At 45.3% G+C, this 72,089-nt stretch overlaps 1 protein-coding gene across 1 annotated transcript; it reads right to left on the reverse strand.

The window, feature by feature from the left end:
* Positions 1–44,180: 44,180 nt before the first annotated feature.
* LOC115333167 lies at positions 44,181–58,209 on the reverse strand. The gene is made up of 9 exons (XM_040215741.3): positions 57,588–58,209; positions 57,304–57,508; positions 55,703–56,003; positions 54,614–54,983; positions 54,328–54,501; positions 52,509–52,695; positions 51,609–51,851; positions 50,176–50,347; positions 44,181–47,369 (listed from the first exon to the last, which is right to left on the reverse strand). The coding sequence occupies exons 1-9, from the start codon at positions 57,945–57,947 to the stop codon at positions 47,291–47,293; spliced, it is 2,091 nt and encodes a 696-aa protein (XP_040071675.2). The 5' UTR covers positions 57,948–58,209; the 3' UTR covers positions 44,181–47,290.
* Between the last annotated feature and the right edge of the window lie 13,880 nt (positions 58,210–72,089).

Consider the following 72,089-nt stretch of genomic DNA (forward strand, 5'->3'; position numbering starts at 1 on the left):
TGTGTATGTGCAGTGTATCTTTTGTAAAACGTATTAAAAATGTTATGGTGACGTGAAAGCATCGATGCGGAAATGATGACTATGTAAAGTAGCATTGTGAAATCTTCTCAATTTCCACGTCACGAGCTTCTCTATTTTATATCTCAGCGAAAAAATTGTTACGGCGTTCATATACAGCTGAATGTTCCTCCCAAGAATATCAATTTCATATATATACTTAACGAAAATATCTAAATTATGACCCGGACCATCATTGCATGAACTGACGTAGAATAACCCTGCATAGCTTCTCGCCAAGGTCCGTTACCTTGCGAAGAAAGCATAACGTTAATGTTTTAGTATACCCTAGTTACATATGCACACTTGGATGCAGTTAGGTTTAATCACAGTTACCGCACTGTACACTAAGGCAACTTTCTGTGGATATGCAGTCAAAGCTATGGGCGCACTTGCGCTTGCGCATCTTGAGCCCCCATCAAAGCTGTGCACGCGCCTTCTTCACTTCTAAGAATAGCCTTCGAAAAGTATAGTGTGGTAAATGTGGTTCAGTGTTACTGCAGTTAAGGGATGACTTAATTACGGTTAAGGGTGCCCATGTAAATATGGCGTTTGGATTGTATCTGGACAACCGGCGGCGAGGATATAATCCCAGGGCAGAGAACAAATGTCATTATGTTTTGTGTATGATTAGGTCAGTCACCTCCAATGGGAGTCTGGAGACTACTCAGCGGATGGGCAATGTAACCAGTGTAGTAGCTCTGCGGGCCTGGGGTCTTCATCTTGCGTGATTATAATGCATTAATGCGATTAAATGGAGAGGTCCAGGGTTCGATACCCGGACCAGGCGGATTTTTTCGGTCGCGCACCAGTCACCTAGCTGGGTTTGGAGATTTGTGTTTGTCCTTTGTCTATCTTGTTCCCCTTCTCCAGGGATTATTTTCATCAATCTTGCACGACGCAGTTGTGACTAAAGGAACACAAACTGGTATGATGCCATCCAGATCGAAACAAAAAGAAGCAGGGTTCAAAGTTCGAAACACTGGTCCCTGGGTTCTTTAGAGCCAGCTTTCGCTTCGCGTACTCCGAGATGCGTTGCATTGACACACTCGGCCACCGATCCCCAAGAGCACAGAAGGAGGGTTAAGAAAAGAAAAATTGAGCTTCAGCGTAACTGATTGTGAAGTTGTATTAGTTACATTTAGTGTATGACAGACATTCATTTTAAGTGCCCAGGGAACGCATTCGCATAAACAGTTTGGTGTCCGATGTGGTTTCTATAAAAAAAAAACTGTTTTGTACCTTAGTACAGAGTCTTACCAACGCCTTTTCTACAATTAAGTTTCTCCGCAGCAGGGTGCTTAGTGCGGCGAAGCGCTCTTGCTGGAAGTGTTCCATTTGACTTTCCCGCGCTCTACGAACTGCATCTCGACAACAATTAGAAAAACGACGAAGACAGTAATATATCAAGAACTTTTGTAGAGGAAGGAGGGAGTTTACGGCATGACAATAGATTAAGAGGCAAGCCATCGCTACGTTAAGAGAAGAGTGGCTTTTTTTTATAATGTGTTTCATCTAAGTGTCCAGCAATGCTCGAGAACGCGTCAGTCAGTATTAAAATAGAAAATAAACTAATACAATCACAACATCGCAGGACGCAGCTGACTTCATGCAAACAGAAAATTTAAACTATATATAAACTGACTACAGAAATATACGTCCAGCTTATGTGTAGAATACAAGTTTACGAGGTTTATTTGCAGGGTGAAGGATATATTGATTGGAAGAGGAAGCAAGTGTTTTATTCCATTTCAGCCCGAAGACTGCGTTCTCGTGCACAGGCCTTGCAAACATGTCTGTTGGTGGAAAATAAAACGTCAATGGTAACAAATCTCTAGCTTAGTATGTCACGCAATATCAAAATTCGAAAGCCACCGACAAGTTTAAAACAGTAATTAAAGATAAAAAACCGGCATTTACAATGTTTAACATAATGTCACGCATACACGATATTTCAGAGGACATCGATCATACTATTCTTGTAACATTTATTCATCTAACAGAAATAAGAGTAATATAGTGGGCACTGCTAAATATGTTAACACTGTTAAGTTTTTTTGTGTTACAATCCTAAAAGGAAAAGCTGCCTTAGGACAAAGCTACACATAAAAATGCCAATCTTTTTATGTCAAAGCGAAAAGACGCTAAGTACTATGAGTGCTTTCACTAAAAGAGCACTCATAGTACTCATAGTACAGCTTAATCACGAATTTTCGTCATAAAAATTGACTTAATATGTGCAAAAAACGTTTATATTTGGTCTGTTACTTTTGATTGAGTCAAGGTTCTTTGTCAATACTTCTAGAAAGCAAAAGTACCAGCTAGCTAAAATTTCCCAATTAATTTTGGCGTCGCGCCATGTGAAAGAGATTTTTGCGAGACTGAATTTATTTTTCCCATGCTATACTGCGCACTTAAAGGAGCTGTGCAACGATATTAAATTGGAATGTTTTTCTCTCTAGACGAGCTTACCGGCACACCTGAGACTCAAGGATACTCACACGCAACGCCATTGGCCAAGAAACTCCTTTGTTGCGGTGTAATTTCAAGGACAAAAGCGATCCTTTTCATTCAATCTCTCCTTTGCAAAATTTGATGACGTAACTCGGGGATCGCAGTACACCCAAGTGACGATATCTGAATGCGGTTCATAGATTGGACCCGAGCATTACGTGGGCACTCGACTTGGGCTCGTGACAATTGCTAGCTCGAGGAGCATTCGGGTAGTGACCCGTGTCCAATCGCTGCAACGACGACAACAGCCGAGCCATAACAATGTCTGGAACTCAGCGCGTGTCCTGCGCTTTGCCAACCCCAGCGCGTGGCTATGATCCACACTGGCGGCATATAATCGGCTCCAGATCACGTGGCCACCTGTTCTGGCTGCGAGTTGAGGGGGTGAACGCTGCTCGTTTTTCTTAAATTTTTTTCTGGGACTTCTATTGCGTGGGGTGAAAAACGAACGCGTGTTTCATAGGTCATTAACGTTAGGGATCCGTTTTAAGCGGTATTTGTGCACAGTACAAAAATTGTTGCACAGCTCCTTTAATAAAACAAACGACGCACACTCACCGCCCCTTCGGAACAAGGAAGACCGTCCGGTGCAGCATTTGTGTAAGTGAAAATCATAGAACCCCACGACAGAGGTAGTGTTTGGCATTGTATTTTGCAGGTAAGAAGAATAGCTGGGTTCTGTGGCTAAGTAGAAAGAAAGAAGCAATGCGCTATCATCAGTCTTCTGTGTTTCCTGTGTGTAGCAATAAACCTGAAGAATTAATCCCCAATCCGGGCTTATCGAAATCGGGAAAAACCGGCAAAACCCGAATTGGGGCTGCCGTTGCAGAAGAAACAACAACAATAACAACGACGACGACGACGACGACGACGACAACAACAACAACAACAACAACAACAACAACAACAACAACAACAACAACAACAACAATAATAATAATAATAATAATAATAATAATAATAATAATAATAATAATAACAACAACAACAACAACAATAATAACAACAACAACAACAACAATAATAACAACAACAACAACATCAATAACAACAACAACAACAACAACAACAGCAACAGCAATAACAACAACAACCACTACAACAACAATAACAACAACAACAATAACAATAACAACAACAACAATAAGAACAACAACAACAGCAACAACAATAGCAACAACAACAACAACCACAACAACAACCACAACAACAAAAAACCAAACAAACAATGCTTTTTTTTTCTCACAGAAATAAACAATGCATTGCCTATCGCTTAGCTTTCAAGCGAATGTAGCGGTAGCGCGGTAGTGGTTTGAACAAGATGGCCAAAGCTACAGAACTAACAGTTATCCCATTAAAAGGTTATGTCATTTTTCAGAAATTTAAACAAAAAAGTGGGGCTTGTTTTTTACTTTTTTTTTCGTTCTCTGGCGCCATTCGGGCTCCTGTATTGAAGAGCTTCGTCGGCCGCCATTGTCCCATTGAACATTTAAGAAAATCACGTAACTTTTGGATCAGATAACGGTTAGTTGTCAAACTTTGGCATCTGGTTCGGACGATTAGCGCTACATTCGGACGGAAAATGAATGATCGGCGATGCGTAGCTGATTTTTGCGGTGAAAAACAAAACCCTGTATTTTTTTTGGGACACTTCGTAGGTAAGCTTCGCACTCAAAAGTCAGCGTTGTTTTTCTGCGGCCATAAACTGTTGATATTTGTAGCAGATAATCGCGCCACAAATGTACAGGTGTTGTAAACTATTTTTCAGATATAAAACAAAACGAAGGTGATTGAACTAAAAATACTTCAACTTCACAGGCGGGCACGTGCTCACTGTTAGAAGGAATCTATCTTACTCATAGCACTTCTGCGCGCATAATTACAAATGTTAGTTCTTATGGTCGAATGATGATTCACTTTGAACATTTAACCTCCTTGACCTCGGCGACGAATTTAAAAAGGAATTTAATTAAATAATCGTTTGAACCCCAGTTCACAAGTGACAACTCGATGAACAAGCTTTTTAAATAACTATATGGGTTTCCATTCTATCACCGACAGTCGTATGATTTCTCTATCTTTCGATCTATTTATTGACATATAAATTATATATCGGTATATCTCTTGATATATGACGATTAATCAATTTCTTCATTTATCCATTTACTCATGAATCACCTATCTCACCGTCCAATGCATGATAACTTCATTCATTTATTACATATTTGCTTATTTAAATATCTCCATCTAAGAAATGAAATAAAATATTTCATTGTTTCCATAAAATAATCTCTGTTAATTTAAAAGTAAATCTGTTAAGTGTAGGTTTACATGCTAATCCACCGAAGGGCATCTCTGAAACCCTAGCAAAAAACTGATGGCTAAGTTAGTTCGGATATTTGATGTACAACCGAAATCTCAGTTTAATGGTGCCATCTCTGCAATAACAAAATTTGTCGAAGTGCGGAGACTCTAAGAATTCTGGAGCGTCCACTTTCTCGCAAATGACATCCTTTGTAGACAGTCGGTGCAGTCTACGAATAGAGCTTGCTGCAGTCTGCAAAGGGAGTTTGCTTCGGTCTACAAAGGGGGTTTGCTGCAGTCTGCAAAGGGAGTTTACTGCAGTCTACAAAGGGAGCTTGCTGCAGTCTACAAAGGAAGTTTGCTTCGGTCTAGAAAGGGAGTTTGCTGCAGTTTACAAAGGGAGTTAACTGCAGTCTACAAAGGGAGCTGGCTTTAGTCTATAAAGGGAGCTTCCTTCAGTCTACAAAAAGAGCTTGCTTCAGTCTAAAAAGCTACAAAGGAGTTTACTCAAATCCTTCTAGACTGGAAGGCCTCAGCGCTTGTGAGTCGGGATGGAAAGATGAAGAAGAGGGACGGCCATGGCCCCGGCGGCTGGTGGCGGTGGCCGACACCGCCACAGCTAAAGGAATTCCCCCATCGGAGACTTCCTTTCTCCGATGAGTGCGCCATTCGAGAGCATATTTCAACGCTATTCTTAGGGTGAATCTATTCTCTAACGATGACTTTTCGATATTTTTTTGAAGATGGACACACGAGGATGCACGTGCCGGGATATGTAGTACATTTCAGTCGAAACATTTGTGCCCTCGTCCAACTGTTGTGTTTGTGCTTCAACACCAAACCGACGTGCCGTGCATGCGGTGTGCCTTCGTGACAGGAATGTTCTGTATGAATACACAGGATGATTTCATTCGCAGCATTTATTGGTGAGATATACCATAATTTTAAATGAATTTGTGGTGTAGAAGCAAGTAGAGCTTGACAAGAAGCTCCCTGAACTGCTTGCATTCACACATACCACCCGCGTACGTCTACGGGCCTCGAGACAGGACCAACTCAAAAATAAATGCACCACAGTAAAGGATGACAAAAACAAAAACACTGCTCCTCAACGGCTATCGCCATATTCACCCCTGAAGAGGAGCAGAGTAGACGTCGAAACGTAGTGTTTCCAATTAGGGATTGGTTGGACGTCCCCCATTTTTTATTGTTCCATTCAACCAGACTGCTCTCGGTCTAATGTTCACATCCAAATGAAAATTATTGAGTAAATTCCTTGCACAAAAAACAACTCTATGCCACTAGGAGCAGCGAACCACTAGTTTTTGCTTTTAGATATACTGCTGTGTTAGTTAGTTTTAGAGAAGAATGTAGTTATTACATGCGTTTGCTACTTCAATCAAGTTGGTATTCTGTGATGTGTGATGCCGTTTTCAGTCATTTCCATCATGCAATTTCTAAAAAGTATAATTAACAATATAATCCATCTTGCAGGGATATTTACACCATTCACAATTTCGTGCTTCAAAAGTAAATCATAATTATTTCGAGACCTCGTTATGCACTTACCCTGTTCTTGCATTTTACCTCAATGATGTCATGCAACAATAATTTAACAGTGTAAAAAAAATCTTCCTAACCCAAACGTTGTGCACAGTTGGCCTCTATGGAAATGAAGACGCTTGCATCAATTATGATTTGTTGCTATGACGGAAAGTCTACCTGTGTTGCCTTCTCTTCCGCGCTCTAGCGCAGCCCCAATGGTCTTCTATTTTGGCCATGCAGAAAGAGCGCTGAAGCTTTCCTAGTCTTGAAGGTGTCGGCTTGCTGCATTCTACAAAGGGAGATTGCTGCAGTCTACAGAGGGAGTTTGTTGCAGTCTACAAAGGGAAATTGCTGAAATCTACAAAGAGAGCTTTATGTTCTCTACAAAAAAGCTTGCTTCAGTTTACTAAGGTAGCTTGCTTCAGTTTACAAAGGTAGCTTGCTGCAGCCTACAAAGGAAGCTTGTTGCAGTCTACAAAGGGAGCTGGTCGCAGTTTATAAATGGAGTATGCTGCAGTCTAAAAATTTTCGCGTTCCTGAGAAATAAAATACATCAAAAACATCAAAAGAAAGTGCAAGCAGCGGAAAACTTTCTAAGATCTCGTATTATGGGCGGGCGATTCATTTTTGCAGAGTGGTAAATGTCGGTACGATTCGGGCACCGAGGGGCCCGGGAGCACATTTTCCGGCAGAATGGGGGCCTTCGTTTCTTTTCTTTTGCAGGACGCTCTGTCTTCCCTCTCCTTTTTGTCCCGGAACAGCTTGTTTGTTAGACTGTTGTGCGCTCCAGAAAAGACGGTACATAGTTTATATCTGTTCATTTTACCCAGCTATTATTTGTTCTTTCTGCATTGTTTATTTTGCATCATTTATTCGTTTTTGAGCTGACGTTGGTCGTCTCTGTTTTGGGCCGTGTGCCTTTTTCATTTCGGGGAGATATTTGTTTTTAAGGGCCTTCTCTTTTAGTAAGAAAGACTGGTAGAAAGAAGAGAAAGAAAAAATGAAAGCCGTTTACAATTCCCTGTAACGCCGGTTGGAGCGCAGCTCTTGAGGAGGAGGATGGAAGCGTACTGAGGGACAGGTGACTCCTTAAGGTCACGTGAACTCATGGGAGGTCAGGTGACGTCAAGGGGGTCACGTGACCTCAGGAGAATCGCGTGACCTCAGGCGGCCACGTGAGCTCAGGGGGTCAAGTGGCTTCAAGGGTCACGTGACCTCAGGGGGCTCACGTGACTCCAGGGGGTCACGTGACCTCAGTGGGGTCACGTGACCTCAGGGGTCACGTGACCTCAGGTGGTCACGTGACCTCGGGGGGTCACGTGACCTTGACGATGACGATTTGATGACGTCATCAGTGACGTCACTGATGACGCCATCAGTGATGATGACGATGCCGATGCCGATGCCAATGACGTCATCAGTGACGATGACGATGCGGATGCCAATGACGTCATCAGTGACGTCACTGATGTCGTCATCAGGGATGATGACGATGACGATGCGGATGACAATGACGTCATCAGGTTGCATGCAACCTGATGCATGCAACAGGGTGCATGCAACTCGTTGTATGCCAGTTGCATGCAACTCTCGAAGGAACCCGAGGTCCTCCCGAGGTCCTCCCGAAGGAACCCGAGGTCCTCCCGAGGTCCTACCGAAGAAACCCGAGGTCCTCCCGAGGTCCTCCCGAGGTCCTCCCGAAGGAACCCGAGGTCCTCCCGAAGGGCCTCGGGTTCCTTCGGGACGACCTCGGGTCCCTTCGAAAAAATTTACCCATAATGCACCGCGCGGTTACGCCGACGCTGACGGCGAGGGCGACGGCGACGCCGCTCAAGCCGGAAACGGGCGCCTAAGAGCTGCGCTCTAAAAGAGAGCTGGCTACAGTCTAGAAAGGGAGCTTGCTTCAGTCTACGAAGGGAGCCTGCTGCAGTCTACAAACATAGCTGGCTCGCGTCTTGTCTACAAAGGGAGCTTGCTTCATTCTACAAAGGGAGCTTGCTGCTGTCCACAAAAAGAGCTGGCTGCAGTTTATAAAGGAAGCTGGCGCAGTTTATAAAGGCCGCTTGCTTCTGTCTACAAAGAGATATTGCTGCAGTCTACAAAGGGAGCTGAGTGCAGTCTACAAAATGAGCTTGCTTCAGTCTACAAAAAGATCTTCCTAGAGTCTACAAAGGGAGCTTGCTGCAGTCTACAAAGGAAACTTGCTGCAGTCTACAGAGGGAGCTTGCCGCGGTCTGCAAAAAGAGCGTGCTCTAGTCGGCAAAGAGAGCTGGCTGCAGCCTACAAACAATGCTGGCTGCAGTCTACAAAAGGAGCTGGCTACAGTCTACAAAGAGAACTTGCTGCAGTCTACAAAGGGAGTTTGCTGCAGCCTACAAAGGGAGCTTGCTTTAGCCTACAAAGTGAGCGTGTTGTACTCTACAAAAGGAGCTTGCTGCAGTCTTCAAATGAAGCTGGCTGCAGTCTACAAAAGGGCCTTGCTGTAGCCTACAAACGGGGCTTTCAAAAAATTGGGGGACGCTCAGCCTTCACTTAAAAGTGGGATGCGGTGGCGTGATCGGGCCCCGTTCGCAAAGTCTTCTCTTATAAACATGCGCTCGTTCCTAAGCCATGCAAGCTCGTGTGCGTGATCGTGTCAGTAGCGTTACTTGTGACGTGACGTCAGGTAACGTAACTTGTGGCGTCATTTGTGGCTGTGAGGTCATGACCCTAATGACCGGTTAAATTTAGCGAAAATTTTTCACTTAATTTTGTCGGAAAAATTTTCTGCTAAATTTGGCGGAAACTGTTCGGCTAAAATTGGCGAAAAACGTTTTCCCTACATTTAGCGAAAAATTTTGCCACCATAATAATCAGGTCGATAGGGCCATGATGTCCCCACAACGTGTGACGTCACACGCGTGACGTCACGCGTGAAGTCACACGTAACTGTAGGCGTTACATTATAGGATATATTGAACCCATCGACGCCGACGCGAGAGTTTCAGCGACATGTGCTCCTAAACGCTATCGCGTTAAAAAAACAGTATGCACTGTGGCACTGATAATGACATTTCCTTAGGCTCAGTGTCATAGCGCTGAGTTGTATTTTAGGCCTAGAGGTTTTACCAACATCCCGATTCACAGAGCTCCCTCCTTCGACTTCAGCGATTCGCTTTCTACAGTGCTTTCGGGGAATACAGACACTCCGGATTTCCCAGACCAGTCATATAATCAAAGGAGATTGACGTGTAATATGCGATATCGCACAAGAAAATCTTGTTCAGACACTGTTTTGCGGCAAAGTGAGTTTCACTGAAAAGATGCCGGCTCATACAAAAGTTCTGAGATCTCGACATTCTGTTTTAACCAGCTACAAATTAGACCATCTTCTGCAAAAAAATTACGCAATGTATGAAAATAAAACAAAACAAAAAAACTCACCGTTAGGTAAAAAATTCCGTTTATAAGCGGGTACATCAGTCGACAGTAGCGGTTCCCATCGAAGGCACTTCCGGGCAAGCGTCCAGGGAATTGGGTAAGGTAATCGTAGATAAAGCTCTCCCCAATGCAAGCGGCCGTTTTAGTGCTGCAGTAAAAGATATTAAACGGCGTCATGATTGCTTTGATTTTTCATCGCACGATTATGGTTAAGATAATTGTGAAAGGTAGAGCTGTGACCAAAAAAAAAATATATAAAATCAATTAGTTGTGGAACGTATAAACAGCGCGGAGGTTTTTCTACCAGAGTTTTGTCACATAGTTACAGGCTGTAGACGAAAGACTTAGCTAGTACAGTGTGACTGCTAGCCTGGATTGTCGTGCCTCGCCCAATTGTGACACACGACCGCACTCCGGTACGATGCTTATCCAGATGCGCACTGGCAGGAGTGCGGATCGAACCTAGAAAAATGATACCAAGCAATCGCCGGACCGTTACTATGTCATGCCATAATACAAGACGAGGAAACCATTGTAGCAAGGAACTACGATTCGTTCCAAGTTTCGCACCCTCTCATTTTGTCGCGCAAGATCTTTTTCTACAGACCACCGCTGTCGGCGGTAACTCTCCATAACGCTTCTCCCATGGGTGACTCCAACGGTGTGCGTGTAGTACCCCATTCTTCTGTTTCACATTTCCGTCAGCGTGCCGCGATAGCTTTCGTTGCACGTTTTGACAGGCACAAGCTTTGTGTTTCTGAAAGTGACGTCTTTGACTCTGGGTGGCGTCGCCTCCTGGTATTGCAAGTACTAGAGATACCGACAGCTTAAGAAGCAATAAAAAAAACAATTTATACTGACGCAGCGTTTTCTTTGCTTTGCCTGAGATTACAAAGTTTTAGAATAACATACGCTAAAGCTTCGCGTACTTAAAGAAATTGCGTCGTCGCCCCTGCCCACACGTCAAGGCCAAACCACGTTTTTAATTGGCGCGTGGCGATGACGCCATCTTTTGCGTACGCAAAGGTTTGCCGTAGGTTATTCTAAAACTCAATCTTAACGTGCATATATTCCCAAAACATTATGGCGAGAATTTCATTTGCGCGATGCACTTGTCGTATGTGCTTTTGAATCGCAAAATATCAGCCGCTTGAAGACTTTTTAGTTATAAAAGCAAAAAAAAAAAATAAATATATATATATATATTTAAGGCAGCAGGCCATATAGCTAATCAATGCTTCTCAATACACGACTAAATCTTAATGAAAAGGAATTCGACATGTGCAGGGACAAGGTGCAAGTGAAACGTGTGCTCATCACAGATCTTTTTCCCCCAGTATATTGCATTTTGAATGTCTAATGTTTATTTTTCACGTTCTTACAAACAGCCCCAAGGCCTTTGCAGTGAAACACGAAACATGAGATACATATTAACCACAAATAAATATGCGCAGAAATTCGTTTAGCGAAAAGCGAGGAATTGGCCGGCGATTCGTTAAAACGCCGGCGCAACTAGAACCGTTTATACTGAGAGAGTTTTGGCCTTCTTAAGGAGATTTCGACAAACTGGCAACCCCAGCAGCTTAGTCTGACAACCAGGGGATGACTACTTCTGTCCGCCATTTTGTGGCTCCGACTTATAGGAACTCTATGCGACATTTCAGGACTAAACAAGATATAGAAGTAACGCTCTTTTGTGTTATCGCGCAATCCGCTAGTTCTAGCGGGCCACAAGCTCCGCCCATCGGCCAAACTCTCTCGGTATAAACGGCTCTGGAAGCCACCATCATGGTGCAACCCTAGCGACCAGTGTTGGCTATAACGCGTTAGAAGTAACAGTGTTACATGTAACGCGTTACTTTTTTTGTACTCAGTTTTTAAAGTAACGAATAACTTACGTTACTTATTTCGAGTAACCGGTAACATAGTTACATTACTCGTTACATCTTCTTCCCAAAATTAGAAAGATTACACTTCTTTTATCTTCTTATGCACCAAGTAACATGATTTCCTGCATTCATCTTACATACCTTCAAAATCTGAACCGCAAAAACGATAATGTAATTGGCGCTTACGCGCATCTCTAACGTGAAAACGGTAAAACGTTTTCATTCATAAGTAAAAATTAGCGCAACAGCAACCCGTGTTACTTTGTATTGGTAACCGTAACGCGTTCCTTTTATTTTAAAGTAGCGTAGCTCGGTAACGCGCTCCTTGTCTGTGCAAGTAACGAGTAACGCGTTTCGTTACCTTTTCTTTTTCCGTTAACGCCTACAACACAGCTAGAAACGCGGGTGAGTAATACCACAGCGCCCGGAACAGGTCTCCGACTGGCGTGTTTAGCGTCCTACTCCGGCCAAAAGCAATCGAAAGCCGTCCCGAAGAGGCAACAAACGACGTCACAAAAAGCCGAAGTGTCACGCTGTCAGATATCGCGATCCTGAAGGTTGGTCGTAGAAATACTGGCGGAAAAACGCGATCGAACGCGAGATGTCGCTGTCGTCGCGGCGTCCCAGCTCCTGGCTGCCGAAGCTTCCACGGTCTGTCAAGCTGGAGAGAGACCTGCAGCAGAACAGCTGTCTGCCACCTCCACCACCGCTGCTGGGACGCCGCCAGGATCGCGTTCGGCGGTAGCGTGACAGTTTTATGACGTCATCGGGCGGATACCGAGAAACCACTTTTTTGGACGCGGTAAACACACCAGTGGAACACGCGTTCCAGGCACCATGGTGTTACCAAATACCTTGGAGACTAATGTTTGAAATTATGGGGTGAAAGAGGAGACGAAAGCAGAAAGCGATTCTGGCGTCATGGAGTGGGCAACTAACTGTCTTCACCAAAAATGAAGCAAGTGGGTCTGACTGAGTAGCGAAATTGATACTCTACGAAATATATGCATATATATTTTTATGAAGCATTGGGAGCATACGCTCGTGTTATCGGAAGTCTTGGTCTTTCAATGTCAAAATGCAGTGTGCTGTATAGACCTGTCCGGATTTGCATAATTGCCACGCCCCGCGCCTCTTAAGGTACCGGTGACTACGACCAGGATTCGGTGCTTTAGTTTACCTTAGAGTAACCCGGATCTGTTCTTCAGCGCAGGGCGAGAACCATGAATAGCGTGGTCCGTTGTCGACGTAGCTCATCATGTACCCGTCCTCCCAGGCACAGCCCAGCCTCTGTGCCCCGGGATGCCCGGGGATGTTTGCCGGTGGACCCGCGCCGTCGTGAACCACACCGAGCCTGCGGTTTTTGTAAAAAACAAAGAAGCAAACAAACAAACAAACAAAAAACGTAACAAATATAAAGTGAACAGCTTTTGAACAAACGTCAGACCGTTGTTAACAAACATACCCGCGTTTACCCACACTATATTCACTGGCAGATCAAGGACGAAGGAAGTTTTGCTAGTTATGCATGCGCTGCGCAAAGAAGTTCTTACTCAATTTGCTTGTCAGAGCAAGAACCGATCCTTTTGACGTTTGAAACGTGGAGGTGTGATATAGTAATGATAAGCTAAACTAAAATTCACCTAGGTATGTCTTAGTTTACAACATGGAGGTAGTAAATTAGTAATGATCCGCGAGAAGCCGGACTTTTTTACCCGAAGGGGCGCATGTAGAAAAACTGATGCGACGGAAATAAACCCCAGTATAGGGCGGTTCCACATGACGCACTTCCGGTTCGAAATTTTGAATCCCGTCTAGCCTCGCGTTGGTCTATAAATGTATACGACCTCTACTTTCAGATATTTGTAGTCAGCTGCTCGCTTTTAATTCGAATACTTCTTTAAAAAGTAGAAAAGGGAAAGAGTTCATTGTTGCATGGATGCTGGTTTCTCAGTGTGCTGCTGGTTTGTGGGGCTCGGCGTACATAAGATGGGAGGAAAAGAGGGGGGGGGGGGTAATTGACACAATATTGTGGATGGTAACTACAATTTGTAAGTTAACGTTTTAAATAATGGTCGGATGTGTTCTGTGGTAATTTTGGTTTCAGAGTAAGTGAAACAGTTTAAAAAATTTACTGAAAGGAAATGGGTGTTGTGATCTTTATGAATCAGTTTTTGCGTCTTGTCACCCAATTCTGAATCTGGACGCAAAAACTAGAAAAAAAAAGAGCACCATAGGTATTTTTTACATTGATGCTAAGAAAGTGGTCCTGCAGTCATCTGGAATGAGTTTAGGTTTTGAGGAAATATCACAAATTAAACTCAATGTAATTTATTTGAAGCTGGTTGCGTCAAAAAGACACGAAAGACTCACAAATGGGCTGCTTCGTGAGCCGCAACGTGGACTCCCTTGTACGTTCCCGCCTTGTCTCCGGCGATGGCGACTTTCAGGGCTCCGCAGATTTCCCCAGTATAACCGTAACCTTTGTGACAACGGGGCAACAGAATGTTTAGGGTCATCTTAACGAACCACTGAAGACAACTTCATACTTGTTTGGTTTACCGAAGAACTGTTTAAATCGGATCTTTTTAAACTTTGCAGTGGCCATGCAACGATATTGGGTTGGAATGTTTCTCACTTTACACAAGTTTACGGGCACCAGTGGGACCCAACTTTACTCGCACGAAACGGCACTGACCGAGAAACTTCATTGTCGCCACGTAATCTCAAGGATCGAAAAAAGCGGACGTTTCTTTCGATCCTTGACCACCATGTCCGTCTTTTTTTGCGCTGTTTTAACCTATAAGTATGTCATACCAACTCGCCCAGGCTTCAACTTCAGCGTTTTCTTTCAGTCTTGCATTCGCAAAACTCACGAGGAAGAGTTAAGGCCGGTTCAGACACTTGCGTTTGAGTGCGTTTGACTGCGTTGCGGCGAGAACCGAAAGCGAGTCACCGCCACATCTGTGCTTTGTATGAAGCGTGGAATCCAATTCAAGGAATCATCTCGGCGCGCGATATAAGCAGCAAGGATCTCCTGGTTTCTCGCGGCCGCAACGCAGTCAGACGCAGTCAAACGCAGTCAAACGCAACTGTGTGAATCAGGCTTTAGAGGCTGCCTTGTTGGCATTGTCAACCATGCGATCCCCAGGATTTCGTCGTTGAGCTTTGAGATTCCCTCGGTGACGTTACTTAAATGCGGCTGATACAGTGGACACGAGCACCGCGTGAGCATTCGATTTGAGCCTGTGACGATCAATGGACCGATTTCACCAGCCAGTTTGACTACGCCACCGCTGTCGCAATGCATCGAGGAAAGTTTAGTCGTTCTGCACGCGCAACAACCTTGCTGGAGCTCTGCGCGTGTGGAACACGAGACGGCACGAGCCCTCGCATGCACGGCTGTCTGCTTCCCGTTAACTAAAATTATGGTGGTGTTACGCATGCGCCGAACACTTGGTGAGATCGGTCTTTTCCTCGACATGCACTTGGGAAGTGGCTCGTGCCAAATCGCTGTGATGACGGGAATAGCTGACCTTTAACTATGTGTAAAACTCAGCACGTGCCCTTTGCTTTACAAACCACAAGGCGTAGCTAGGATCTGGTGGCATATAATCAGAGTTGGAGGTAACCGGTTAGTGGTAACGGCGTTACCGGTAACATGTTACTTTTTTGGTAACATAGTAATATACTCGTTACATTTTAAAACAGTAACATGTAACGTACTTACGTTACTTATTTTGATTTCAAGTAATGGGTAACGTAATCGCGTTACACGTTGCATCTTCTTCGCAAGACGCGAAGAAAGTTCCGTTAAATTGTTTTCGTGTTTCGTGCTACACTAACCCTACTCTCAAAGATAAATTTCTTCCTCCTCCTCCTCTGTATATTTCCCCTCGGACTGACCATCAATTCAAAGTCGGTATTCACATCACTGTCGCACCAATGCACACCTCGACTCTCTCCCCCCCCCCCCCCCCCCCTCCCCCGAAACGTCATCCGAACGGAACAGCCTTCCGGCATTTTTAGTGTCCATATCATCAATAAATTGAATTACGATAACCAATCATTTTTGGTAATCATTCAGCACCATTGTTTTACTACATTTTTGTGCTTGACTTTAATATATCTTATATTTTGTTGGTGTTTTTTCTCCTCCCCACTGTAATGCCTCCATGCGCTAAAAGTATTGGAAAAAACAAAACAAAACAAAAAAAGCTTTGTTTTGTTTTAAATACAGACGCAGCCGACGCTATAGAGATTATCGGACTAATCAGACAGCGTCAAAAGGGCACCATAATCGTACTCGTAGTGACAGGCGAGCTTGTGATTCAGCACACACGATTGTCACTATTTCCTCATCGCTAACAAGATGGTTTTGTGTGTGTTCTACCATTGCTGAATCAATCATAAAAAAAAGACCCAATGACTTTCGCTTCTCACGGTGCTTAGTCTATCCCATTAGCTCTTAACGTCCCTGCGTGTGCACTTAAACTGATATGAAGTATAGGCGCCAAGTCATCAAAGAGGTACGGGAGCGACATTTCAGCGACTATATTTATTTATGTAGACGGGGTCTCCTTTATCACAGCAGCTAATAAACACCAGTCTGTCGTCCGTAAACGCAGGAAAATCAATTTTAGAAAGAATAAAACGATCTCCCAGCACCAGCTGCTAGTCGGGAAGGGGTGGGGGGCAGAGCTTTGCAGGAATTGACTCCGTAAGTGTGACCGCCATTGGCCCAAACAACCAAACAAACCGTTGCTAGGGCCGTTGTTATGGGCAAATACATGTGGCTAGGTTTCGCTACGAAAACCCGACCGTTCAAAAACCAGGAGTAGGATTTAAACTTCTAAAAATCACAAATATAGAAAGCTTGAAGTCGTATATGTTTCGACAGAAGTATGCCGGTAATCGCTTGTTTGTGAAATATTTAGGACTGCAACATCCGGTCCTTAAGATGCGTGCAGCAGACGACGATTGAAGAAGTATGTCGTCTGCCACAGGCCGGCCTGCCAAGCCGGCGCCGTCGTTTGAATCGTGTGAATAAAGACGATATTCTGATATCGCATTTGTATGAAATATGATGAGTTTCAGACATTTATAAGACATCATAGTGAGGAGCGATGCAAAATATGATTTATCAAAAGTCCGGGCGTCGATCGAGATGATCGTCTGCTAAAAAATCGCATTGCACCCGTGAGAAAAGCACTTCAGGCGGTCGATCGGTTGAGATCCCACATTTTGTTTGCGGACTCGCGCTATGGGAGGGTGCTTCGTACCTGGTTGTAACCATAACGTGGAGAAAGGTCCTTGCAGTTTATTTAGATTTCCGCAAGACTCCAAAGCGCGAAATAACAGGACAAAAACATAAGGAGAGCACATGTAGCACTGGCGGACAGTTGCTTGATGTAAAAAAGGGCCAAACCAACCGAGAGCACGTAAAACCCATATTCTGTTCAATCATAATATCTTAAAATAGGGCCCTTTTTTATATATTATTACTATAATATTGATCAAGTAGTTGCATGCAAGTAGTAGTGGGAGTAAAATCCAGCTCAAACTTGCAGTATTCTTACACTGCTATGGTAAAACAGCATTGAGTAGTATGCCTGTGTCCATGCGCCATCCGGTTATTTTTTGGTTATGTTTTTTCATTGTGCTCTTCATTTGTTCTCCTGTTTGTACTAGCTTTTTAATTTAGTATTTAGTACAAGCCCAAATAATAATAATAAACGACCTACCTCGACGGCGTACAATTTGTTTCTCATGCCGGCCTGCCCTGCTCCGGTAATGCACTTCAGGAGGTCGTCGTAACTGATCTGCATGACGTGGTTTGACTTTACGGCTTTTTCGCATCTCTGAACTTAGCTGGGTTCTTCGCAGAAAAACACGCACATTGTGGACGTCTCTACGGCCACGGCGATGTACTTGGTTTTGACGCTCGTTTACCTACGCAATTCAATGACGACGCCAGCTGCAACAGAGGCCAGCAAATCTATCGTGTCGTCTGCTACCAGAGCAAAGCGGAGTGTAATACTTCAGAAATGGCTTTCATCGTTGATATACGACACTGAGATCACAATAACATCTTCACAATTAGATATCAAGAAGTTAGGTTGCTTACAAAATAATATTTACTTACTTGTAATTAAAAATCTAGCCTCATGTGGTGTCTCGATGCATGAGTCCAAAGCAACGTCACTGGAAACGGTTTGTTTCGACCCAGATGCCATGGCGTGATGTAGTCACTTACGGGGTCAATGTCTCGCGTCATGGTGATAATTTTGATGATGATGATAAGGATTTTGCCGGTCAGTAACAGTGCCACGGCGTGGCGTGTCCGATGGAGGTGTCCGGGAACGATCGGCGCTTGGCACACCTCTCTGTTCCAGTACACCATACCTCGGGTATTCCCGCGCTTGGCGGGATCTTAATGTGTTGATGATAAAGCTGGCACCAGCTAGTGGCGACGATTGTAATTACGGTACCCTTGGCCAGGTACGGGTCGGTGACATTGTGAGCGTGACGTCGCGGGCAAATATCCCGAGACGCATCGCGCCGCCTCGATGGCTGACTTTGAAACGCTCACCAGAATCCGTCGTTTGGAACGAAAAATATAGCCGTCGGCTGACAATACGAGCCTGTGATTATCGTTTACGGATATCGCGGATCGTATTTCACCCGTTTCAAAGGATTACGGGGTATAGTTCGAGTTGCGATTTTGTACCCTTTGAATGATTGCACTCGTTGCATATACCTTCATAATTCTGCCTTTCTTTTCCCCACGCAGAAAGTCCCACTTTAGAAAAGCCCCACTGTTGCTCGATGTTCTAATGATTTTTTCTGCGAGTCACATTGGATGGAGAAAGAAAATACTAATTCGTTTTATGATTACGAATCTCAAGGAATAATTCTGAGCAGTATTCACTAAAACCACAACCATCGTTGCAGCTTTTTGCATTTTGCGAATTTCGCAGCTGAGTTTGAAACGCTGTTTATTTCCCTTTTTAGTGTTTCTATTAGGGCTGTAACTTCTTTCCACCCAAGTTCTAGGATTTATCAAAATATTTTTTTTTGTAAATAGCATATATTAGGATTTCAAGACCGGCCACGAAGCTAGGCTACTTAAAAAAATATTTCCGGAAACAATGCTTTACTTTTCAGCAAATAGTAACATAGAAATTGCAGAATTTTAAATAATTTTGTGAAAAAGTAGGAATATCGGTACTAAATAAAAATGGTTAAATGGGTGGAACTTAGTATTATAAATTTTGCTCACGAAGTGTACTTAAGAGGCAAACTGAGAAAAACAACTACCACACCCAGACCAGCTCTTTGTTTTTTGGCCAGTCGAAGAGTGAACATGTGTTTCGCTCTATAGGAGGTTAAAGTACCTGTTTTCTCTAAACATTGAGAATGTTAACGCGTTTTCGCCACTTTCAGAACGTTGGTATGCCTTGCAGTTTTATACATTTTCATACGTTATGTGTCAGAAATGTTTTTGTAAAAAGTAAATTTTTCTACGTACCTTGAAATTCTCGAAGAGTTCCCCCTGATGAGACGAGCAACTGGCGTCTAGAAATGACGTTTGATAAGTTGGTGCACTAAGGTTGTCATTGTTTCATAGCAGCGTCGGATTACAATGTTTTTGCATCGGTATGATATCTTAAGGCTGAACTGTACCAACGCACACAAGCTCTAAGCGATTAAAAAACCCACAAACTCGTTCACTGAAAATACGCTGCATCTTTGTTGTTAAAATTAAATGGTTGAGATCGTGCCTTTCAAATTATATATAGAAAGCGGTAAATGTAATAACAAAAACGACTTGACAATGCCATGGCATTTGTAAGTAAAAGTTTTAAAATGACAGATTTCTTTAGACTCAGCATGCATCACCTCTATCTTTTTTCTCGCTTTTTACGCAAGTTACAAAAAAGAATAACGTACCGCAATTGGTTCCTGTAAGAAATAGTTTAGTGTCTCACAGCTTAAAGGGACTATGAAATAAATGTTGAGCCGAGATGAACAATTTTAGATTTGAATTTTTCTAGTCGCATATCGTTTTGTGGCCAAAAAACAAAAACAAAAATCTTGTACAGCAGGGTAGAAAGCCAAATGCCCGCTTTTCAGTACGAAATTTTGAAAATATAGCCTACTATTTTATACCTTTTTTGTTTGGAAAGCTCTCCGCCTTTTCACTGCGAAGCATCCACCCGCATTGGACCCGCATTGGACCCGCATTGGACACGCATTGAACTCACGCATTGGACACGAGCACTACAGTGCGTCACTCGGACGTGTGCGATCAATCCGTCGACGAATATTTGGATTCTCGTTCGTTGCCTATGAGTGCCGCGACGGCAGTTATCACCACTCGACGAATGACAAGTTCTACGGTGTGCTTCATAAAAAGCCCGGTGGAAGCTTGGTGTGATCGAAATTCCGGCGCTCGAGCACGTGACGACCACGTGATTTCTCATTTCGCGTTTTGAGTTGAGGATCAAAAGCTAAGGAAGAGTACGTTGACAAATAATTTCATGGTCCCTTTTAAAGATGCGCGGTGCGTGACTTTGTATGTTCACATTTCTTGTCAAATGATTCGTTCCTCGGCGCTGTTACGGCCTAATTTCGCAGTTCATCGTTCGATGTGAAGAGATAATGAAAATGCTCTGGACCGGTCACGTCCTGCGTATTTTAAGCGGCAGTCACAACGACTCGTACATCAAACAGGAGACGTGGTTTTCGCTGCAGTCACGACGAGAGATTTATCGGCGGACACGCTTCAGAAATATCCGAAGCATGTTTGGCTTCATACAAGTATATAAGCACACCCTCGAGATTTTAACGTGAAACGTTCTTTGGCCTGTAGCTCCGTATTTTTTAAAGCCGTATTTCGTAAAGCCGTGGCCCGTGGCGTCGTTACGTGACGTCACATGACATGACGTCACGTGATCTACACACCGATTCGGTTTCCCCGCTAAATTTAGCGGGAAAACCCGCTAAAGTTAGGAGGATCTGGGGCTCGTGACTGGTCACCACTCGATTTGATGCGCCACGGTCGCATTAATGTAAACGTAGCCTATGATACTTCAATCACACGGACGTTTGAATCGGAACCGCGAAGTGGTTTGGCTCGTTTTCATCATCAAACACGCGTGACGCTGCACCGAGCTTTTAAGCAACCGCGTTAGCAACCGCGTTAGCAACCGCGTTAGCAACCGCGTTAGCAACCGCTTCGCGATTGTGATTAAACCGCCAGTGTGGATGAGGCATACCTGAGGTTCAGTGTTATCACGTGTCAAAAAGAACTCGTTAAGTTACCTTAATAGTAACGCCTTAGTTTTCTAGTTACCTTTTAGGATAGAGTAAACTGGTGGCTGACGTAACGGTACAAAAGACACGCAATATAAAGAAAGTAAAAAAAAGCGAATGTTTGAGGGGTCAACAAAACAACCCTCGTTGATCCTAATAGTTTTAGGGTTCAAAGCGGTAATGGCGCCATTATCAAAAGTGGGCGCATCTTGTAGCTTCTGCGCCAATTAACGGAGTCCGCCATTTTTTATCTCGTGCCATGAGCACGTATGGGACAGAAGGGCTGCACCAAGGTTCCGCGTGAACTCGGCGCCAGCTCGCAAAAATTAATAATAAAAAAAGGAACGATTGCTGTGTCAACGGTCGGCAAAGACTCGGATTCAGTCACGAGGTTGGTGCCGAAGAAATGGCGGCAGCTAATGTTGCTTGATGGGGTTTCAAAGCGGGTCTATTATTGTCTATTACTAGAGGTGTCGCCAACTTCGTCGAACCGGATTTTTAGGTCTAACTTTCGGGGTTCCACTGGGTCGAACCGGTTGAACCTTCGAACTTTTAACCAGATTTGACCGGTTCGACTTTGTGGGCAGTGTGGCCAGACCTTGATACAAGCATATCTAGGTTTAGAGAATCTCTTTTGTGCAAAGGGTCATTTTAATTTAATGAATAGTTGCAATTAAAAGAAACTAATTCTAATAACTGAAGAAGTTAGTAACTCAATTTTTTGTACTGTATTAACTGAAATAACCAATCACTGCTGCCCTTAATTCATCTCTTAGCCATCGCCATCCAATCCGAAGCCAACTGGCCAGTTTGTGGCGCATGCGCATAGCAGTCGAACCTGGGTCGAACCTTTGTCGAACTTTTCACAAAAAGTTTGAAAAAGTTGAACCTGGGTCGAACTCGCACCTCGACCGGTTCGCGGCACCCATATCTATCATGAGAATGATCGGACGCAGCCCGCGCATACATTCACCAAGAACGAACATATAAAATATACGTGTTTTTTGTTTTTTTGCCAGTTTGCCGAATTGGCGTTTTTAAGCCGAGCCGCACGAATATACCGTAAGTTGAGGGGATGACAAGATTGGGTATTCAATTTTGACTAAATCTTTCCCCACAAGGTTACTATGTACGAACGGAGTGACATCAACGTATTTAATGTTTTGTCTTTCAGTGGAAGGTTTGCCTTTCGGCATTGTTATCGGATAATGCCGCATTTTCAATGGTTCGGCACCAATAAAAAATCCTGTGGACATGCGTTTACTAAGCTGTCATTACCTATAAAAGACGAAGCAATATCTTTAGCGTCGATAAAACGATGCTACAAGTAGAGCGAGTATGCACCCTTATAACGATACTTTGATAGACATTACCATAACACTAGCAACAACGTCCCTGCAAGGTACTTTTACGAGTCTGAAGCGTCAACAAACAGAATTCGTAATGAAGGGTGTGAGCCGGTGTATACTGAACGTTTTGAAGCCTCACCAGACTAAGGAATGCGAAAGTTGACAACCAAAATCAAGGGAGGAGAAGGTTCTTCTTTACTCTTGCAATGGTGTCAACATCTCGTATTGTTTCAAAAAGTTCTAAAGTGTTTTCAGACACCGCAAGAAGTTATTATATTTAAATAAATCGTATTCTTGAATATTTGCGTGAAAGAACCTGTTTGGAAAGTTTAAAATCTCACCCAGTTGTAAGCATGAACATGTCGGGATTTCCATATATTGTAACTGGGGCTTGCGTCGCAAATTGTCTCGTTGTTGCGGCACCCTCAACATTCGGTGAGGGCGGCCCAATATAAAACAGGTCTTCCTTCAGAAAACAAACAAACAAAAAGACGTAAATTCAGGATTACGTTAGAAGAAGGATACACAGTTTGCTATGTTAGCAAACAAGTGAGCTGACCTCTTGTGTCATTTGGTGGATGGCGACCACTTTAAAGCGTACAGCTGGATCTGTGAAAGATCTGTACCTGAGGTTTACCTGGGTAAATAAACAAATGATAAAAGGTAAATTACAAATTGGCTCAAGATACATAGAAAATATACACAGGACGATTTTTTATACTTTAAGGTTTTGTTAAAAAAAGCAGTGAATGCGACACTAAGGTGGTATGTGTAGGTAAGATATATGGCCAAGGAACATAATATAGGGTGATAATCGTTAGGATAAGTCCAACACTTAACTAGGATATGTTAATTCACTTTTCAGTTAGGCAAAATAAAGATACAATTTCAATTAGAAACTTGCTGAGCGCCATTGAAAGGCACTAAATCAGTACATCTTAGAAACTAGATTTAATTAATCGGCTTTTAATGACGACTACCACTTATATTATGTCTCTGAAGATGTGAGACGACTGCACAAACCACGTAAGTGTAGCCTTCGAGGCTTTTCTTTTAAAATATTTTTGTAAGATAAAGCCTCTTTATACAAAGGTTCTTTAAGGAGAAATTGTTGTTTTAGAATGGAGGAATACGCGAAGCGTTATGTAAAACAATGGAGCCGCAGTGTCATAGATGCGTGATGAGTGCGCGCGGATAGACGTTTCAAAAAGTGCGTCTACAACGAGTGAAACTTCAAAATGTCTCTTACGTAAACCTTTGTGTCGTTAACTGGGCCAATAAAAATCATTATTAGTTATCCATCGTCAAATACGACATCGTCTACTTCCTCGACGTGCTCATGCCGTCAAGACTCGCAAAAGAAAATGTATTTTCTCGACGCCATAAGTGTCGCTACGCCAGAGGTAATTTCTAGAGAATATCCGCTAAGTTGCGCACCGCGATACGAAAAAAAAAAAAAAAAAAAAAAAAAAAAAAAAACGCATTTGGGAGTCGGCGCATACTCCTTTTCTACCAAAGTCAATGACTGCTTAAAAAAGAAATCAGGCGTGGCGATCTGTTTTAAACTTTAATATCACTAGCCCCGATCAATGACAATGTGGCTTTACCCTATGTGGAGGGCAAGTTCGTCTGCTTCTTCCTCGGGGGGGGGGGGGGGGGGGGGAGGGGGGGGGGGAGGAGGGGACACGGTTATGGTGACGTCAGAACGCCGAGCTCTGATTGGTTGGGATTTGAAAGGTAGCGGAATAGCAGACCTCAAAGCAAGCTTTTTCCTCGAGGTCTACCCGCTATCCTTCAATGAGAGCCAACCAGAGATCGGCGTTCTGACGTCACAGTATTGCGTCACGATCCTGCGCTTTTTGTTTTCTATGCGTGGTTAATTGGGTCCGTGAATAGCGAACCCGGGAAGACAAGCGAGCGCCATGACGGTGCACTTTTTGCTCTGCTTCATTGGCTCGGATGGATGAATGGGTAGATGTTCAAGGCTATACTTTTTATAACGGGCGGTAGCTTGCGCCACCTATAGCCTAAGTCTTAAAAGACAAACATATGATTCCTCCCGCCCTTCTAGGCCAATTTCCCCCCTAACTACCACCAGGTATTGTGGGATGTCAGCAGGATGAGCTGCATCGGATCGTGCTGTCGACTGCGGTTGGGCTTAAAGTGAAACGGAGGATATGTATACCGTGCCCCCCCCCCCCCCCCAAAAAAAAAAAAAAAAAAAAAAGAAAAAAAAATTAGTTCTTCTTCTCCCCCCCGCAACGTGAGAGGCATTGCTGGAGGGGGGAGGGGCTGCGGCCGCTTCACGAGAACGGGCGCTCGGCCGCCGCTCTCGTGGAAAGCATTGCCGGAAGGGGGAGGGGCTGCGGCCGCTTCACGAGAGCGCGCGCTCGGCCGCCCCTCGTGTCAGAGGCGTCGCCGGAAGGGCTGGGGAGGGAAGGGGGGCTGCGGCCGCTTTTGCTCCTCTCGGTGCCGAGGGATATGGCGGCACCTGAGGCATCTTTATCGTTGGCGGCCGCAACGTCGGCAGTAGCGAAACGGTGCCGTCCACGCCAATACACCGCAGACGGACTAAGGGAGCGGAAGAAAGAGATTTATGCCTACGCGTTCACAACTCATAAAAAATGCTCAGGTGTCCGGAATATTTTTTTTAGAATGTATGCGGAGCGCAAGTTCGTCTGCTTCTTGAGCAGGGGTTGCGGTGACGCCAGAACGCCGGTCTCTGATCGGCTTCGATTGAAAGGATAGTGCAGGCGAGGCCAGGCTGACTTAGCCTAAGAGCCGCAAACAAAACTACGAAACTTCCAAGAGCTGCGTGGGGGCAAACCTTTGTCCAGACCAATAAACGAAACTTGAACTACTCTCAATCTATCAGAGTCAAAAGCAGTCAACTGTACGTAAGGTAGCAGTATAGCACAACACTAGCAAACCGGAACCTTTCTTTCGATTGAAAACACGTTCCATTTTTTGGGGGGGGGGGGAAGTGTTCGTGGTGACCGGGAGGGAGGTGGGAAAGTGTGTGTGTGTGGGGGGGGGGGGGGGTAAGGGGATAGGGGAGGGAGCCGCGAGCCGCGCTTTAACACCGAAAGAGCCGCATACGTCTCGCGAGCCGCAGCTTGGCCACCCCTGGGATAGTGGGTAGACATAGGCAGCTAGCATTAAGGTCTAGCCACTACCTCTCCGTCGGAGCCAATTAGACCTCGGCGGTCCGACGTCACTGCAGCCCCTGCGCAAGGATCGAGCAGACAAACATGCGCTACGCGTAGTCACCGAGCGTTTAAGATATGCAGGGTTTGTTGCGTAATCCTCGCTTGGCAGCGAGGATTACGCAACCTTATCCTCGCTTGGCAGCAAATGAGATCGCTGCATCACTCAATGAAAATACCGAATAGCCAATCACGAAGAAAGACCCGTGAGCATATAGTAAGACAGGCCCGGCATTACTTTATCGTCAATGTTTAATAAGAACATGGATTTAGATATTGCCAATCCCAATGAGTGTACAATGCAGGGTACTTCAGTTGGCTAGGGTGAAGCATAAGCACCAACCTAGAACATAAAGACGTCTTGTCTATGTTTGAGTTGGATGTAAAGTAAGAATGTGGCCATGAAGACACTATGTTCAATATTGATATGTATAAAACTTAAACACGGTGTTTGGTGCTAAAATTTAATGTTATCCTTAGCGTCCACGCGGAACGACAATGCTATCAGGCATGCACGACTTTTTTAATAACAAGAAGAGGTATTTTGTTTTAATGACTTACTGCGTTCCAGAAGATAATAATGTAGCCGATGAGTTGAGGCCCAGTTAATACAGTATTGTGTGAGAGGTCACAAACCACAGATACTTCTGGGCGAACGGATGTTATGATAGTAGCCGCTTGTCTATTCGCTACATAAAGGAAGCAGATGGCCAAAAAGAGGACGAATTGTTCATTAGTATTTGTTAATATTTTCTTCACCTTTAAATTAACACGGAACTTGTGCATTGAGAAAACAAAATTCTGGCTACGCTTACCTATTTTGACGTGCTCTGTAATTATGGTTGCGTTACGTTCATCTAGAAGATTTGAGTCACAATTAAAATTAAAGCTTAATTAGTTAGAATTGCCAATCACTTTACACAATGCAGATGGCACCCAAAACTCAACAACACTATGCTAATTCTTGAAAGAAAATAAAAGTTCACACGCGTTAGACACAGTTCAACGTCAGGGCATATAAGGTAGGCGTACCACTATGTAAAACTAACAAATCTCGACTTTATTCCCAAAACTTGTTTGGATTGGAACCTCCACCTCACCACCATCGCCACGATCTAAGAAGATCATTTGTTTAAAACGGTTTTCATTAATTTTTATGGTTCAGTGCTGTAACTAAATTGTCTTGCCTCAAGTATACTTATATGTTTTTGTTGTTGTGTTCACACCCCACTCCTCTCTGTAACGCCGCTGGCCCTGAGGGTATTGAAATAAATAAATAAATACTATAACCTAATAACAGGGCCACAACCTGTATTTTTCTAATTTATTAATGACTATAGAGGAATGAATAAGGCAGACAGCACAGGAGGATAATTAGGAGCCGGATTGAGATACACTCAAATAACCAAGAACCTCCTCAAACCATGGTGAGTGACATCCCTCATGGCCAGACTAATTTGTCAGTTCTTTTTTTTTTTTTTTGGGGGGGGGGGGGGGGGGCTTGTGTTGCCAACATTCGTCACAGGCACACGATTGCACGAAAAAAATCGCTACTGAGATTGACGTTCGGAGCTGGGTTTAAAGGCTCAAAAAGGCTCCGCCAAGTGACTAAGGAACTAAGGTTTGATGTTTTTCGTTTTAAGCCGTTTCCAGGAGTGAATGTGGTCTTCCCAAAATACGTTTAGACCTAAAAAAAAGCCTGCCATTTGACAGTAAAACGTTGTGCTCTTAGTGTCACATCGAAGACTGCTTTCTTAGGCCCAAACTAATTTTCATCTTCATATTCTCTCTAGTTCTTTCCGTAAATCGGAGAAATTGAGTCTTCTCAAAAGTCCGCTCCATCGTCTGTCCGCCATTGCTTGATCACTTACTTTGAGCATGTATTGGATACGAGGGCTGACGTAAGCGTTCGGCGAGTACCCGGATCCAATCACGTGCTCTCTGGCCTCGAATGGATGGACGCATGACGGCTGTGCCCCTTGTAACGGGCGGTAGCTTGCGCCACCTAGCCTGAGAAAATGCTTCTGTCCCCCAGATGACCGTCACGAAATGGCGATCACCAATGTTAATTGCTGGACTTTTGAAAGGTGTCTAAGTACTTTGCGGCGAAGTAGATGGACCAAGCTTTTTAGAGTGTAGCGAATTCCTCAGGGAACCCTACTGTCTTCCCGTTATAATATATAATTACCCGGTGCGTGTGTGTAGTTTACGGATGCACGTTCGATGAGCTCCACCTTGTGGAGCACTCCGCTGCCCATTCGGCGGCGTGCCGTGACTGCTAAGGGCGATATCTTCAACGTCGGATTCAGCATACCGTCCTGCAGAAGAGGAACCAAACTAATCATATTTTCGAAATAGCCAGGCTCTACTCTCTCACACGTGGTATTCGTTATTTCTAAATCTCAAATAGCTGTGGAGAAAAGGGTAAATGAAGGTGATGCCGAAACCAACATGCTCTCCAGTGGTGTGACGTCACACGTTGTATAACTTGCAATGTCGAGCAGGCAGTCTAAAGACCAAAGTAGTTTGCGGATGTTTGTTTTTGTTTTGCTTGCATGAGCTTAACCAGCATTAATTGCACACCGTCAAACTTCTTGCAACCAGTCCGAAACAAGCTGTAAGCCCCCATGTTACTCTTGATGACAAGAATTGACGTCACTTTTTCAGTGTTGCCAGTTGCAGAACAAACATAAAAGTTCAATAACTTTGCAAAAAAAAAAAAAATATTCAGGCGCTTGCGTGTCTGTTGATGAGTTGCATTGGTTTTCAGCAAATCAGCGACTATACACGAACTGATCTCTGTTACGTCACGGCGCGGTGGTGGCGCGTCGGGCGCACTTCCGGTCTGGGGCTGTGGGCCGAAGGCCCCATGTGAGACGTGTATTCCTGCGTTGTTTTGAAAGGAACCTGACGAAAACCTGCCTTCTCGTCAAACCGTCACGACTGGGGCTGTACCAAAAGAGTAGAGAAAGGTTTAAAGATCAGTTTTCATGTGCTCGGTTCGTCCGAGAACGTGGACATGTGGCGTGAAAATGGTAAACGAGACGCAGTCGGACCACGATTCTTGGGCGGGAAGCACTTTTGGTTGAATTCACGAATACTTGAGGTCATCACATTTATTTGTTTTCTTCCAACATGAACGCCGGAAAACCGTCAAGTTGTACGAACCACCTGTGGACTACGTTCTGTGCGTCTTCAAGTTCGAACGGCCGCCTGATCGTTCGAACTGTCGTCTGCTCTTTCAAACGCTTCTGCTTGTCGTCTGCTCTCTTAGACGACAGCGGCCCGTCGACCAAACGTTGGCCCGGTATTTGCGATAAGAAGTAAGTGCAGGCCTCTAAAGACCTAAGTTTGAAGGTTGGTAAGCAGGCTTGATGCAAACAGTAGATACAAGAAGATATTGATCATTGTTACCAGTGACCATCACCGACTTGTTATGCCTAATTCACTTGGTCCGACTCTGCTAGCGATTTGCAGTATCGACATCGACCATCTCAGCTACGGTTCACGCTTTTGCAGCCCGAGCGTCGTCGCGACTGATAATTGGGAGCGAAATCTTATCAAGCGAATCACACTTTAGAGTATATTCTGTGGCGTGAACGCGGAATGAATCGTCGCATGTCACATCAATCACGCGAAGTTTTGGGGTGTAGCGGGCCTGAGTAATTTCGCTGAGGCCGCTCAACTAGTCAGACATTGCCAGGAAGACGTAGAAGCAACAATTCCCACGCGAAAAAGGGCAGGGGGATTCACACCGACGCAGACAACATCGCGTTTCAATGGGTTTATGGACGACGGCGAGCTTTTTACCCACACTCTATCGCGCATGCGCGGCGGCGTCCGCTAGGGCGCTACGGTTTGTTTAGACACATGAGTTGGTGCATAAGAAATTTTCCGGATTTCCTCTAAACCATTTCTGGTTGAAATGTTTTCGATGTATTGGGACAAGTCGAAGTTCCCACAATACACGGCGAACGTAGCTTTTACATAAAACATAAGTAACTCTGAAGTTAAAGCTAGTAGGCAAGCGAGCTGGTTAAGGATAGACGTGGTAACCCCGAAGTGGAGAGACAACAAAGAACGGACAGGCATGAAACACGAAAAACAGTTAAAGATTTTTTTTAGACTACGCTATTAAATAGGCCCACAACCACTCAAGGAGATACACTCTGCCTGAGGTCACACAGCCGTGGCAGATAAGTACCAAAGTACAAAAGGTCAAAAGTTCAAGCAACCGACAAGAGGTTACTAGTTTACAGGGACACAGGGAAACGTTGAAATAACCAACCTACTCTCCAAGGCCAAGCAACCCACAGGAAGGAACGACGATAAGCACTTCAGCCACTCCTCTTCCTACACCTCACCCCCCTTCCCGGCCCGCCGGCCTACCTGAGGACACAAGTCTAAACGACATAGAAAAGCATCCACTATTCCCGGAAATCATCAGTGACTACTTTACAAGATATTTATAGACGTCTCCTTCCTTACATAGAATTTCAGTGGCTTGCCACACAACACAATAACCAACGCACTTGGACATGTGTTTCGCCAACTCGGATGCGTCGTTGCTATTTTTAGCAGCTGTCTTGTGTTCACACAGTCGGTCGTTAATGCATCTAGCAGCCTGGCTAGCATAGCAAGAACAACACTTCACTGAAAATTTGTAAACTACACCAAGATCACAACTCACAGAAGGTTGCCTATAATTCTTACTACACTCAATTCTTTCCGCAAAAAAAAAAAACACAAAAAAAACAGTTAATTTGTTCAAATGAAAATCGGGTTTAAGAACTACAGTTAATACCGATCTTCCCTCGAAGGCATTCAGGTTATGAGACACGTCATGAGAATAGGGAAGAGAAACAGCCTTTTCTAACCTATTCTGTCAACTCATGTGACATCATTAAGTGGTAACAACCGACGGATAAAAAAATGTCAATGTGGAGGCGAGCTGGGGTATGTTGATCATGATGTTAAAATCCCGAGACTGGGAAAGAAACTTGAAAGGACAGCAAATGTGCGGCTGACTGGTCAGGAGCCGAAGTGCTACGCAGAGAATCTGACATGAAACGTGTAATGAAAGAAACGATTAGAATAAATATGTCGGGCAATGGCGTCAGTCAAGCTTCGAGGCAGCTAGGAAACCGGGTGTAGGAAAAAAATGTCCCCGGAATAAATGTCCCAGGAAAAAATGTCCCCGGAAAAAGAGGCCCCGGGAAAAAAGGCCCCGGAAAAAAAGGCCCCAGATGGAAAGTAGGAAAAAATGTCCCCAAAGGATTTTCTATCTCTGGGTTTCCCTGATCCTCATGTGCTTCGGGCGGTCCGGTCATATGTCCTGGGAAAAAAGGCACCGTGTGGCAGGTAGGGGAAAACGGCTCCGAAAGAGGATTAGTGAGAACGAAATTTTACCGTTTGCATTATATCCCCAAATAAGCACCTTCAATACCTATAATAACTTTGATGACAATTAACCTCTCGTTTCTATAAAAAAATGACCGCATCTCCACGTGGTGAATTATGTTGATTGGGGCGAAGCTCTGGTGGTGCTGATGATACTGATTTTATTGTTCATAGGTAGTGCTGATGGTGCTGATTTTTTTTTTATTGCTCATAGGTATTGCTGAGTTCCGGGTTGCGTTTCGACTTCATTATTACTGCTTTATGGTCGGTGAAATACAGAGCCAGTGGTTCTTCTAGCGGATCAGCTTGGATCCGCTGGATGCCGTGGGAAAGCATCTCCACGTCCATGTCAGAAAGAGAATGTGTGGTATAGAACGTGGTTATATACGCATTTGAGCATTTGACCGCAGCGCCCTCCGCCCTCTCCTCTATAAACGTTGAGCCAATGCATGCAAAGTTTAACGCGATTACATACGCATTTGACCGCAGCGCCCTCTGTTGTATAGACGTTGAGCGGCTACATGCAACGTTTCATCCATGACATCCCCAGCTCTTGAGTTACTACCACATCTCAGAGCCCCTACTCGTCCCGCAGTTAAGGCGATGGACTAGAAATCCATTGCGGTCTCCCGCACAGGTTTAAATCCTGGCGACTGCGCAAACATTTTTTTCTTTTTTTAAGAAGACAGATGGGATGGCAATCGATGTGAGCACGGACGCCGGACGGACAAGGCTAGACCCTAAGGAGCTTCGCCCCTTAAAAAGAACTAGCGATCGTTTGTTCGTGTTAAGTGTCGCGCTTTTTACCTATTTGGAAAAGGGTACACAAGTACCTCTCAAATTTCCCCTGACACAATAATTTGGTTTTAGCTAGAAGTGTTAGAATGTTTTATTCACAATGAAAAACAAACACAAGCAGTTGAGATGCAATGTTGCAAAATCAGGAATGAAATGACAAACTCTTGATTCATACACAAAAGTCAAAAACGGATTGTACTTGCAGTGGAAAAAATGTCCCTTTGGGGACATTTTTTCCTACCTTCCACCTGGGGCCTTTTTTTCCGGGGACATTTCTTCCGGGGACTTTTTTTCCGGGGACATTTTTTCCGGGGACGTTTTTTCCGGGGACATTTCTTCCGAAACCCAGGAAACCAGTCAAACTTGTTTCTCAAAATGTGAACGTATTATTTTTTTCACGCTGTATATTTTTTGGTGTTTTGTTCCGATTGTCTTTTCTATATTTCTCAAGAGGACATTAAAGGAAGCGTGCGATTCTAGATTAGGTTTTGGACGTTTACTGTGGTTCTTTTGTGTTTTTTGTTCAGAATATCCTTACAGAGTACAATGGTGCACTCTTGGGGTATAGAAGGTCTTCTTTGTGGTTGTTCGGGAAAGGGAGAAGCGTATCGGTGTGCGTTGGCGGTGACCTCGGGAGCTTGTTGTAAAAGCTGTGGACAGAATAAAATTTGTTAAATGAGTTTGAGACGTTTGTCTGTCCCCTTATTTCTGTCTTACACTTTTTTCTTTCAGGTTTCCTTCCCAGTCTCAGGTTTTCAACGTCATGATCAACCGAAGGATAATGAAATATACAAAATCACTGCCAAGGATAATAAACGTAGCTGTTATCCTAACCCAGGACCCAGACGGTGTACACAGGAGAATTTCAGCAGATATGGCGGAAAGAAGTGGCTGTAGTAAGAATCATAGGGAACCTTCTGTGAGTTTTGATCTTGGTGTAGTTTACAAAATTCCTGTGAAGTGCGGTCCTTGCTATCTTGGCCAGACTGCTAGATGCATTAACGAACGACTGTGTGAACACAAGAGAGTTGTTAAAAATAACAACGAGGCTTCCGAGTCAGCCAAACAGATGTCCCGGTACGTTGATTGTTGTGTTGTGTTGCAAGGGGATCCGGTCAAAATGGTCCCGGCCAAAATGGTCCCGGTCAAAATGGTCCCGGACGAAATGATCCCGGACAGAATGGTTCCAACTGCCAACCCGGACAGAATGGTCTCAGCGTGGCATTATTTATTTGCTGTTTGCACGTTCTTATATTTTCTACTCTTGATGGATATTAAAGACTTAAAAATAGTTTGGGAAATACTCGTCGAACACAACGCTAACCCCTTTTTATTTTAACTAAATTGCAGTCAACTGGTTGTGCCAATGTGCCATAAATCAATACTTATATTCAATAAAAATGGCAAAAAAAAGTGAAACACGAGGGATACAGAGACACATCGTTGGCATAGTCAAATAATAAACAGGGAGCCTGGAACAGGAAGTTCTTAAGCATGGTTGGGCACTGCCATCCCACTATTTCGAGGGTGATCGACGCTCTGCAGTCTCAACAAGCCTCTGTCGCTACGGTTCTGACACAGGAAATGGCCGGACATCTACCAAAGAAGAGGACAAAGAGAATCTACAAAGAGATGCAGCAGCGGCTTGTAACTTTGTGCACACAGTACGTACAAGGACTCCGTCCCTTGAATGACTTTTTGAGGGGTGTGGGGCGCGGCGGCGAAAAGCTCACCGGAGAAAAGCTCACCAGAGAAAAGCTCACCGGAGAAAAGCTCACCGCAAAATTGGCAGATGGGGAGAAAAGCTCACCGGACTTTGAGCGGATGCAGAGAAAAGCTCACCGATATTTTTCTGAATTTTTTCTTAGCTTAGCAGATTTTTTATCACACCTGACAATTTAACACAACTCGAATTCGTCACTTCATTAAAAATATATACTTGTAATATTCTTGAAGTTCACTGGGCAGATTTACTAATGCCGCAAAAATTAGTAATCAACAATTTTGTATATTAATGCAGCCGCAAGTATAAAATCAGAACATTGGACACCGGTAAGAAAGGCAACAATTTATTGATAGCTGACAGTGCGCCATCGGTAGCTATGTAAAAATAAAGAGGTTTGTTCTTTGCCAGCTAATATGAATTGCGGTGTATGAACCGCTTCAGCTCCAAAGGTTGTGCAATGCCTGATAGATAAGTAGGTGTTTGTTGATGTAATCAGTGGTGGCTACGCTTTTTTATTTATGTTAATTTCACTAACAAAACTTTAGCTGTGAGAGCAGCTTCGTCCTGTCGTGTCTGTTGTCTTCACTCCGTCGTCGTCGTTTGAGCGGTTTTCATCATGTATAGCGTTTACCAACTCGCCCAATTCGCTACCTTACAGCATACTAGTTCCTATATAGGTCAAGAGTAACAACTGCGAGAATGTGCAGCTCTGCAGGTCATGAGTGGCTCGCCGTGGAAGGGCACTATCACATAAAAGCAATGCGTGTGGGAACACCAGCACGAACGGCTTGAAAACGTGCTTGACCGTGGAAGAAAGAAACCTCGATATCCTACTGACTGTTTTATCCTGTTTTCAAAGGTTAACAGAAACTTCATATAGAATTTCAAACACCTCATTGTTGCGCAGGCACTTTCGGATTTTCGAAATTTACAGTTTTGATTTTTAGGCTTCAAGCAGATATTATTAAGTTTTCGAACTTTTGCCTTTTCTTCAAGTTCATGAAGTTTACATCTAGGCTTTCGTTGCCTCGAGAGTAAACCCCAGAAAACACTGGCCCGCACTTACAAACTTGCGAGTAGTATTCCCAATAAGCTTTACGAATAATACAAAAAAGGGCATTTTCTTTTTTACCAAGCTGACCAATTTTAATGATAATAAATTGACATACGTTACCCCTGATCCAACAGCCTCCATAGCAAAAACAAACAACAAAAAAAAAACAACAAAAAAAAAACGGGGAGCTTTTTTTCGCATACGCTCAAGGGCCGGTGAACTTTTCTCCGCATCCGCCGGGTTTTGCTGTGAGCTTTTCTCTGGTGAGCTCATCTCCGGTGAGCTATTCTCCGGTGAGCTTTTCTCCGGTGAAATTTTCTCCGGGATTCGTAACCTCAGGCAGCGTGTGTCTCCTTGTGTGGTTGTGGAAGGTTCCGGAAGAAATGTCCCCGGAAAAAAACGTCCCCAGAAAAAATGTCCCCAGTACAAAGGTCCCCGGAAAATACTTCCCCGGAAAAAAAAGGCCCCAGGTGGAAAGTAGGAGAGAATGTCCTCAAAGGATTGTCTATCGCTAAGTTTTCGCCGATTCTAATGGCCTTCGGGCGGTCCTGTCAATATCCGGTCACAAATGACCTGACCCACCTAGAGGAAGAAAGGGAGACTGGGAGTCACACAAAGCAACCGAAGTAATCTATTGTGGGGCATTTTGGAAACCCTACAATGTGTTTTTGTGTTTGCCAAAACCAAATTATCGTGTTTGCCAAAACCAAATTATCGTGTTTGCCAAAACCAAATTATTGTTTTTTTTTTGTGTCTTTTTAATTGGGAAATCAACATCTATGACACATTCAGCCAAAACCAAATTATTGTGTTTGGGGAAATTTGAGAGGTACTTGTGTACCATTTGAAAATAGGTAAAACGCGCGACACTGTTAGCAGGAACAAGCGATCGCTAGTTATTTTGTCTCTTTTTCTCATAAAAAAGAAAAGGTTGCCATCAAAGTTATTATAGGAACTGAAAGTGCTCATTATGGGATATAATGCAGACGGTAAAATTTCCTTCCCTCTAATGCTCTTTCCAAGTAAAATGTGAAAATGCGCCGATGTCGTGTTCGCGCTAACAGTGTCGCGATGTGTATCTCGGGGAATCGTATATTTCCTAAATTGTTGGGGCCGTTTTTTTTTTTGTTTTTTTTTTACTTACCACAGGGTGCCTTTTTTCTCAAGGACATAGAACCGGACCGCCCGAAGGCCATGAGGATCCGGGAAACCCAGAGATAGAGAATCCTTTGGGGACATTGTTTCCTACTACCCACCTGGGGCCTTTTTTTCGGGACATTTTGTGCGGAAAACGCGAACATACCGTTACACTGTTCAAGCCATTTCATCAAAATTAATTCTTCCTTGCCACATTTTGCGCTCCCGTTCGAACTAATCAGCACTGATGCCTCACATTATGGGACAGGTGCAGTGCTCTACCAGCGTATTTCTAAAGAATTCGCTCATGAACGTTTTCTTGTGGTAGTGTACTTCATCTGTACGCCTAATAAGTCGGAATTGGATTATACGTCAACCGAAAAAGAAGAACTGGCAGTCTTGAAGGATTTCAGGTATTTTCGGTCATATTTGCCAGGGGCTACGTTCAAGCTGTTCACAAACCACGAAGTTCCGACTCATATTCTTCACGTTATACAACCGAAAGGCCGAGTCGCGAGGTGAATCAATGAGCTTCAGCAGTTTCAGTGTGACATTATACATCGTCCTGAACTCTCGCTGACTGGCCTAGACGCCTTTTAAAGACTTATTGTACCTCTTAATGCCGACGACTAAAAAAAGTAATCCAAGCAAAGGAGTGGGAGGGAACTGAACGTTAGTTCTATAAAGATGGTAAATTCAAAGTTCATCCAATGATTTCTACCGGTCTACAAGAATACCATGATAGCCCAGAATCTGGTGAACATGATGGATTCGAACGAACTTACAAAAAGCTCACTAAGAAGTTCACGTGGCCAAACGTGAAGCAGGATAAAAGTAAATGCATCCAGTCCTGAACCAAATCTAAACCAACACCCACGATTGTCTCGCTTGCCTCATCAAGCTTCACCCACCTCACCGTTCACCCTCTTCGCCATCCCATCATCATCAACATCCCCGGTGCCCGAGCACGTCACGACCACGTGATTTCTCTTTTCGCTTTTGATTTGAGAAGAAAAGCTAAGGATGAAGAAGTTGTAGGATCATTTCATGGCCCCTTGAAACGTACAAGTAAATATCTATCTATCCTGTCACGAATGTCAACTTCACAAGGCTAAGTTCAAGCAATCCACAAAGGTACTGACAACTCCCGAGTACTGAAAAAGCCATTTGAGTTGTGCAATTCGATTACGCAAAGTCAGGGTGGATCCAGAACTCCATTTTTTTTTGGGGGGGGGGGGGGGGAGGGGCGTAAAATTTGTAAGGATACTATTCTCCCATTCTTTCTTGTGCACCGGGGGGTCCACCAATGGCAAATTGCCCTCCAAGAAGGGGGGAGGGGGGGGTCGACTTTGTTTGGGGGGGGGGGGGGGTGGCCACCCCCGTCGCCTCCCCCCCCCTCCCCCCCCCCCCATTTGGATCCGCCACTGCGCAAAGTTGAAAAAGAAACGTGAAGGAGCCATAACGATGTTCGTCTTTCTTCTTCGTGTTGATGGATGCACAGAGTTGTACGTAGTTCAACTACTCTACTCAAGTTACTGTAGTTTAACTACTTTTCCGAGTAGTTTAGTAACTTCCAATTACATTTTTATATCGGTAATTAGTAGTTTACTTTAATTAATTTTTCTGAGTAACTTCTACTCAAATTACAAATTACTTTCGAATTTTAGTGGTTGTTTTGCCTGTCAACGAACATTCCTGCACAAAAGAGATAAGATGTTGGAAGATCAGCTGATATTTGCAAAGAGGGAGAAGCATGCGCGTAGGAAAAGGGGGGGGGGGGAGGAGCAATGGTGTGGGGAGTCCGAAACTTCCCGAAAATTTTCACGAGCCCCCCACCCCCCCCCCCCCCACTCTGCAACAACACTGCTACGAGGCACGGAGAGCGAACAGACACGACGCAAGGGGATTCGAGTAACTACGGGATTAGCGCCGAAGGCTGGCATTTCTTTGTGTCCTGAGGCTCAAAGAGACTTGGCCCATTTGAAGAAAGGTTTAGTCTCCGCTTCTCCTCGGCGTAGAAACTCTCGCCCACTACAGGAGGTGCACACACTGCATCCTCACTCAAAGGAGGCAACAAAATGCAGCACCTGCTCTGAAGCTCATCTGGTGCTCCTGTAGTTTGTGCTGTACTCGAAGAATCGCATGCTAAAGGGCCACGCAAAGGGGACCTTTTTGCGTTGCCTTCCCACCAAAAACTAAGAATATGCAGATCTTCGAAGATTCGAAGATCGTTCGAGAAAACTTAATAATTCCCCCCACGTCTTTATATAAAAAATAATAAACAAGCAGTGTTCGGAAGTACTCCAAGGTCATGGTACCTAAAGTACTACTGTTTAGAAAACGTGTACTTTACTTGAAGTACATTCTCTGAGCATGTACTTGTACCTTCCGACGAAAATAAAACTCCCGACTTCAGTGTACGTTCCCCGAATTTGAAAAAAAAAAAAAAATGGCGTATCGTCGTGTGAAAACGCGCTCTTTCAAGATGTCATCTGCTCATTTCTCTGAATGAAGTAATGACAGCAATACAACCGACACAAATAAGTGCCTTATACGTTGATTGTGTCGAATAGCTCGTCAGTGAGAGTACAACTACTCTGTGGCGACTTGACTTTATACAACATTTGCTGCCATTTCCGTAAAAACTGGTGCACCTCCGATTACTTCTGGAGCAGGGATGGGCAAAATACATGCAAATATGTATCGAAATACAAATACAAGATACTTCGTCAAAAAGTATTTAATTACAAATCTAATTACATTTCCTAAAAAGCATTTAAATACAAGATACAAATACAACCAAATTTATTTGGTCTCCTCCAAATACTTTTCCAAATACATTCCTCAAAATTTGCGTCAGCGACTTCAGGGCACCTGCAACGGGTTTCTGGGTATCTCATTTAACTTTTGCATCGCACACTCGGGAGTTAGTGTGCGAGGCTCTAGTACCGTAATAGAAATATAATCACAAAAAACAAATGTAATCAGCTTGGACGTAATAGGTGAAAAAAAAGTACAGAGCTTCAAGCAGCTTTTTTTGTCGATTACATTTTGGTATAGACCAACAAAGAACCGAGACGACCAAGACGCGCAGCACTAGCTAGACAATTTTTTATTGTTGCAACTCGCACCAGTTACAAAAATCTGGACGACCCGCGCACTTAGAATGTTCCAGGCAAACATATGGACGGAAATCAGGCTGGAAAGCATCACAAGTTGTCACAGGCACTTATTTAGCCAGTCTGCCTGTGAACGTCGATTTCGTCACTATTCTTGCCCTGGACTAGCACCGTAATCACAAAATCACTAAACGCTTGTGCTTATTGAGAGACACTACATTCGGTGCAGAACGTAGTTTTCTTCCTGCTCTGGACAGTGACAATAAATTTGAGAATGTATTTTCGCCCACAAAATTGTATTTAATTAGAATTGTATTTGAAATACCTACGTTTTAGTATATAAATACACACGTCAAATACATTACCCAATTTGTAATTAAATACAAATGCAAAATTCACAAAGTATTTTAAATACGTATTTCAAATACTTGTATTTGAAATACTGCCCATCCCTGCCCTGGAGCAATGCCAGTTAAAAGACACTGTATAGGGAATGAAAGGTCATCATGAAAGATCGTGTTAAAAATACTTGTACTTTAAATCTTCAAATATATTGAATTTATAGTACATTACTTCAAGTACATTGCACCCGGTGTACTTACTTTACTTGAGACACATAACGTCTTATTTACTTTGTACTTTCCTTCAAGTACTTTTAAGATGTACTTTACGCAACACTGTACACAAGCAATCACTGTCTAACAAATCAAGCTCAGGCAGTGCTAAACCTCAAAGTAGAAATGACACATTTGCAGTACATAATTGACCAAACAAACAAGGAAGTACAAAACAATTAGGCACGCAGAAGCAGAACCAGCTATTTAAGCATTTCTGTGAAAAAACAAGCCGATTTATATTTGGCTAGCACAATTCCGCTGACGGATCAAAACCTATGTACTTTCTTTTTACCAAAAAAACATATAAAAGTAACTTCAAAAGTAACTTTAAAGTAATTCACTACTTTTTTACGGTAGTTAGTAGTTTACTCAATTACTTTCCATTTGAGTAATTTCTACTCTACTCAAATTACTTTTGAGGACAATACTCAGTAACTTAAATACTTTTTTTGAGTAACTTGTACATGTCTGTGGATGCATGAGAATGGTGGCTGCAAGGGGTGTATCTCGAAACAACCCATACTTATTTGAACCCTTCTCGTTTGAACCCATTCGCAAAACGCCCTTCTCGTTTTAACCTTTCGCGTTTCGCCCCTTTCTTATTTATACCCGTCTCATTCGAACACATTCTCATTTGAACCCTTCTCGTCTGAACCCATTCGCAAAACGCCCTTCGCGTTTTAACCTTTCGCGTTTCGACCCTTTCTCATTTGAACCCGTTGTCATTTGAACACCGTAGTGAGGTATAGAAAGAAGGAAAAACAGTTGATGAAGGTTGAACATGTAGCGAAGCGGCACCATCTCTTGCATAGCACATGAAACAATTTTCCTTATACCTGCGTGCCACCCCGTGTCTGTTGACGTAGCTACGTGGTCACATGGTGAAGTGGTTTCAAAAGTGCTAGCGCAGATTCGGTACTTCATTTCTCTTCTGTCGCTGTATGTCGTTAAGATGTCGTCGTGTGGAGCGGATGGATCATTGTGCTAGTCGTGTGTTATTGCTTGTAATGGCCAATTCGGGTGGTCATTTTCCCTGAAAAAAAGTTTTCCCATATCTTCGGCAAGGGCGTTCGCGTGGTCAAAGGCTGGCGGGTGCAAGCTTTTCGGGTTGCGCTTCTCAGGCGTATACCGGCAGTTTGCCAGCAGAAGTTTTCCCGAGCTCCAAGAGGTCGGGCAGCTTGTCTGCCATACTGTATCCGGTATCGTCACATCCGAATCGGGATAGGAAACCAAACGAAACAATGCTCGCTGAGGTGGAAAATAGCGGGTTCGTGTGGCAACCGAAGCCATCGAGACAGGCACCCTTTTGTGCTCTGAGACAAGATAGCAAAAACAACGAAGAGAAAGATAATTTATGTTTCAAAGAAAGTCAACGTTTTTGGAAGAATTTATCCAGCCTGAGCAAGGTATGTTTGCTCTGAGACACGGGCTGCATCATACATCACTTTATTTTACAACTCTGTAATAACAAGTTATTACACCGCAGAAAAAAAAAGTATGCATAGTGATGCAGTTTGAAACTTGAACACGCATTACAATTTCAAGGAGGGTGGGTGCAATGAGAAGACTGAGGATTCTGAAAAAGGTACTAGAGAGTTTTAGTAGGTCGTTCTGATAGCCCCGATAACGATACTATGCATGCGCAAGGGAGGCGGTGGAGGAGTATCGGGTATCGTTATCGGAGTCATGGGAACGATCTACTAAAACTCTCTACTAACAGTAAACAGAATATGGAAAGCGACGCTGGCAAGCCACCGTGACAACAGTTAATCGAAAATCCAAACGAAGTTTATTGAAATTCGACGCGCGTACGGTCAGCACCACACTGCTTTATACATCTGCCCATTCATTGATTTTATATTTTAATGTTCTGTCACCTGTACGGACTGTGGTAATGCCAATATTTTTAAAAGTTTTGTGAAGCCGCTTCTGTTTACACACATCTCATCTCAGAGTCGTAATTTATGTTGTTGGCGTATGCAGCGTGCTCATGGTTCCATAGAATGATCGAAGAAGTTAACAGAGCTCACTCGCGACCCAGTCAAATAAAAACGCCAGTTCATTGTGCTTTGCATTCGGGTGGAGAGGGTAACGTGATGCGCCGCTGGCGCGTTTTTGGTCGCCGGTGCCACAGGCAAGGGCTCGAAGGCAATTAATTACCCGAATTCGCCATAAATACCGCAGAAAGATTGCGAGATCATGATGTTGGATTAATTTGGGTTCGAAATGAGAGAGATTAAAATGAGAAAAGTCTTTCTGACAATGGTCAAAACCAGAAAGTATGTTTTGAGAAAATTTGAAATGAGAAAGGTTAAAATGAGAAAAGTCGTTTGAGAAGGGTCAAAACCCAAAAGTTTGTTTTGAGAACGGTATAAAAGAGAAAGGGAGAAACGCGAAAGTTGTTTTGCGTTGGGTTGAAATGAGAAGGTAAAAACGAGAAGGTAGAAATGCGAACGGGTTCAAATGAGAACCACCCGCTGACAGAGCTGGGGGAGAAGACGCGAACAACGTAATAAGAAGAACGTTAAGCTTATGAAGTCTGACAACGAACCAGCCCAGCCTTCCGAAGCAAGAAGCTCAAGCAATGGTTACGACAACAAGGTATTTCGCTCAAGTTCTTTGCCCCATATCATCCTGCAACGAAGGGTTTAGCCGAGCGAGTAATTCGAGACAACAGGCAGTACATCAAAATGTACCCTTGTTTTTATGGAGGCTGGGAGTGCTGCCTTCAGGCGGCTGCGTCTCAGTAGATCTTACACGAGAGGCCTGGGACGTAGCCTGACTCTTGCGGCCACTGGAAAAGTCTGGTGTTACCGTTAGATCACAGGCTGAGGTTAACAGAGCAATTGCTACTGGAGAAGACAAGAATAAACAAGAACGGTGAATAATTAAAACGTACTGTAACAACATGAAGCGAAATTTGAGAGAAGACGCCGCCGCAATACCAAAACTTAAAGGAGCTGTGCAACAATTTCAGGGCTTTGCTTAAATAATTGTGGAATTTGCTGCCTGACACTTCTGAAGTGAACTACAGAAAACAGATTTTGCCTGGATACCGTAGTTTTTATTTAAAAAAATAAAAAAGATCCAGGTTTTTGCCGCCTCTCAACTCGTACATCGTCTTCCGGGTCACGTGCGCAGTGACGTCGCTTGGGTAGGCGCGGGGTTCCGGGAAATTCCTCTCTCTAACGCCATCAGTGAGCGGCGAGAACTCATCCGCTCACGACCACGTGACCGCGTCACCGCATGCTTGCGATCAACATGGCCACCGGCTCCTGGAGAGGCGAACTCAACGAGGTCGAGCTCCAGATGCTGGAGTACAGCGAGTCACTGGGGCTCGTTCCGTACGCGGGGACGCCGTCGAAATGTCTGAGTGAAGAGGACGCGCGGGCGGTGCTCGACGGAAGCCCCAGCCCGACTCCGGACCCAGATTCGTGGCGGCTGACCACGACGGCATGGTAATAATCGCACATGCTGTTTGCAGGTAGCTTTCGTCTGACACTGGCTTATTCTGATCTCAGGTGCTCGTGCAAGAGGTGCGGCATCATGCCGACGCCTAAAGAGTGCATCTGCTGCAGGGAGTGTCCCCCCGCGGTCGCGACTCGCCCGGGAGGGTGCATCACGGAGCACAACAACTTCGCACCGATCGGCCTCCAGCCCGGCGTGCTCGAAGTCGCGTTCTGGGCTCTGCAGGAGGCAGGTCGTCACCCGGCGCCGCGAGAACAGAAGTGCGTAGTTTGTTTGAAATTTCCTTGTAGGAAAGTGTTGCTCATTTCATAGACATGCTTCCTGCGCTCAGGGATTGCAGAACGCGACCCCGCTAGCACGTACTGCATACGCCAGCGCAGGTTTTCCCTTATAACCAAGAGAAAGTTATCTCTGGGAAACCTTCTCCTAAAATTTTGTTCGGTGATTTTATAAGTTCGACTAGAATGTAATAAAACGCCAGTGTGATGCACACGGCAAGTCTTTCGCGCACAGTACCGACCCCACTCCCGTCTGCAAATATGCATGCAATGACCATGCAGACGAGCTGTCCCCTGCTGTGTGAAGCTTTGCATAGTTAGGATGCTCACTGGAGTGGAACAAAATGCTTGTGGCCTACTCTGTGCAGACCTTTCTGGGATCCTTCGGAATGTGCTGGCCAAGTAAAGAAGCTCGAGTACTCAGTGGTCACGGAGCCTCTCCTTAGTCCAGCTTATACTTCCAGACCTCACTTCCTACTAATCCCAAGCGAAAAGGAAGCAACGGAAGCGAGCGCAAAACTTTGGGCCTGCTAAGCACGCGTTCGTGAAGGCAAATCGTTGTCGAAGACAGCGCACTCGTGCCTGTAACATCAATTTCAGTCATACAAAAAGAAGAAAAAAAAAAAAGGAATAGTTTATCAAGGTCTAATTTTTTGGGTTTTCCCTTTGTGAAAAAAGAAAAGGTATGCCTTATTTTTTATAATGCAGGAGTTTTTAAACATGTGACAGTCTGGGGCTGACAAAACATTTTGGGTGGCGCACACGCACGTCACCATGCAGATATTCCCATGGAAGAACACAACACTACGTTTAGGAGACTGCATCACAACTCTCTGAAGTTGCCCAGTTTATTTGAGCACAAGGTCTTGTGTAATAGGACAAAAGGCGGGTGTGCTCTGCATGAAGTGGCCCTATTACCCGCTTATATTGTTCAGCCAGAAATCGCAAAGTACAGACAATCAGTAAAACAAAACATTCAAGCTCGACACATGATGCTGTTTTTTTATTACATGCGGTCAAGTCTCCTATGTGCACAAGTAACATGGTCAGGCATTCATTGCATCTTATTGCACCGTCCAGCTTTTGAAAACATCACATCTCTGTAGTCCTGCGTTTCACTTAATTAGATACTCCAAAGTAAATCTTGATGTATTTTCATTTGTCACATGCACCTCAATTTCATAAACCTGCCCTATACTCGGAGTCCCAACTTGTGTGCAGTGTAGGCACAGGCACGAGCGCGTGGCTTCCAAACACACCCTCTGCGTGCAAGTGCTTGTGCACACAAAACACTGTGGAAAGCTGTGCCTGCACTGCACACAACTTGAAACTGAGTATAGTATCATCGAGATGTGTAGTGTGTCTTGGCTGGCACTTCAAACATTTGTATCAGTGGTAATTGACCAGCTTTGTCCTTATAAATTTTCCAGGCTTCGTTTTGCGGCCTATCACCAATTCGTGCGGTGGATGTGGCGGAGGCTGGGACGTCGCAATCGACGTGTTCTACCGGCCTGCGTGGTCAAGAGGATCCAGGATGAATTCCCTTCGGAAACGTATACGGGGTTTCATGATGTAGAATAAAAATGTTGTAAACGCCACATTGTTTCACTAAAGTTTTTGCAAGCATACTACTTTATGCACCCAGACAACAAAACATTTCGACTGATTAAAACAAACATACAACTTCAAGCACTGATGCTGGTTTTCCCACAGCTTACAAAGCATTGCAATCAATTTTGCACTGTTCATGTAGTCATTCTACATTCAGTACTTCCTACAGCTTACGAAGCATTGCTGTTTATTTTGCACTATTCATGTACAATGTGCTGCAATACGAAGGACCCACTGGGAGAGCGTGACCGAGGCGGTGGCTGGCGGGGGCACTGCGGGCAATTTCATTCTGCTTCAAGGAGAGGATGCTCACTCGGGGCTCAGCACAAACTGATAAGCACATCGCACTTTAGCCGAGGCTTGACTCGAGTGAGCGTCCTCCCCTATCAGTTTGACACAAGACTTATTATGTGAAAAGGGGGCAGACGGGATGTAAACCAAACGTATCAACTAAACACACACAAAACAAGGCTGCAAGGCAAGGTCCCAAAAACATAGTGCATTTGCAGGTACTCAGATTGTGCTACATATGAAGTGGTACTCGCAGCTTGCAATCAGTGTAAAAGGTGATGTACGCTAGACAATAATGTGCCAACATCGGACACCCTGTTTCGTGTCCTTGATTTGACATGCACTAATGCAAGGAAGACGACTCCCCCCCATGAATGCTCTTGAGGACCCTTGGGGGTTTGTGTGAGAACTGCTGTATCCGAGTGTTGGTGTGCCCTGCATATGGGCACGCTGACTGGCTGTCCCAATACTGTAAAACCCTTTACTTTTGCAAGCCCTTAATTTGGTGAATTTCGCGAATTGAAGGATTAGTGAAATTTAGGAGCATGCGAAAGAAAACACTGGCCTCTAGAGGCCCTCAATTCTCACTTTTGGAATTCACAAAATTCGGGGGTATGTTCCTTTGCCTGAATTGCAAAAAAGTGGGGACTGTGAAAATAAAGCCAGACCAAGCTCATACTTCGTTCCCTCTCCTTCAACCTGGTAGGCACAAACCAGGCCATGCCTCTTTGGTCTACTGTACTGTAATGAACAGTTCAATAGTGCAGTATCCTAGGAGATTCTAACACATCCATGGACACATGATCCGAGATAGCTATGAATGTGTAATAAACATGTTTTGTTCCGAATCATAACCGGACGAAATTCATCCCTCCTAAACGCAGACAACGCTACAAATGGCCAAGAAAATGTGCAAGAACAGCATAAGGATCGCCCTGCAATGAAGTGGAATGGACCCCGACGCATCCAACAAATGACACCTGCCTAGCAAGATGGACTAAGGCGCGCTCCCCCCCATTTCCCTCCTTTGACGCTCGTGTCACTGATACCAATAATGTCGGCACTGAGTGGTCAATGTGGGTAAAACGGTTCGAGGACTTTGTGGTCGCCTGTGGAATCAAAATGATGCCAGGAACACCGCCTTTCAGTTGCACTATATCGGAGAAGACCTCTACGACACTTGCTGCATGCTACCAGAACCTCCAGTGACTGCGCCTGTCTCAACCGCAGCAAAGTTCTGCAGCGACACAACTGCTCTATACACAGCTACACGCAGGAAGCTCGACGCTTACTCCTACCCCAGGTAACTACGAGCTTCGAAGTTTACCGCTTTCAGCAGACGAAGCAGGTGGGAAGCGAGTCACTCAACCTGTTTTACGCTTGACTGCGGCAGCTTGCGAGGCACTGTGTGTTCGTTGGCCTGGACACCGAGATTAAAAACCAGATCCTCATCACGACAAAGTCCTCAAGGCTGCGCCGCTATACCATACAACACGACCTCGACGTACAAGGAATACTCAAGCAAGGCCGGCTATTCGAAGAGGCGAAGCACAACGTCAGCATCATAAAACAAAACTCTAGCAGCCCGACGAAAACAAAAGAAAGGTGCTCGCAGTGAACACCAAGCCATCACCACCTCATCTGTCAAAGAACTGGGAAGTGTGCAACATGTTACCAGTACTTCCTAACCCTGGTGACAAAGGCTACACCGAGATCGAGGCACAACAAACAGATGCAGCGAGGAAAAGATACGACAAGGCATATGTCAACAAGTGACATTACGCACAAACGTACAACTTCATTTCAAGTCAACTCGCGCTCTGCAGAGAACAGCAGCACAACAAATCCACCCCATTTTATGACCCCAGGTCTTTCACTGTTATCTCATTCCGAGGATCCTGCATCAAGGCATCTCGAAACGGAAAAGTCGTCAGGCAAAATGCCAGCTTCCTCAAATACACAGTGCGAGCGACCAGAGCCCCACTCCATCTCATGTTACAACAGCCCCAACTGCAACAAGAACTCAACCAGCAAGTGGAGTGCGCTGGTATTGCGCTTGCAAAGCAAACCATTACTCCGTTGCGTTGGGCGCCTTCTTTCCAAAACGGCTGATTCTGGCAGCAACCAGATCCTCCTTTGGTGGTCTGTCGCAGCTCCGGTTCAGGTTTGGCAGACGCGGCGTCCTCGCATCAAGCTTGAAGACCTCCCTCAGAGGTCCGATGTCCTTGCAGATTGCCACGGCCCGAGCCACGAGCTTTCCGACGTAATCTGAAAAATTAATTTATCATATTTTTTGATAGCTGTAGTTTATATCAAAACATTTTACTTCCAGTTATTTCAGTTTCGGTGCAAAGTCGGTAGCACCGTGATACAACATATGCGCCTTCATAAATTTCTGCTCAGAATTGTATACTCTACACATCTATATCACATAAAACAGGTGTCAGCTCGCATTTAGATTTATACCCGCTGTCCCGGAAAGAAAAGTTTGCACGGGTGAAACCTTCTTCCTCCTCAGCTGCCTATTTTCCACCTTGCGTGGGTGATTATGGCCCTCATGTGAAATTAAAAAGAGGGTGCCTCTCATTAAATTAGAAGGTGCTGATGCCATGGAGTAGATGACATACTATCTTTTTGACGTATAAATCCAATGCCGTGGGGCAGACGACACATCTTGATGCATGAAGCCAATGCCGTGAGCAACAGCAGTTTATCTGAGCACTTAACTTATGGGCAGATACTGTCCTGGTCTACAGGGTGTCTGATGTCAAATTCTGTGACTTTTCCAGATTTTTACCTATTTCGATAAAATACTCGGACTGTTTCGGCAACATTCAGCATGGCTATGCTGATGTGATACCGTCGCGCCCTTTTCTGCGCCACTGTGACACTTTCATTGGTCATTTCCCTTGATTTAGTCAACTTTTTGATGATTTCCTTGATAATTCCCAGACTTTTCCTGATGACTGAAATCTTCTGAGAATTCCAGGTTCTCCCGGTTGGTACACACCCTGTGACTAATCAGTCATCAGCTGTAGTCACTACGTAAATTGATCTCCTAATAGTACAGGAATACCAATTAAAAAGACCACAGAGTAGAATTCTTTCAGAATACCATATGTGACTTTTGTCTTTTGGGGGCAGACGGTGTGATGCCCTTTCCTGGCCTTGGGCGATCTCACTGCCCACTGCCTTTCACCCGCCTTAGTAGTGGCCTGCTCCCTTTCGCTGTTCTCATTCCAGTGTAGCGCTGCTACACGGGTCCTGAACAAATAGAGAATGCAGACAAACAAAATGTGGTGCAGCTCCCACAAACAGTATGTGCTTTGAAATGCCGCCCGGTATGTTTTGATGAAACTTCTGCATTCTTAGGTCTTCCTTAGCAGCGGAGATAGCAGTCATGTCATTTGGGTCTGTGCTGGAACCTGCACACTGCCACGAATCCAACGAAGGAACGATAAACAAACAGGGTGAATGATAGATTTAATGGGGGTGAACCTGTGCCCAAAGGCAAAGAAACAAATTAGAATAATGGAACGTCGCAGGCACCGATATCGGCATGAGAGCAGGGTTGAGCACTGGTGATGAATGGCTCCATACTGTCCCGCCAACTCTTCTTTCATGTTACACTGGTTTCTTGAACATCCGAACGAACACGATCGGGCATAGAACTTTCTAAGTCGGAACTTACCACTAATTATGCAATCATTCTAGAACCTTTCAGTAAAGTAGCAAAATAAAAGCACCCATGGTTCCGGGTATTGAATCTCGGCCACCAGCGTGAGAGCCCAGTGCACTGCCCAGTAGGTCAACCAGGCTATACGTGCAGCTACATAGAGTTGCATATTTAGCAACTCCGCTCTATCTACTGAGAAACAACGGTGATTCTGACGGAGCAGGATGTTAAAAAAAAGAATTAGGCCACCATGTTACACCCTCACACTGAGACTCTCGTCTTTCTGAAGAATTCCGAAACACTGAAAGAACTTAAAGGGCAACTCCGCTTCATTTTTGGTTTTGAAAAAACAATGCAGTCCTCTTCAGTATCGCCTAGGAAGACCACACGTGAAATGTTACGACGCAGTTCTGTCTAAATGTTTCTTAAACGGTCCGGCAAACTTTGCAACTCGCCAAGTTGCCGAAATCGGCTGACTTGAGCGGGCGAATTCAGGCGCAAACAACAGCGCAGTCAAGGCTACGGCATGGGCAGAGCCAACATTGAGCTAAATGTCATTATCATGGCCCCCTTTAGCTTGTTTTCACTTATCCGGGCGAGCGTAGCGCATGACGTCAGCAACGTTGCCTCTCGGCGCTTAGCGGTGTCCACGTGATTGGTGTAACGCGCCTGCGCAGCGCGTTTCTTGGGAGCCGTCCGGCCGCCCGCCGTGGTCCCGCCGTCTTCCGTGTCACAACCGCCATCATCGCCTCACCGATTGTGATTATTGTCTCTCGGAGTTTCATCCATACTACGGACACCACATAAGCCATAAGTCTGCACACCACATGTGCAGACTTATGCCGCAGTTGTGCAGACGTCGTTGAATGCCGTAGACACCAAAACGTGGCAAAGAGTGAGGTGCAGACGACACTCGCACCAGCCACACGCCCGACCCAATCCTGCCCGTCGTTGGGCCGAGGATCACGTGACATCTCATACCACGTGATGGTACGAGATGGTACCAACACTTGGCGGCCCGAGGCCAATGTTGCCGGGCGGAGCCAAAGTTTCGGTTTCGATTTCCGCTCGTGTTTAAAATTAGGTTTGAAAATATATATCCCATTTTTTGCGAAGCAAACGACGTAGTGTGTTTTACTAGGTCTTTTTAATTTGAAATTACTCATTATCCCGAAATCTTCGAAATTGAGTGGAGTTGCCTTTTAAAAGGGTTTCTTATTATTCTAAAAAAATAAATAACAGTGGACGAATGCCGAAAATGACAACATATCCTAAAACGGAAAGCAGTGAGCTGAAATGCACATCACAAATATATCACCTGCTTTCCGGTTAGCTATGTGGGTAGTCACCAACACCTCCTTTCTCTAACATTTCTCTATGTGTTCTGTGAGTACATACCTGGCGAGCATGCCTTTTGTGCGAAAGGCAGCCCACTTGGGTGCAAAGCGGTTGAGCACACTATGGAAAGATTCCAATCCATAGGTTTGTGTGTCAGGGGAAAGCTGGCGCAGGTCCTTGAGTAGGGACTTGCTGGACACGACGTCCACAAACCTGGCATGGGCAGGTGTGTCTAAAACAAACAGAAAGCAAGATTAAGGCTTGCAGCACGAAATTTTACCTGAGTAACATTTAGTCCATTTACATTGGAACAATAAACACGATTTTGAAGTTTTATTTGACGGTTATAATATGTTCCGGGCACATCCCTAACAATGTTGGTAAGTTTTAGGTGGAACTGATCCTTGTGTCAATTTAGAAATTCCATCAAACTTTGCACTAGGAGCAATGACAGCGACATCCCGAAGAGCAGGAGAAGCAGTTGGTAGGTGTGGGAGAAGACAAAAGAAGCGGCTCCTGTCCGCGCGCCAAGAGCAGAGACGTCGCACCCGACGTCTCTGCTTTGCTACCACTCGCCGCAAAAGTCATGCTTGACAGCCACTAAATGCTACCGAAACCGATTAATTCGGTGTTGACGTCACTTCTGATTTCGGAGGACCAGAAAATGAAATTGAGGATAGCTAGTTTCGGTTTCGCCAGTTTATTTGCAGGCATGAAATAGGCGTCGCCGAATTCTATAAAACGTTGAGGAGCGTGTTCAGCCTCCAAGGAGTTCAAACACACTATTTTCTAAACCTTTTTTTTTTTTAATTGTGTTTATGGTCCCTTAAACATTACTGCATTTCATTTAAGTCTATATTTCTTTTATTTATACACTTTACTCATTCCAACTCAGTCTTTTCTTTAAATGGTTGGATAGTTACAAGTAAGGGTGCAGTCCCGGAAATCATACATTCAAGTCTATGTAAAATAGGTGCGGTAATTCAAAGTCTACAGTCAAACCTAGTTAATTCAAAGGCTTGTTCTGCATCCAAATATGCTGACTACGCCTAAAACACCACCATGGCTATTTGGCAACAAAGCTGTTGGCAGTTGAAGGTGTTTCGTATAACGGATATCTAGATATCGACACACTTCATAACCTCTGGTCAATATTTTGAGAGTGAAACTGTGAATGGGGTCAGACATAAAAACTATCGCATTGCTTGTAGTTTCAAGCTGCCGAGTGCTGAAAAATGAGAAAGCTGCATTGCCTGTTGTGAAGTACTCCTTCAACAAACCGAACACTGATGACGTTTGCAGATACATTTGCGATATGCATAGTGTTTACTAAACTGCCAACAGTGGAGGACAAAAAAAAGTATTGTTTGAGTGCTTGCTCATAACTCGAAGGACATTTCATTAGAAGAATTTCATTTTTCCTGTCTGCTCCAAATCACCGAAAGTCAACTTGCTAAGTAGAACCTTTAGAGACATGTGAAACGTCTACTGACCTGGCACCAGCCATTCACCATCTTCGATGGGCTCATGAAGGCACTTGGTGTACATCCCGGGGTGGTCTGCATGGACGTCGACCACGTGCCTTGTCATGCTCGACCAGGCACCCACCAGCAGGTCAGGGTTGCCCCGGCTCGCCGTCGCACACCAGTACATGTGGTTGACCGCCGGCTGTGCCCACCCAACCAGCGAGCCACAGTCATGGCTCTTGCTGGCTGCGTTAAGGCTCTTCTTGACACCTGCAGTTCGACCAGTGTGCAGAATTAGCACTTGTCTAGTTTTTCGAACAGCTCATCTGCAAGAAAATATTCAACACAGGAAAAGGAAGCATCTCACTTGCAAAACATATTCACGCCTTTTTTCACTGCTGCCTTTATGTCAGCTGGTAATGCAAACTGCCCATCATATTTTAATAAACTAAAGAAACAAGTGATGTGCATGCGAAAAGCACAAGAGAAAACATCATGCTGCTAGAATCATAGTTTTAAGTCTGTTTATAGTTCATTTAATTGACATAATTTAGACACTACAAAGAGAAATGAATCATAGTCGAGATTGTGTAGGTGAAACCAACAGGCATAGACGGTTTATCCCAATTACAAAGCCACATCAGCTTCTCTTCAAAAGAGAGTCACAACACAAGGGTTGACTACCAACATATAAAAAGGCAGAAAGAAGTAGCACTGCTAGGCAACACGGCTTGCAGACATGCCAAGGGCATTTTGTCATCTACCTTTCTCAGGTTTTAAACATTGCCAACTGGCAACAGGTGCCCATTTATTACCAAGTGATAGTGCAGACGCTGGAGTCACCAGAACTTTGCTTCTGCCATGTCGGCAGTCAGTGTAGGTTGTCTGTTTATGTACGGTAATAGGACCATGAGAAATGCCATTTACTCTTTGACACATGCCAGACGTCGAAGAAGTGGAGGACAGCCGGCTCTTTCTCCCTCATGTGCTTGGCGATTGAGCGGTGCCTGTCCGTGGCCAGGGACCGCACTGTCAGCTCCTTCTCCCTTGCAAAGGCCAGGGACCTGATCAGGCCTTCCTTCTCCATACTTCCACTGTTGGGAACCGCCTCACACTGTAATCAGAGGATAGTAGAACAAGTTATTTCCAGTTGCTCTAATCAGTACATCGTCCACTGCATGTATTGACATATCCTGCAGCATTACCGATTCAGCACCGGACGCCAGATAGAAATTTTGGTTTCAGAGCTGGGGATCAATCTGACCATTGCTGTATTGGTAATGCTGTCACGAACAGAAGCAGTGGATGTTAGTAAAACTGAAAAGCTGCTTTTTATAAGGCGAATCTGTGCCTCCAAAATGAAAATATTGTGCACCCTGCAACGGTGGCAATGGGCCTCGGCCGGACGACTGACTGTAGGCAGGCGCTATAAGTCACTTTTATAAACACGCTACCGTCTACCACATTCCTACTACACCCGTTTTCACGTGAAGAACACTAGTAAAAAAAAATCCGGCTTCTCGCTGAGCATCATTAACTTCCCCCTTTATGTAGGAGAATTTGTGGGTGAATTGTAGGTTAGATATATGTTATCTTATTAAGCCGTACACACTCCAAAAGCCAAAAGCATTGCTTTTTCCTCCGACAACTAAATCTCATAAGAACTACTTTGCGCTGCATATGAACAATGTGCAAAACTTGTTTTTTTCTTGAGGTGAAAACGGGTATAAATAGTTCAAGAAGAACAGATGTGCCAACAGACTAAAACAAGAACTTTCGAGATTGTTCTGGGTCCTCCCAGTACCCTAAATAAAATAAGAATTAAAAATGTGTCCGCTGCTGGGAATTGAACCCCACGCTACGGTGTCCAAACCATATAGGCAAACCGCCCGGCTATGCCTCAAAAGCTGCGAACGCATCAATACTATACAGTGTGGGCCCACTGAATCTGACCTCTAAACAGACCACAAAATTCAATGTATTGCACTGAGATTTAGTACTGGCAGGTGGTGTTTGCCTACTTGGAGGTGCTGCCAATGAATGGTGCAACCTGAGACACGAGGATGCAGCACCTTGCGACGCCACATCCCATACCAGAAATGGGGCTAAAACACCGCAGCTTGAATAAATTACAGACACATACTGCACTAAAGGACACATCAGAAGCTTTCAGAAGATTGTCTGTTATCTAGGCACACCCTCGATGCTTCTGACATCTGTAGGTAGCACATCCAAGTAGGCAAGCACAGTCTGCTAACACTGTCACCATAGAATGCATATAACACTGACAAACAGATTCTTGCAACCTGTTTAGAAAGGCCAATTCATCGGGCCAATGCTATACATGTCTGGAACAAGAGCTTTGTGAACTCTGTGGGTCAAGTACTTCTGTGACATTCCGTAGAGACACATGGTGGGTGAAAGGGCAAGAAATGTTTGAAGCAGAAAAGGTCTACCGAAGATTGCGGGTGACCATAATACAAGAAACGAAATTTAATCTTTTTAAAAAAAACCCGAAGTATAAAAAAATAAAAGCTGCCTGCTTGTGTTTTTCAGAATCACTCCAAGTTGCCGAAAGCCACGACGACCTGGCTTTGGTCACAACAGTGCCAAATGACATTGCCAAACACAAAAAGTGCCAAAAGCATTAGGTTTAGTTAGAAGCTTTGCTGTGCAACTGAGTGTATTAATTCTGTTTCACAAAATTACATGTTATTGTAATGAGGACGATGGATCCCTTCCTTACCTCTCCTACCTGAACCTGTTCTAAGTGAACGATCTTGTTCACGTGGGGTGCATGAAGAGAGTACGTCAGATATTTTGCGCTGTAGCCTGGGGAGTCGCACCTCCCGTCACCAGCAAGGTCAAGGGGTTGGTCACGGAGCTCTCCCAACAGCTTCTCCTGCTCCTCCTCCCACACCTGTGGGAGATAAAAGTAAAATGCTTGGTACTTTAGCAAGCAGTGTGGTCAAACACTGCATTGGGATACAAAAGCATGTCAGATAATGCTCATAAGATAGCATCATAATCACCTGTTCAACAGCTGGGATCAAAATTGCCCGCTGGTAGTTTGTGTATGTCTTCATTGAGATCACCACGATGTTCATTAGGCGGAGCAGGCGCAGCGTGATGGTTGGGGGGGCCCCCGTGAACAGGACGAAGCTGGTGATGAGGAGGTTCCCCAGAGGCCTGCCGTTGATGTAGGGCTGACTGTCCCAACGGTTCTTATGCCCAGCGGGGCAAGAGGTGTGCACCGTCAGGAGCGTGCCAATCGTGCTCAGTGACACACTGCAGGGGCTGTAGCACGTCTGGCAGACCGCAAACAACTGCCGCAGGCTGCTCTCAAACACGAGGAACTTTCGTTCTTTGTAGTCTGGCTCTCCGGACACAGTGGTGGCACTCCTGGAAAAGTTGTGAGTGCTTACTGATCAACAGTCACTTCTGTGCTTGGCTTACAAAAACTAAAGGAGCAATGCTGCCTTGTTCATTTTCTGAACCGTTCACTAATACAATTTCAGAAACATTCGGTCCAAGATGAACCCTACTTATAACAAACTTCCAAAAAGAATTTGCAAAATGGTTTAGTCAAGTTTATTTATTTGTTATTTATGGTCCCTTAAAATTCAGATTGATATTTACATAAAATAAGTTGGGATCACAATTTGATGTTGTCTTTTCGTATATTTGTTAGCATGTGAAACCATTGCAAAGCACTGGCAACTACCCCTACCTGTTCTTGAAAAGAAAAAAAAAAATTCTGTGCTGTGAAACATACGACCCGAAAGGTTTGCAATCAATAGCAAAGCCACCACAGTCGTGTGGAACACTTCTCGTTCTTCTTGCTATGGCCTGCTCTTGATCCGTTGTATTGGTAAATTAAGCAGCAGTACAAGCTGGAACAAGGGTACTCAGGCAGGAGGCAATAATGCCATGCTAGGAGCACTAGGTCCCTTACTGCTGCATTGTGGTGTTTGGTTCTGTGACTCGGCATGCAAGGGGCAGCCTAAGCGGCATTTTGATCAATTCAGCTAGCACAAGACATGTGCCAGCACATATTGGTGCCAGCTGTAAATGTTCATTCATATTTAGCCTGCCTCATCCCAAGAGGAAACCATTCTTACTCGACAAAGCCTCCTTTGGTGGGTGGCTCCCACAGAGGGTCATCGTCGCAGTCGTCGCCGTCGTCGTCGTCCTCTTCTTCCTCCTCCTCCTCGTCCGAATCACTGAGGACAGGGCTCATTGCACATGCTGGGCCCGGTCTTCGCGGTGGCACTGCAGAGGTAGTGGTGGTGGAGGCGAAGGCTGCGGCAGTGGTTGTGCTGTTGCTGCCGGCAGTGGTGCTGCTACTGTCGGGTGTCTCCAAGTCCTCGGTCTGTACCCAGTGGGCGGTGATACCTTTGGCGTAGGAATTCCACTGCGTGCCTGAAGGGCAAAAAGAGGTTTACTTATCCGACTCTTCATCCTGTTTGACTAGTACAAGCCTCCACAAAATGGCATTCTAGCAGTAACATTTTTTTTCTTAACATTTAGAAAGTGGAGACACATAAGGGACGTCCCTTATGTGTCTCCACTTCCTAAATGTTTTGAAAAGCACCAACACGCTCGAATAGTAAAAATTTTTTGGTTATTCCACATTGAAATAAACGACAACCTAGACCTGGAGAGTGAAATACAATGGAAAGTCAAAGAAGGTGAAGGCCAACCAGGGCTGTGCATGCACACTGACTTTCGTGTTAGCTTTCAAGGTAACATGTGCCTTCCGCAATGCCGCCTGGATACAGGGCCCAGACCCCGGCCCCCTGCATCGGCTGCAGTTAGGCGGTGTGTGGTGTGGGCCTGGTGAGAGTATTGCGCCGGCGCTCGGCTGAAAGTGTCTCAGTCGCGCTGGCATGGCATTTGGGTTCGGCTGGAAAAAATATTCTGTTTTCCCGTCCCGAATGGTGCTGGGGGCTCCGGCACTGGGACTTTGTATCTAGGCGGTGTTACCTGCCTCTCCTTTGTTTCGTTATTTGTTTTAATTTGCATTCTATTGCTTCGGCTGGCTGGCTAGCAAACGCTGATAAGTAAGGGCTCCAGCCTATCTGTCTAGCTTTGCAGGTCACCTAGTGTACCGCTACCTTTGCTAGAGATTATTATTATTGTCTAGTTACCTACAACAAGCAGCAGCACGTTTATAGGGTTTACCTGGCCTAACGACAAGAAGGAATAAGACTACATCCCTCATGTCCCAGTTAAATTAAGAAATAGTACAGTACTAAATTTGCGTAGAATTTATGCTGTTGCTGGTGTACCATCAAGTGTGTTCATATGTGTCATCTGAGGGCACTTTATGTGCTCGTTCGAAATTTGTCCACAAGTTCTGGGGGCAGTAGATGTCATGGCGTGGGCTAGTGTTACATTCTGGAATGCATTACCCCTTCCTCTCTTTTTCTTCCCGTAAACACATGAAAGGTGGAGTTTTGGACGCAATGTTCGACACTTTCCACAGCAAGAAGGAATTCAAAATCGTTTGAGCTCGAAGCAAAATGAAACCGCATAGAAAAACAAAAACACCATGCAAACGCGAAAAAAAAAAAAAAAAAGCACATTCGCGCAGTATTGTCAATATTCGCGTGGAGTGCCGTCGGAAGGCACTTGGCAGAGCAATGAAGACCCTTCCTACAGTTTCTCCTGCAATATGACGTCAAGCACGCGAATACAGGCGGCTTTTTTTGATGCGTACCGGTAGATCGCTTTCCCAGCCATCGGTCTGTGCCCACAGAACTGTCCTTCGTGCCAGGCGGCCTCGGAGTCTGTGCGGGTCCCGGATTTTCATGCAGGTCGGCCTGGACCGCTGTGTCGCGTGTCGCCGGTCGGTGACGACAATGACAGCTGTGCTCGCGAGGTGTGGTCCTCTCGAAGCAATCCACCTCCACCGGCTCATCGTTCTGCAAAAGCAAAAATGTTCGTAAACCTGTGCTCGAAAGGTTCACGACCGTGTGCCGCTCGCGAACGTGCGACACTTACCTCAGTTCTTCGGCGCTTCGACGTTGGCACGGCTGGGTCCTTGGCAGGGGAGAGGCGCTTCGCAGTGGGGGGCAGTCGGAGCGAAGGAATAGCATCTGGCTTCAGGTAGACGTTCTTCATCGTCTGCCCGGCATCGCGAAGAACACTTGGCAGGCGACGGTAGTCGCGGTCGCTGTCGAAGTGTTCGGAGCACACGCGCACGTCTGCCTGTCCAGGGTCCCTTCTACCAATCCTTCCACACCACTCACTTCTGAGACGTTCTTCGCGTGGTAAACGATGGAACTGGAGCTTTTTAGCACGGACAAGAGGGCTTTGTGCAGTCCGGTTAGGACACAGGAGAACGGAGCACCCGGTCGGCATTGCCGAGCGGCGACGTTCGAAGTCGAGATCGACACGGCGGAAAACCAAACCAAAGCGCTCGTTCGGCTCCTCGTGCTAGCCGCTGATGCTGCTCGAGCTGTCGGTTTTATTGACCTCGGGTAGATGGCGCCACTAAAAATTTCTGTAATTGATACTACGTTTTTCAAGCATTTATGTTGTTGGGACGGCAATATTTATGGAAAAGATACCCTTTATTGAGCAGGTATTTGCAGAACTTTATATCTTTTATACAGGTACCCAAGTGACGTCACGCGCGTGTTTCCCATGGCGGCCGCTCGCGGCTGCAGGTCTGGGAATATTCTAATTTTTACCTCGCGATTACGCGGCGAAATCGCAACATTTCGATGAAAGGGGGTGTGTTTTCTGTCATTTGTGACAAGGTGAACAATATCAAAAGCAGAAGATGCCAATTCTTTCAACGTTAAAATCGTTGCACAGCTCCTTTAAGGTTGACGATATTTTTTTCGTAGTGCAAAAATAAACCCCTGAGCATGGTGCCAATTTCTGTAGGCCGTATACCGCGTTTTGAAAATGGCGGCACAGGAGAATATAGTGAAGACGATTTGGTGCCTGGGCCCCAAGGAGACAATGCAGGTAGCCTCGATTGGAAACCTTTCTCAGTATTATCCCAGGAGTGATAACTTCTCAAGTTCAGTGAATAGAAGTGACTGGAGAGGTAAAAAAAGACAATCAAGAAAACATAAATGATAAATAGAGACAAGGGCGACAACGAGAGAGGAGGTAAATTAAACCAACGAATGATTAAGGTATGTGACCATGATTTGTAGACTCCTACGAATCAAAGTGTCTACATATTCGTATGCACATGGAATTCAATCACAGAAACCTTTAGTCAGTTCCACTAGTAAGAAACCGAATGGTAATGAGTTGGCCAAAATAACAATTTACGCATGTTTTTATGGATCAATAATAAGCATAATAAAACATACCTGAACTCAAAACAGGCAGGAAAATTCGTCGCTTTAAATTGTTTTCCAACACGGTGAATGGGAATGCTAAACTTCCATTCGAAAAAATACATTCAATCCAATACATACACGCAACAAGCACGAGAACATCATTGTAGCGCCACATTTAAAAAAAGAAAGGCTCTTTTATGTATTCCTCCATACCGCGCACTGTTTATTAACGGAATAATTTTCTTTTAAGCATTACCAATCAGCTCACAGATCCTTGCTCTGTCGCGTCAGTTTACAACCATTTAGTTGCATAAACAAATTTTGCATTTCTGTGTGTCTTCGACTGTTTTAGTTTTTTTTTCTTAAAGTTTAGTATGCGCTTGTCATTTTGTAATGTCATGCCGTCTAAGCCCAATGATGTTTTGTTATTTTTTTTTTGTTTATCTACATTGTACAGCGTACACGCTGTACCTAGCTCACCCTTGTTTTGGACGCCGTCTATTGATGTGTGACAATATTTTTGAATAAATAAATAACAATAAAATGCAATGTTAGCATTGTGCATTTAGCATACCTGTTACTCAAGGTGCTTTGTGGCATATCTGCAAGCGGTGTTCCTTCAGTGATTGTTTAGTACGACTAGGTCATAAGTGAGGGCAACACGTTGGCTGTTTTTTTACATGGTCATACTGTTTGGAGCAGTCCCGTAAAACGCCTTTTTCCTTCCGGTAAGTCGTGTTCCGCCATGTTGAACAACAGCTTCCGTCACTTTCTCGCCGTTTGTTTATACACGCAGACGCCTAGTCATTGGCGTTGTTTTTGGTGTTAGTAAAACACACAAGCATGACAACGGGCTCCGTTGAAGCCTGAACCTAGTAATTAACGCTCGAGGACATATTTGGGCCACATAAAAACAATCTTAATTCGATTTGTATCTTTTCGAATTTGCCCGTGCGGCATCTACTGGGGCCTTTATGTCGGCCGACGGGGCAACTCAAATACGTATAAAGACCGGTATGTGTAAAAGTTTTGCATAGGGCGACGGTACTTTGTAATCCCTTCAATTATGATGCAAAAAAAAAAAGAAAAAACAAAGCAACTCGACGAAGCTGGAATGCACTGTTCCCACGCATAGAGAGACGCACAGGGGAAACAAATAATAAAGAGAAAATAAACAAATGAAAAAGGTTCCGACACCTCCGAACTGCTCGCCTAATGTGAGGCGCTCGTATATGATGACGAGACCTGATTTTTTTTGTACTACTACGGTCATCTGTAAATGAAAATACACGATTAATTATAATCTGAGATGAACTTACCAGTTGAAGTCCCTGGTCCCCTACGCGCATCATGAGGGAAGCCATGTGATCGGGATCCTCATATAGATACTTCTCCAGCTCCCGCGATTCGATCTGCTCAAAGAATACAAATCAAAGAAGGTAGGCAATGATGAGCTTATGTAGCCCTCACCGGATGTTTTTTTTGTGAAAAGTTTGACAAAACTGTACTATATTATAATATTTAATATAATGACGTATGCAGGGCAATTTCGAAAATAGCTCGCGCCCCGTCTCTTCGGTACATTCGTTCCTTAAGCTGTTCTTACTTTCACTAAATGCTTCCTGGATTTAATTATCGATGTTGATATCGTTTCGCACGTGGGTTAAGGCTTTGCTTCACGCGAAAACTTCTGCAGCACACGGAGACAAACAGTTTTAAATCGAGTCTAATAGTAAGCTAACATACGTGGGGTTATTTTTTTTTATTCTAGTTTATTTGAAATGTGCATTTCTGGATTGTTGCAACATTGCATTGTTAAAGTAACCTATATATATATATATATATATATATATATATATATATATATATATATATATTACGTTTGGGGTACCTGGATAAAAAAAAATTACACCATCTGGGAACCATGGGGTGATGCGGAGCATCGCGGATCGTTATTAACGGTGTTATTAACGGTGTTATTAACGGTGTTATTAACGGTGTTAGTAACGTTGTTGAACCTCACGGTCCCGAACCTCAGGTTCTGCTACTCGACGTTCACGAACCAACGCGGCTTCCCGTTCTCGAAGGTCGGGTTCCGCCGCTCGCTTCGTACGTTTACGTTGAACTTCACGGTCCCGAACCTCAGGTTCTGCTGCTCGACGTTCACGAACCAACGCGGCTTCCCGTTCTCGAAGGTCGGGTTCCGCCGCTCGCTTCGTACGTTTACGTTGAACTTCACGGTCGCGAACCTCAGGTTCTGCTGCTCGACGTTCACGAACCAACGCGGCTTCCCGTTCTCGAAGGTCGGGTTCCGCCGCTCGCTTCGTACGTTTACGTTAAACTTCACGGTCCCGAACCTCAGGTTCTGCTGCTCGACGTTCACGAACCAACGCGGCTTCCCGTTCTCGAAGGTCGGGTTCCGCCGCTCGCTTCGTACGTTTACGTTGAACTTCACGGTCCCGAACCTCAGGTTCTGCTGCTCGGCGTTCACGAACCAACGCGGCTTCCCGTTCTCGAAGGTCGGGTTCCGCCGCTCGCTTCGTACGTTTACGTTGAACTTCACGGTCCCGAACCTCAGGTTCTGCTGCTCGACGTTCACGAACCAACGCGGCTTCCCGTTCTCGAAGGTCGGGTTCCGCCGCTCGCTTCGTACGTTTACGTTGAACCTCACGGTCCCGAACCTCAGGTTCTGCTGCTCGACGTTCACGAACCAACGCGGCTTCCCGTTCTCGAAGGTCGGGTTCCGCCGCTCGCTTCGTACGTTTACGTTGAACTTCACGGTCCCGAACCTCAGGTTCTGCTGCTCGACGTTCACGAACCAACGCGGCTTCCCGTTCTCGAAGGTCGGGTTCCGCCGCTCGCTTTGTACGTTTACGTTGAACTTCACGGTCCCGAACCTCAGGTTCTGCTGCTCAACGTTCACGAACCAACGCGGCTTCCCGTTCTCGAAGGTCGGGTTCCGCCGCTCGCTTCGTACGTTTACGTTGAACTTCACGGTCCCGAACCTCAGGTTCTGCTGCTCGACGTTCACGAACCAACGCGGCTTCCCGTTCTCGAAGGTCGGGTTCCGCCGCTCGCTTCGTACGTTTACGTTGAACCTCACGGTCCCGAACCTCAGGTTCTGCTACTCGACGTTCACGAACCAACGCGGCTTCCCGTTCTCGAAGGTCGGGTTCCTCCGCTCGCTTCGTACGTTTACGTTGAACTTCACGGTCCCGAACCTCAGGTTCTGCTGCTCGACGTTCACGAACCAACGCGGCTTCCCGTTCTCGAAGGTCGGGTTCCGCCGCTCGCTTCGTACGTTTACGTTGAACTTCACGGTCCCGAACCTCAGGTTGTGCTGCTCGACGTTCACGAACCAACGCGGCTTCCCGTTCTCGAAGGTCGGGTTCCGCCGCTCGCTTCGTACGTTTACGTTGAACCTCACGGTCCCGAACCTCAGGTTCTGCTGCTCGACGTTCACGAACCAACGCGGCTTCCCGTTCTCGAAGGTCGGGTTCCGCCGCTCGCTTCGCACGTTTACGTTGAACTTCACGGTCCCGAACCTCAGGTTCTGCTGCTCGACGTTCACGAACCAACGCGGCTTCCCGTTCTCGAAGGTCAGGTTCCGCCGCTCGTTTCGTACGTTTACGTTGAACTTCACGGTCCCGAACCTCAGGTTCTGCTGCTCGATGTTCACGAACCAACGCGGCTTCCCGTTCTCGAAGGTCGGGTTCCGCCGCTCGCTTCGTACGTTTACGTTGAACTTCACGGTCCCGAACCTCAGGTTCTGCTGCTCGACGTTCACGAACCAACGCGGCTTCCCGTTCTCGAAGGTCGGGTTCCTCCGCTCGCTTCGTACGTTTACGTTGAACTTCACGGTCCCGAACCTCAGGTTCTGCTGCTCGACGTTCACGAACCAACGCGGCTTCCCGTTCGCGAAGGTGGGGTTCCGCCGCTCGCTTCGTACGTTTACGTTGAACTTCACGGTCCCGAACCTCAGGTTCTGCTGCTCGACGTTCACGAACCAACGCGGCTTCCCGTTCTCGAAGGTCGGGTTCCGCCGCTCGCTTCGTACGTTTACGTTGAACTTCACGGTCCCGAACCTCAGGTTCTGCTTCTCGACGTTCACGAACCAACGCGGCTTCCCGTTCTCGAAGGACGGGTTCCGCCGCTCGCTTCGTACGTTTACGTTGAACTTCACGGTCCCGAACCTCAGGTTCTGCTACTCGACGTTCACGAACCAACGCGGCTTCCCGTTCTCGAAGGTCGGGTTCCGCCGCTCGCTTCGTACGTTTACGTTGAACTTCACGGTCCCGAACCTCAGGTTCTGCTGCTCGACGTTCACGAACCAACGCGGCTTCCCGTTCTCGAAGGTCGGATTCCGCCGCTCGCTTCGTACGTTTGCGTTGAACTTCACGGTCCCGAACCTCAGGTTCTGCTGCTCGGCGTTCACGAACCAACGCGGCTTCCCGTTCTCGAAGGTCGGGTTCACCCGCTCGCTTCGTACGTTTACGTTGAACTTCACGGTCCCGAACCTCAGGTTCTGCTGCTCGACGTTCACGAACCAACGCGGCTTCCCGTTCTCGAAGGTCGGGTTCCGCCGCTCGCTTCGTACGTTTACGTTGAACTTCACGGTCCCGAACCTCAGGTTCTGCTGCTCGACGTTCACGAACCAACGCGGCTTCCCGTTCTCGAAGTTCGGGTTCCGCCGCTCGCTTCGTACGTTTACGTTGAACTTCACGGTCCCGAACCTCAGGTTCTGCTGCTCGACGTTCACGAACCAACGCGGCTTCCCGTTCTCGAAGGTCGGGTTCCGCCGCTCACTTCGTACGTTTACGTTGAACTTCACGGTCCCGAACCTCAGGTTCTGCTGCTCGACGTTCACGAACCAACGCGGCTTCCCGTTCTCGAAGGTCGGGTTCCGCCGCTCGCTTCGTACGTTTACGTTGAACTTCACGGTCCCGGACCTCAGGTTCTGCTGCTCGACGTTCACGAACCAACGCGGCTTCCCGTTCTCGAAGGTCGGGTTCCGCCGCTCGCTTCGTACGTTTACGTTGAACTTCACGGTCCCGAACCTCAGGTTCTGCTGCTCGACGTTCACGAACCGACGCGGCTTCCCGTTCTCGAAGGTCGGGTTCCGCCGCTCGCTTCGTACGTTTACGTTGAACTTCACGGTCCCGAACCTCAGGTTCTGCTGCTCGACGTTCACGAACCAACGCGGCTTCCCGTTCTCGAAGGTCGGGTTCCGCCGCTCGCTTCGTACGTTTACGTTGAACTTCACGGTCCCGAACCTCAGGTTCTGCTGCTCGACGTTCACGAACCAACGCGGCTTCCCGTTCTCGAAGGTCGGGTTCCGCCGCTCGCTTCGTACGTTTACGTTGAACTTCACGGTCCCGAACCTCAGGTTCTGCTGCTCGGCGTTCTCGAACCGCCGCTGCTTCACGTTGTCGTAGTTCAGCGTCCGCCGCTCGACGTTGACGAATGGACGCCGCTTCTCGTTGCCGTAGTTCAGGGTCTGCCGCTCGCTTCAAGCGTTTGCGCTCAGCGTCGCGTGCCCTTCGCTGCGCAGCTTTGTCTTCAGTGGACGTAGCGTTGCTGTTAGTTTGTGGGGTGGTGCTGACGCTTGCTTGCGCCAACCCACTAACTGACGGGACTGTTGCTTCCATCAAACTTCATCGGAAGAACGGAGTGGAGTCAACAGCGGTGAACTGAACAGCGCGCTACCGCTGTTTATATTCACACTTGAAGTAGAGGACACTAGAGGAGGAGAGTTGCGCGCGCGGTGTGAGTAGAAGCGAACGCACGCGAAGTGCACGCAGCTGGTAGAGAGCGAGAGAGCGGAGAGAGTAACGCGCAGCTGTTGGAGAGAGGGAAGAAGGAGAGTTGCGCATGCGTAGTGTGAGTGCGGACTACGACGCCGCGGGACATAGACCCGAGCAAGAGATGCTCCACATCTAAAAAATAGTCCGAGGACACCTATGCTCTTCATATGAGTTGTGAATGCGAAAGCATGAATGTCCTTCTTGTGCTCCCTTAGTTCGTCTGCGGCGTAGTGGCGTGGACGGTCACGTTTCGCCGGCGGACGGCCGACCGCGCGCTTACGTCACAGTGCACTGGCGCGAACTTTGAATTCGGCCTCCTATTTCTATTGTTATAAAAAAAAAAAAAACTACGCAACTCTTTAGTGAAACAATTTTTTGTAATGTCCTGACATGCCATTTCAACGCCTAGCATAAAAAAAGTTTTTTTTGGCGTGTCAGAGGCCCTTTAAGGAACTAGATCACGTAAAATTTACTGAAAATACAGACATAAGTGCACTTAATTCATATTACAGATGCAACACTGACATAAAACCCATTCAAGTTTCACTAGGTGATATCTCACTGTGCTTGGGTGTTTCTGATATTTGGTGGCTTAGCCTGAATTGTCCTTTCCCATAATGGGGCTATACTGAATTCGTACGAGCTGCATTCAGTGCAAGACTTGCTACTCACTGTAAAAATCAAGTGAACAAAGCTTAGAGACAGCTAACCAGGGCCATGGAAAAATAAATTCACGAAGCTATTCAACGATAGCTGTTAAACAAAAAAAAAATGTGTCGAGGAAAGTGTTGTGGGGTTGTTAGCTCATATTTCAATGTATTCGGCGAGTATGACTGACCAAGCAGTATGTGGTGAGGAGACCTTCAGTGTTATCAAGAAAATGGCCTGGTAAGTTGAATTTCAATTGTGTAGTTCATATAACTTACTTCAAGAGTGCTGGATAGGATAAACCATCAAAGGAAGCTTACAGTCATAATTGTTGATATAAGTGTCTGTAACTTTTATGGACAATCGATTCCCTTTATTATTTGCATACACACTAGTCAGGGGCATATTTCTATAGTTCAACAAATGTGTTTTTATAAAATGGTAACTTAAGTGAGTTGGTAGTTCACAAATAAAGACAAACAGTGAGAAAGACCAAATATAAAAAAAAAAAACACAGCATGATGCTTTGAATAAAGGGCGACCTTTTATGTATAAAGACATAAGAATGAGCAACAACAAGAACTTTATTTCGACTAGTTCAAGCCACCTTTTGACATGGCATACATTGGAGAGTTTAAAGTTCATAATCCAAGAGCTTCAGTGACCGAGAAAGCTCGAAATTTTCCTGATTGTGAATGTTTTAGCTTGTTTCCTCTACGCCAACAGCCTAGCTTCCGCCTCTCACCCTTCTGCAATTTGAAATAAATTTAGTCAATATCATAAAGAGGTAAGAGAAAAAAGTCTGGTGTAATATTTTTGTGTATTCTTTCGTTGATACGCTAACAAAGCGACTCGGGTTTGAGTTATTGGTTTGGGGATCTCAAGGCTGCTCAAACCGCTCACCGTGGTTGCCGTTTTCAGGATATTGGCGTACTGGGGCATATATAAAGTTGACAAGTAAGCTGTGCCTGCGGAGGGGCACATCGAGTAAAAATTTCACTTTTTTTTTGTGAACTCTACAGTGTGAAACTGAAGTCCGTTTGAGGCTGCAGCGGATGTTCACCGACGGTACAGTGCAGTTTTGTCACCTTGCTAAGAGCAACGAGTACAGTCGATGCAAGAACCTCGCGACCTCATCTCTCGACGACTTCTATTCGACGATTTCCGGGCATGTTCACAGCTGCCGTGGCGAGTTCGTCACTGTTTTGAACTTCATCGGTCTCAGGCATGACTTGATTTTAGTAGTAATCTTAGCTGCCTACTTATTCTCGATGATGTTTTATCTTCAGCGATGTAGCGAGTAGAGCGTCCTTCTCGCTTTCGGTGAGATTTGGGGCACCCGAGGTCTCTTTTATCTCAAAATGTGAGCACGAAAACTACTATCACTGTAAACATATTCTGTTATCAACCGATATTAAACACACAATCACAGATGTAAAGAGCATTTGTGTTTATTTAAAGCTTTGAGTCCTGTTTTTGAAAGTTAAGCGAAAAAATGATTGAATTTGGAAACCTTTAATTCGTTACTCACGGAAGAAATACAGTGAAAGCAGACGCCGACGACGGCTACTACAGCAGTTTTTGTTTTATTTACATCACGTGAATCCTCTCCGCCAATTGGATTCGTCCCTCTGAGCGTTCCCTAGTTCGCTCTGTTTGCCCCGACATTCCCTAGGCAAATCCAGCGTTTAGCTAGGGGCGCGTCCGTAAAGTCGGGTTAACGTTGGTGCAACCGGAATTTAAACTCGTGCTTATCTGAGCTCGGTTTAGGGCGCTAAACCGACTTAGAAAACGCCGCTTTGGGTTAAGGTAAGCGACGTTGGTGCAACAGGCCCTAAGAGGCTAAAAAAAAAAAAAAGAACAGATGTTTTTTTCAAACATCAGCCAGCTGCTTTCATTCTGCCATCTGTTGCTGTCGCGGATGTATAAGCCTTTTGATTTGCAGGTTTTGTCTAATTTTTACCATGGGCATGTATTTTATTTTGCAGTGTAAAATTCCTGACACTCCCACCAAAACCTTTTTTTTTCTCTGCTTCCTTTAAAACCCCAACGCGGAACTGAAGAAAATCGACAAAGTGAAATCAAAAACAAAGGACCAAAGCGAAAAAAGGCTCTGACGTTGAAGGTTTCGAGGGCTGCCGAGATCAATGCCACCTTGTAGACAAGGCCGGCGCCTTTCCCCTCCACACGTCATGAGTAGTGGACCCACGCAGCGTCGCCTACCTTGCGTCAGCATTGCAGCGACTTACCACGAGCTCGACTCTAGCGTGAAGCTTCGCCAAGACGGACGCTCAATTGCTTTGTAACGACTCTCGTCGACAAGATTTTTTTTTGTTGATTTGAAAACATTTTCTTACGTAGTGTCTGTTATTGTGTTAAATCACGGATCTATAAACAACTCATCTGCTTAATGCACCAATCTTGGGGAAATCTTTCTTCCGTCAAAGCCTTGGTTCGAGCTTCCCTTGATAGGAAACGTTAACAAAAGAAAAAAAAAAGCGCTATTAGGAAGAAAAAAAGGGTGGGGGGTGGGGGTGGGGATAGTAATGTTTACGAGTAATTACAGTACTCCCAGAAGTAATCATCAAAGCGGCACAGATTTGGGCCAAGCATCGGCCATTGGCTGGCGATGGTCTTTTGACCGATGGCCATAGGGTGGCTATTCATCGGCCAACGCTTGGCCGGTGGCTGATGTCCAGTGGCCACTGGCCAATGGCCAGAGGAAGGCCATTCGTCGGCTAATGAATGGCCATTATCTGGACACTGGCCAAATGACCATTGCCAGGTATTGTTCCATGATTGGCCAAATCTGTGCTGCGGATTACTCCTGTGATTACTTCCTAATCAATGAATTCAAATTATTACCAAATTACTTTAAAAAATTATTATTTGCGAGCAATTTGATTGCCTGTAATAAATGCAGAACCAGTCTGCTTCAAAGCAACGATCAAATGTGAACTTACCACTTGGGGTGCAGTGGTGACGTCGTCGAAGCCGCTAATCACGATCCGCTCCGCCAATACAGAGCTCTTCTGGAGGCGAAGTGTCAGGGAGTCGTCAATCACCACTACGTGCCTTCCGTCTTCGGATCTCTCGTTCAGAAGTCTCGGAACCACAATCTTTCCCATGGCTGCAAGACCTGTCGGACGATTGCGGCTGGGGTAGCTTCTGATTTTTGTTGTTTATTTCGGATGTGTTTCGACGTAATACATCTTAGTTTATCGGTGTTTACATTGCATATCCCAACCTCATTGAATCTGACCTAAACTAAACTAACCCGGCCCAAACTACTCTAACTTAACCTAGAGCAAATCTTATTTAAATAGCTTACCTTACCTCTTACCAAAACAAGCTAGTTCCCAAAACGCGTTTACTTTTCCTTTTTTTTTTCTCTACAATTATAATTCTAAGAATTTTTAAAAGTCTTCTCAGAAATGCCGGGCATAGTCACAGGTTCTTACCTAAAATGGCTTGCAGAAGAACGATGCTGACAGTCGGTGGCAACATGTGGTTAAGCGTGAAATGTTTTCTTGGTAATAAAAGGAGAAAATGAAAAGCCCTTTGAGTTCTTCTAAGAGTTTTGCGGTAGGCACTGTCCTCTTTTCCGCCGTGTGCGGGGACAAGGCGGCAACGGCTGTATGGCCACAGAATACTGTTTATCACAGTGGGCCAACACAAGACCAGTGGAGGAGAAAATGACGTTTGAACTATTGGAATGTAATGCGGGCTCCTGCTGGCCAGAAAGGTTAAGAAATGACACGTGTGCAACATATGTCTTCTTTGTTTAAAATCCATCACAAAGATACTGACAGTCGTGCTAACATTTGTGGACGTAACATTTTCTGAAAGTTGAACCCTATTCCCGCGAATCGTGTACTACTTTCACTGGACAATGTCCAGGGTGGGATAATATTTTTTTGTTTGTTTTCGGAGCGGCAATATCATCTGCCCTTGATGATATTGACGCGGGCGTAGTTGGCCAAGTGGTCAGTGCGGACGTGGCCTAACGATTATCGTGCTTGCCCACTTAGCCAGCTACGCCCGCGGCAATATCATGAAGGGCAGATTTTTGGGTTAGGAGTTTGAGAGCGGGAAGGGAGTGGGTTTGCAGAGGGATTTGACATTATGGACAGATGTGACTTTAGAAGCGATGCGTTGTCCAGATCTCTTTTGTCGAACTTAAAATTGCAAAGTCAGCAAAAGCTAGACGTTTTCAAAAGAAAACATTGACGTGCGTCGTTTATATATAAAATTCGTTGACCTCGGCAGGCTTAAAACAGCCCCCTTCCCTGCCCCCACGCACACACACCTTATCACTTAACACAGCTAATGAGAGCTGAGAGTACCGTATTTTCCGGGCTATAGTCCGCGGACTATACATGTTTAAAAGTTGAAATTTCTGGCTGTGCGGACTATCTACGCGTGCGGACAATAAAGGAATTATATTTTTCAAGATCGTTTATAATGACGAGACGTGAAGAATTTTGTGCACGAAAGTGTATGTTAATGATGATTTACGCACATTATAGGCTTTATTGTGAGCTAAAAAGCAGACATTTGGAAACGTGTGCCGTCTATGAGAAGACTTTCGTGTCGACTAAGCACCAGGTGCGGACTATGCATCGGGTGCGGGCTATGCACAGGGTGCGGGCTATCTAAGCAAAATCTTTTATTTTGGACCCCAAATTTCCCCCTGCGGACTATACACCGGGTGCGGACCATAGTCCGGAAAATACGGTAGTTTTTAAATATTAATGTATTTGTGGATTCTTAGCCTTTGAAATTTTTGGATGACTTGCAAAGGTTTGAATGCAAGTGGAACGTACAAAAAAAACAAAAAAAACGGAGATTATCTGATTTGTGTATTAAATCCTGAAGTAAATAATGATTTAAAGAGTGATTAACTTGCACCGGATTTACCCTAACAGTTTAAATCAAGCTCTTTCCATCTAATGCTGAAGAAGTCGCACTTTTGCATCATGCAATCGGCCGTTGCGTCTGCACTGCACAAGCCCCAAAATGGCGGCGCCCACAACAATGTCGGGGAACGGAGTGCCGATACTCTAAGCGCGGCTCATTGAGTGGCTCTATACACCAACTCATGTTTACAAACAAACCGGAGCGCCCCTAGCGGACCCCACCGGCGCCGCGCATGCGCGGTGGATGGTGGGCAAGAAGCCCGCCGTCGCCCATAAACAAACCCTTGAATTGCGTTGTTGTCGGCGTCGGTGGGAGTCCCCGTGCTCTTTTTGGCGTTGGAATTGTTGGTGCTACGTCCTCCTAACAGTGTCTGACTACTTGAGCGGCTTCGACAAAACGAACGAGGCAAAACTTTGCGTGAATAATGTGACGTGCGGCGATTCATTTCACGTGGACGCCGCAGAATAGGCGCTAAAGCCTGACTCCCACGATGAGATTCTGCTCGCTGTTTTCAGACGCGACGTTGCTCGAACTGCAAAAGCGTGGACCGTAGCTGAGATGGTGGACGTCGATACTGAAAACCGCAAGTAGAATCGGGCATTACAAGTCGGTGATGGCCACCGGTAACAATAATGATAAACATTTTCTTCTATCTCTTTACACTTAGCCTACATACCCCAACCAAACTTGAAAAGTGTTTTGAGGCCAGCACTTAGTTCTTATCGCAATTACTGAGTCAGCGTTTGGTTTACGGGCCGCTGTCGTTTGAACGAGCTGACGACAAAAAGCAGCCAAGTTTGAAAGAGCAGCCGACAGTTCGAACGCATGCGCAATGGGGTACGGGCAAGAAGCACCGCGTCCCGCGTCAACAAACCATTGGAATGTCACGTTGTCGGCGTCTGTGTGAGTCTGCATACCCTTTTTCGCCTTGGAATTGTCGATTCTACGTCCTTATCGCAATGTCTTACCACTTTAATCGCCTAAGAGAAATTATCAAGGCTCGTTACGCCGCTAAACTTTGCGTAAATAATTTGACGTGCGGCGATTCATTCCCATGAACGCCGCAGAATGGACGCCAAAACCATGATGAGATTCTTCCAGCTATTTTCGGTAGCGACTTCGCTCGTGTTGCAAAAGTGTAGAAGGTAGCGGCGATGATCGACGTCGATACTGAAAATCGGAAGCGGGAACAGACCAAGCGTAACAAGTCGGTGATGGCCACCGGTACCAATGATCAACATCTTGTATCTACTGTTTACACCGAACCTACTTAAGTCTTTTGAGGCCTGCAATTACTTCTTATCGCAATCACCGGGTCAAAGTTTGGTCTACGGGCCGCTTTTGTTTGAACAACCAGACGACAAAAAAGCAGACGTTTGAAAGAGCAGACGAAAGTTCGAACGATCAGGCGGCCGTGTGAATTTGAAGACGCACTGAACCCGTGGGTGGTTCGGACAACTTGGCGGTTTTCTCTCGTTTATGTTGGAATAAAGCAAATACATATGGCGACCACAAAGTGGTGCCCGCGCACGCAATCGTAGTTCGACAGCGTCTGGTTTGCCCTTTTCACGGCTACTATCCACGTTCTCGGACGAACGGAGGGGGCAAAAACACATGAAAACTGATCTTCAAACCTTTCCAGACTCTCTTGGTACAGCCCACATCGCAGCATTTTGACGAGGAGGCAGGTGTTTTGTCTCGTTTCTTCCAAGGGAACACAGGAATGCATGTCTGGCACGACGACTTCTGCCCACCGCCCCAGACCGAAAGTGCGTCCGGCGCGCCACCACCGCGGCGTGACGTAGGAGAGTTGAGTTCGTGTATACTCT

This window comes from Ixodes scapularis, unplaced genomic scaffold (assembly GCF_016920785.2).
Source record: "Ixodes scapularis isolate PalLabHiFi unplaced genomic scaffold, ASM1692078v2 PGA_scaffold11__112_contigs__length_91849675, whole genome shotgun sequence".
NCBI classification, from domain to species: domain Eukaryota; kingdom Metazoa; phylum Arthropoda; class Arachnida; order Ixodida; family Ixodidae; genus Ixodes; species Ixodes scapularis.

Coding starts and splice junctions, on each gene's coding strand:
- LOC115333167 (XM_040215741.3), bottom strand. CDS start 57,947: ATGCCGACCGGGTGCTCCGTTCTCCTGTGTCCTAACCGGACTGCACAA. Junction 54,984..55,702: donor ACCAAAGGAGGCTTTGTCGA/GTAAGAATGGTT, acceptor CAACTTTTCCAG/GAGTGCCACCACTGTGTCCG. Junction 54,502..54,613: donor TGATCCCAGCTGTTGAACAG/GTGATTATGATG, acceptor TATCTCCCACAG/GTGTGGGAGGAGGAGCAGGA.